The sequence below is a fragment of the Taudactylus pleione genome, unplaced genomic scaffold (assembly GCF_031769625.1).
Source record: "Taudactylus pleione unplaced genomic scaffold, aTauple2 ptg000122l, whole genome shotgun sequence".
In the NCBI taxonomy this organism is placed as follows: Eukaryota; Metazoa; Chordata; class Amphibia; order Anura; family Myobatrachidae; genus Taudactylus; species Taudactylus pleione.
Window position 1 is genome coordinate 5,203,200 of NW_028284524.1, and position 72,089 is coordinate 5,275,288.

Here is a 72,089-nt window from a genome sequence, read left to right on the forward strand (position 1 = left end):
GGGGGTACTGCATTGGGGGAACTACAACTGGAGCCACTGTTTAAAGGGCACTGCATAAGGGGTACCACTATTAGGGGCACTGCATTGGGGGACTACTATTGGGGGCACTATATAAGGGGCTTACTACTGGGGGCACAAGGGGCACTGCACAGGGGGGACCACTACCGGGGGCACTGTAAATGAGGCACTGCATAGGGGGGCGACAAAAAATATACTCGCTTACAAAAAAATTTGGGCCTAGTGAAGCGGATGGGGAGATTTAATAGGGAATTTGCGAGTCTACGAGGAGGGGGCAGGGCTAAATGGCACGATATGTGCAATTTAGCCCCGCCTCTTCCTCGCGGGCTCGCAAATCACTGACTTTTCCAGGAAAGGGCAGGGCCTAACTGCACCATCAGTCCGGCCCCACCCCCGAATCGGCCTCCTGCAGTAGCTCTCGGAGCTATCCCCGGATTTGATATCTATAAGGTTGGTAAGTATTTATTGGAGTGGCCAAATCCCTGGGAGCAGCTGACCTGGGCCCCTCCAACAAGCCAGGACTCGGGTTATTAGTAACCCTTCACTCTCAGCACCCCTGCTTAGGGGAGCCTGGGGAGGAGTTGATAGAAATGCAGCCAAAGAAAAATATTAAGCAGAGCCTGATCCCTAAGTTCCATTCAGTCACGACCAATTTTCTAGCCTGCATCTCATATACCTCCCTTATGCAGTGTGTGCATGTTTGTGTGGCAGTTGTAAATACAATGCAACCACAACTGGATGTAGCAATAAAAAAAAAAACAGATAAAGATCTGCTTCCTGCCTGCTCTCCTGAAGATAAAAGGTGAAGTGCCAGTCAGCAGAATCTCAATTAACCCTTTCTGGCTGTCCTGCATATCCCATCCCTGTTTATCTGCGTTATAAATAACAGTAGTTGAACAACGCTTCACAAAAGAGCTGCATTTATAAAATCAAAGGAAGCAGTCTCTTTCTTTTAACAATTAGATTTAAAACATTATTTATTTTTAAAACTGTTTATATTTAGCAGTGCTTGTCTTCCTGTACAGTATTACAGGAGGACTAATATCATACTAACTACAGTATTACTAATACCATACTAACATCACAGCAGAGGGGTGTATTGCTGAAAGTAAGAATTTTACCAATGTTCCTTTAAAATCGTTGAGCGATAGGGAAGTGCAAAAATTTATTGGATAAATGCCTAGTATCGTGTATGACTCCCTCTAGCCCAGCGATGGGCAGCAACTCGACATGGCATAGATTACATAAGTGGATAGAAGACCTCTGGAGAGATGTTGACCCATGCCGCCTGGATAGCTTCCCGCAGCTCCCTGATATTTGTAGATGCAGGATCTTGGGTGCAGGGCCGAAACAGGGGGGGGGTGCAACCTGTGCCATGGCACAGGGCACCGCAGGGCAGGGGGCGCTGTTCGGGCCTGTCAATTTTCTGTCTATTATCATTATCACTTGTAGCTTCCTCTTCTTTTATAACCAGCAGCTCCTGGCCTCTCCTATCCCTTCCCTGGCCCTTCCGCATGAGGCCATGGCCCTTTTTTGGGTGCGTGTCTAATGTCCCAATTTGAAAAATTATGGGGGGGGGGGGGGGCGCCAATGCTCTTTATGGCACAGGGCACCAAAAAGTCTAGTTACGGCATTGCTTGGGTACGAATGGTCCATTTCACCACATCCCCTAAATGCTCGTTTGGGCTCATGTCAAGCGAACGTGGTGGCCACACCATTCTTCAGAACTCTCCAGAATGCTACTCAAACCAATTATGGACAACTTGGGACTGATGACACTGCGCATTATCCTGCTGGAATATCCCATAATTGTGGGAGTATGAATGGCTGTAAATGATTATCAAGCAATGCAATGTAGCGATTACAGGCAGAGGCGTAAGTAGAACTTTGTGGGTCCCATAGCAACATTTTAAGGGGCCCCCCCAACTCAGGTCTCAACCAGAGTGTATACATATATATATTAATGTATATACAGTATGTGTGTCTACAAATATATATATATATAATATACAGTATGTATATATATATATATATATATATATATTCACTCCCATCACCATGTAGCTCCTTACTCCCCTCACCATGTAGCACCTCACTCCCCCTGTTGCTCCTCACTAACTCCCCTCAGTCACCCTGTAGCACTTCTCACTTCCCACCCTCACCATGTAGCACCTCACACCTCCTGTAGCACCTCACCGACACCCTCCATCACCCTGTAGCACCTCTCACTTCCTGCACCTCACTGACTCCCCTCAGTCACCCGAGGGAGGGGAGTGCATTGTTCAGGGTGGTCTAGAACGGCACTGGGGGGGACGGGCCTAGGTGTACTCAGCATGACTGTCCGAGATCTGACAGGCAGCAGTGGGACCGGGGAGAATATGTTAAGGTCGGGACTCAAGCCGGCACTGGGGGAGGCGGGGGACCGAGTTGTACTCACCGGCATCAGCAGAAGCAAGAGTGTGTCCGTCGTCTGGTCTGTCCAACGCGGGACTCTCCTGCACTGCTGCTAGACTTGAGAGGTGATGACGTCATCATCTCGCGAGTCTTTAAGATCTTGCTGTGGGTGGCTCTGGATCTCCTCAGTACGCGACTACCAGTGAGACCAGAAGTATTAAATAAAATTTTATAAAAATAATAAAAAATTATATTGACCTAATCTGTAAAAAAAGAAAGAAAAAAAAAAGTGCACATTGCTTGCTGGAACTCGTGCCCCCCCATGCGGAAGGCCTCATAGCAACTGTACCCTCTGTAGTTACACCACTGGTTACAGGTCAATGTCGTGTTCAGACAACAGGGTGGACCCAACCCACGCCAAGTGAGCACACCCCACACCATTATGGAACCACAACCAACCTGCACAGTGCCTTGTTGATAACTCCATGGTCTCATGGGGTCTGTGCCACACCCGAACCCTACCATCAGCAAACAACTGGAACCGTGACTAGTCAGACCACGTCACATGTTGCCAATCCTCCAGGGTCCAATTAGCGAAGGTCACGACCAGGACCGCGGGTTCTTGGGCGGTACGGACCTTACCTCTCAGGGCGCTCTGGCAGGGTCCTTCCTGCAGGTATCCTGGCTTCTGGAGGTGATCCTGGCCCTGGAAATTGGGTGTAGTGGCTGGCAGAACAGCAGGCTGTGCATTCCTGAGCAGTGCTAGTGACCACTGGGCATCGCCATCTTGGATCCAGGTCACATGTCTACATTGGACCAATCAGCTTGCAGCTTGGGCTGGAGGACTAGCAACCTATCCTGCACTACCTGAGGGTATTAAAGAATTGTCAAGAGGCTCTTTAGTTGCCAGTGCAACGTTTTATACTGCTTAGCTGTGTGCTAGCTCCTGAGCTCCCTTGCTTGTATTGCTGCAGTCTATTGTGGTGAGCCTGCTAATTCTCAGTCTGTTTTCCAGCTCGTTCCACCTCTGACTCCTGTCCGGATTGCGTGCTCCAGTCGCCTGTCCCATAGAGGGTCCTGCCGCCCCTGAGGGTGTGTCCACACCCCATTAAAGCCGGCATCTTTTCAATACCAGCAAACGGTTCCACGTATTACTCCTGTGTCCACTCCGGATCCAAACTCCAATCAAGATCTGACAGTTTGCACTGGCCCAATGGATACGGCTAGTGGACAGGCTGCTAATGCGGACCTTTTACAGGTTATCGCAAGCCGGCTAGAAAGCCTAGAAGCCTCCCAGCAGCAGCTAGCCCAATTTCTACAGGATATGTCACTCAGACAGGATGTTTTACAGGCTTCCCTTGTGACAGCGAGCATGCCTGCAACTGCTAATCTGCAAGCTCCTCCGATTGTTGCCGCTCTGGCTTCCCCATCGCATTTACATCTACCAACGCCTAGTATGTTCGATGGGAATACGAAGATGTGCTGCGGAATCCTGAATCAGTGTGACGTCCATTTCTCTCTCCAACCATCGAACTTCCCTACCGCGAAATCTAAGGTCGCCTACATTGTCTCCCTTCTGTCGGGTCCCGTCTTAGACTAGGTGTCCCCACTCTGGGAAAGGTCTGACCCTCTGATGGACAATTATACCAACTTTTTGGCGTCCTTTCAGAGGATTTTCGATGAGCCGGGACATCTGCCTCCACTGAAATTATGTGTCTCCGTCAAGGAAGTCGTCCGGTCAGCCAATACATTATACAATTTCAAACCTTGGCCTCAGAACTAAAGTGGAATGAGGAGGCCCTGGTCTCTGCGTTTTGGAACGGTCTCTCTGATCGATTGAAAGATGATCTTGCCACACGGGACGTTCCGTCAAAACTAGATGAGATGATTTCCCTCTGCAATAAGATAGACCTACGTTATCTTGAGAGGCAGGCAGAAAAGAACAGGGGAGACCGGTTCCGACTTCGTGCTCCTAATCCTCCGGTTACTCCCTTAACTGAAGTATCGGGTGACGAACCCATGCAGATCAATCAAGCCCAACTCTCTATGGAAGAACGGCAAAGACGCCGCCGCGAGAACTTGTGCATGTACTGTGGAGAGACGGGTCATTTGGTTGCCACCTGTTCCCGGCGTCCGGGAAACCCTCGTTCCTAACTGGCTCTGGAGACACCAGGTTAGGAGTTATGACTTTGTCTCCAAGTAAGAACAAATCTACTTTGTCTATTCTATTGGAATTAAAACAAGGATCTCAAACTATTCCTTCTCTCCTTGATTCAGGAGCAGAAGAAAACTTCATTACCGCTGACCTGGCTCAAGAACTTCAGATTCCTGTCAAATCTCTCACCCGGACCATCTCCTTATCGGCAGTAGATGGCAGTCAAATTGTCAACGGCACAGTATCCCTACAAACCCACCCTGTTCGTGTTCGTGTGGGGGCCCTTCATACCGAACTCATTTCCTTTCTAGTTATTCCCAAGGCTTCCGATGGAGTTATTCTGGGATACAAGTGGTTATGTAAGCATAACCCCCGTATGGATTGGAGCTCCATGCAAGTTCTGTCCTGGGGGAATTCCTGTTATGTTTCTTGTCTGCCATGCATTAAAAAGGTTAAAATCTCTGAAACTTCACATGTTCCCATCTATTATAAGTCTTTCTCTGATGTGTTTTGTAAAATCGGGGCTGACACATTACCTCCACACCAAGACTGATATTGTCCCATTGACCTAATTCCAGGCAAGACTCCTCCTCGTGGTCAGATATACCCGTTGTCGTTGCCAGAGGCCCAAGCAATGTCCGAATATATTAAAGAAAATCTCCAAAAGGGGTTTATTTGTCCTTCCTCTTCCCCCGCAGGCGCTGGCATCTTTTTTGTGTCTAAAAAGGATGGGGGCGTCCGACCCTGTATCAATTATCGGGACCTTAATGACATCACGGTGAAAAATCGATATCCGTTGCCCCTCATCACTGAATTATTTAACCGTGTCAAAGGTGCTACAGTGTTTACCAAATTGGATCTACGAGCGTCGTACAACCTCATAAGAATTTGTTCGGGCGATGAATGGAAAACCGCCTTCAGTACCAGAGACGGACATTTTGAATACCTGGTAATGCCGTTCGGACTCTGCAATGCACCTGCGGTTTTCCAGAACTTCCTGAACGAAATTTTCAGATATCTACTGTATGTGTCAGTGGTTGTATAATTGGACGATATCCTGATCTTTTCCTCTTCCCTCTCTCTACATCTACTAAGGTAGAATCATCTGTATTGCAAGCTGGAAAAATGCGTATTTGAAGTACCCTCCATTCCGTTTCTAGGGTATGTCATCTCCGGATCCGGATTGGAGATGGATTCCAAGAAAGTGCAAGCCATTCTGGATTGGTCCCGCCCTAACTCATTAAAAGTGTACAGAAATTCCTAGGATTCGCAAATTACTACAGAAAGTTTATAAAAGGCTTTTCTACCTTAGTGGCGCCAATTTCTGCATTGACTCGTAAAGGTGCTAACCCCTCACAGTGGCTCCCTGAAGCTGAAACGGCCTTCCAGATGCTGAAACAGGCATTCATTTCTGCACCCATCCTGAGGCAGCCCGACATCAATCGTCCTTTCTTGGTGGAAGTAGACGCATCGTCCGAAGCGGTAGGAGCGGTCTTATTGCAAAAATTCGAAGAAAACAAAATTAATCTTTGTGGATACTTCTCTAAAAAATTCTCGCATGCAGAGAGGAATTACCCAATCGGGGAACAAGAATTATTGGCAGTTAAAGCAGCCTTTACTGAGTGGCGATACCTCCTCGAATGAGCCCAATTTCCCATTACTGTCTACACCGATAATCGGAACTTACTGTTCTTAAAAAACATCCAGTGTCTCAGGCCTCGTTTAGCCAGATGGGCGATATTCTTCTCCAGATTTAATTTCGTCCTAACCTTTCGTCTAGGTTCTCTTAATCAGAAGGCAGATGCTCTCTCCCGTTCCTTTTTCTCTGGAACCCTCTCTGAAGCTTTAAAAGAGACCACCGTCCTGGAATCCAAGGTATTTGCTGCCATCCAGATCCAGCCACCTCCCGGGAGAACCTTCGTTGCTCCTACCCTTCGCAAACGACTACTCACTTGGGCACATGCATCTCGTTTTGCTGGGCATACTGGCATTCGAAGGACTCTGGAATTTCTACGACGATTCTACTGGTGGCCCGCCATGAAGTCCGAAGTTTCTGAATTAATTTCCTCCCGTACCCTATGCACCCAGCATAAAACATCCAGACAACTTCAGTATACGCTCCGAACCAGGGACAGGGTCCTTTTTTCTCTAAACTGTTTAGATGCATTGAGCGACGAGTTCAGGGCCACCTCATAATAGCTGGGGATTTTAATGTTACACTTGATCAACCCTTGATAAATCCCCTCCACCATCCATTAAATCTAATATTTCCCCTGGCAAGGACGCTCTGACTTTATCCTCCCTCCTTAAGCAACATAATTTATATGATTCCTGGCGCCTTAAAAACTCGTCAGCGCGTGACTACACTCATTATTCGGTCCCACATAGTATTTACTCGCGCATTGACATGCTGTTTGTATCCCACTCGCTGATTTCTATGACCTCTCAAGCTGGAATTACCCCCCTCTCCTGGACAGATCACGCTGGAGTTTTTATTCTCCTTGATCTTTTACAACTTTACCCTCGTCCCCGTAGGTGGCGTCTTGGCGATGCGCTTCTAATTAATCCGTCCACTCTCACTACCATTAAACAGGCCATTTCTGACTACTTCGCATTTAACTCCACCCCCGATATAGCACCAGGTATTACATGGGAAGCCCATAAGGCGACCATTCGTGGCCAACTCATTAGTTCTGCCTCGACGGCCCGCAAACGTGCTGCAGCTGAGATTTCCTCTCTTGAACAACGACTTTTTACACTTCTTGATGCTCTTAAACTCAACCCCACTTCTGACTTACTACGTCAGATTGATTCTACCCGGGGCCAGCTAAACACCCTGCTTTCTCAGAAAGCTGCCTCCATCCTACAAAAACTTCAGCAACGCTTCTACGACAAAGCTGACAAGGCTGACTCAATGCTAGCTAGAAAGTTAAGAAAGAAACATGCCCTGAATTTAATTGATAAAATTCACTCCCAGAGATCTGATTCCGATATTTATGATCCCCTGGCAATTGTTAAAGAATTTAGACAGTTCTATACCTCATTATATAATCTTCCGCCCCCTTCTCAAGACACCCCTCCCCGATATGCTGACCTGGAGGCATACCTAGCTGACACCCCTCTCCCTAAGCTGTCCCGGCCTCATCTTTCCTCTTTAAATGCTGACATTACGCAGGACGAAGTACGGGCAGCCATCAAATCCATCAAAGGCTCCTCTGCCCCTGGCCCCTGACTGTTTCTCAGCTCAATACTACAAAAAATTTGCCGAAGAATTAACTCCCCATTTAACAGACTTCTTTAATAAAGTATTATGTGGTGCATCATTCGACTCCGTTACGACTCAAGCAAATATTGTGGTAATACCAAAACTCGGGAAAGACCCCTCACTTTGCTCTAGTTATCGCCCTATCTCTCTACTCAATGTGGACATAAAACTGTATGCTAAAATTTTGGCCACTAGATTAAATCCCCTTCTGCCATCCCTAATTCACCCTGATCAGGTGGGTTTTGTCCCTGGACGCCAAGCCCCGGACAATATTAGGAGAACTATCGACTTAATACACACCATTCATGAGGGCAGAACTTCCTCATTACTGATGTCATTAGATGCCGAGAAGGCCTTCGACCGCATCTCATGGCCATTCATGTTTGGTGTCCTTGGGTCGATGGGCTTCTCTGGCAAATTTCTTCAAGGTCTCTCGGCCTTATATCGCTCTCCCTCAGCCACCGTCTCCGCTAATGGCTCTACTTCTACCCTATTCAGTATATCTAATGGCACCCGTCAGGGCTGTCCCCTCTCACCACTTATTTGTGCCCTTATAATAGAACACCTGGCTGCTAGAATTCGTGCAAACTCAGATATATCCGGAGTGTTGGTCGGGTCCACGGAACATAAATTAGCTTTACATGCGGATGACATCCTGTTGTCCATTTCGCGTCCGCTCACTTCGCTTCCTCCTAGTTTGACTGAACTTGAAATTTATAGTTATTTTTCAGGTTATAAAATTAATTTGGATAAAACAAAAGTTCTTGACTTTTATCTTCCACAAAATGATAAAACCTTTTTGGAACAACTCTTTCCATTTAAATGGCACCTCCAAAAAATTCAATATCTGGGAATTTTTATAACCAAATGTTACCATCAACTCTTCCAAGCCAACTTTCCCCGCACTCTCTCCCAAATCAAATTAGACCTTGCTTCGTGGTCCCGTCACTTCATCTCCTGGATAGGTCGTATTAACACGATTAAAATGAATATTTTGCCTAGACTTCTCTATCTTTTCCAGTCCCTCTCTATAAATGTTCCCCCTTACGTTTTCAAATTTCTCCAATCCCAGACAACTAAATTTATCTGGTCAGGAAAGCGACCATGGGTACGTCTCCGAACTCTCCAGAGATCGTCTCGGGCTGGAGGTTTGGGTATTCCTAATTTTAAATTCTACTACTTCTCTGCTCAACTCGCTCAATATATTTTATGGAACAACGCTGATAGAATATGGGTCCAGATTGAGGCGTAGGCTTTGGGACTGCTTTCCCCTGCTTCCCTCCTATGGCTCCCTAGAGCCCGTCGTCCTAAAAGAGTGCGTGACCATCTTATTATCTCTCACTCACTGTCATTATGGGATATAGCTACTCGTAAATTTGGTCTCTCGCCATTTCCCTCTCCAATCATCCCACTATTTAACTCCTCAGAACTCCCTCCTGGTACGACTCCTTTAGCATTTCTTCCTTGGCTAACGGCTGGTATCAGATACCTCAATGTTTTGACCCGTGACACTTCCTTTCTCTCATTTGCTGAACTCCAATCTAAATTTCATGTCCCCTCCAAACATTTTTACCAATACCTACAACTCCGGAACTTCCATAACAAGGTTAAACACCGTCTATCCCACCGTCCGCTTACACCTACGGAAATGTTGTGTTTACGTCACTCCTCCACTGCTGGCCTGATATCGGCTCTATACACAGAGATCTCTACACCTTTAGTCTCCACGCGCGACCCACACGAATTAGCTTGGGAGCGAGATCTGGGTGAACCCCTGAACCCCGAGGATTGGGAGGACATTAGGGAGAGAGCTGCCTCCAGCTCCATTTGCATTAGAATAAAAGAGAACGCCTATAAAATCCTTTACAGATGGTACCTGGTCCCCTCCCGACTGAAACAGATGTTCCCTGACACATCAGATAGATGTTGGCGTGGCTGCTTGTCAGAAGGTACATTTTTCCACATTTGGTGGAGCTGTCCAAAACTCACTGGTTTTTGGCTAGATATTAAGAACTTGATTACCTCAATCACTCATCTCCCGATCCCCTTGGATCCCAAATTTTTTCTTTTAGCCCTACCCTTCCTAACTCTACTTGCCACCAAAATAAGTTAATCAGACATATCCTCTCGGCTGCTACTTGTCAGCTCGCAGCTGATTGGAAACAATTATTGCCCCCCTCCCTTCAGTCAGTCATCAATAGGATCTGGTTGGTTCAGCGAATGGAATATATGACCAGTATTCTTAATCACTCTTGCAAAACTTTTGATAAGGTCTGGGCCCCCTGGTTGTCCTTTTTCAATGCTAGTTCCCCCTTCACCTGAATTTCTTTATCTGTTCTTCTCTTCTCTCTTTCTTTGACAGTTCTAGCCACGCTGTCTCTCTTAATCTTACCTTCTCCTTGCTGGTCCTTTTTCCTTTTTTTTTTTCTCTTTCTCCCTTCTCTTTTTTTCTTTAATATTTAAAATTGTATCCCACAGATTTACCCGCATTATTGAAATATATTTTTGTGTATTCCATTTTCCGCTGTATTCTGTGTGGATTTTTAATAAATATACCTTTAAAAAAATAAAATAAAAAAAAAAACATCCAGACAACCTTCCGCAGGAACTCTGATGCCACTCTCCACTCTGACTTGACCCTGGTCTCATTTATCAATGGACTTTGTTACTGATTTACCCATCTCCAATGGCTTCTCCACTATCTGGGTAGTCATTGACTGCTTCTCAAAAATGGTACACTACATTCCTTTGAAAAAATTACCCACAGCCTCTGAATTAGCTCAACTTTTCGTTCTTCATATATTTCGCCTACACGGATTTCCTGCAGAGATAGTTTCGGACCGTGGAGTCCAGTTTGTGGCCAAATTTTGGAGATCCTTATGTTCCGTGCTCCAGGTTAAATTAAAATTCTCTACAGCATACCATCCCCAAACCAATGGATCCACCGAGAGAGTGAATCAGGACTTAGAGACCTTCCTCAGGATTTGTATGGCCTCATCTCAAGATAACTGGTCCGATTCCCTTCCATGGGCGGAATTCGCACACAATAGCTCCTACCACACTTCCACTTGACAAACTCCATTCTTTGTCATCTACGGCCTTCACCCCAGAGTACCCGAGTTTAAAGACTTACCCATCTTCGATGTTCCAGCCGTGACAACAACCTTACAAGGTTTTTCTAAAATCTGGACTCCCTTCAGAAAGCATCTCACCGATACAAACTCGGGGCAGACAGAAAGAGAAGAGCCGTTCCAAGTCTTAAGGTGGGAGATCAAGTATGGTTGTCTACCCGCAATTTGCGACTCAGGGTTCCGTCCATGAAGTTCACTCCTCGCTTCATTGGTCCTTTCCCTATCACCAATGTCATCAATCCTGTTGCCTACAAGTTGAAACTTCCTCCGTACCTTAAAATTCCTAATTCGTTCCATATTTCCCTGCTGAAACCCTTAATTCTCAACCGATTCTTCAAGTCCTTACCCTCGTCTCCTAAAATTCAGACAGAGAGAGGAGTAGAATTCGAGGTTAAACAAATTTTGGACTCCAGGTTCCGTTATGGTCAACTACAATACCTTCTTGACTGTAAAGGCTACGGTCCTGAGGAACGATCTTGGGTGAAAGCAGAAGATGTCCAGGCTCCTCGTCTGATCCGTGATTTCCATTCCAAAAATCCAGGGAGACCTAGAAGCTGTCCAGTGGCCATTCCTAAAGTAGGGAGTACTGTCACGACCAGGACCGCGGGTTCTCGGGCGGCGCAGACCTTACCTCTCAGGGCGCTCTGGCAGGGTCCTTCCTGCAGGTATCCTGGCTTCTGGAGGTGATCCTGGCCCTGGAGATCGGGTGTAGTGGCTGGCAGAACAGCAGGCTGTGCATTCCTGTGCAGTGCTAGTGACCACTGGGCGTCGCCATCTTGGATCCAGGTCACATGTCTACATTGGACCAATCAGCTTGCAGCTTGGGCTGGAGGGCTAGCAACCTATCCTGCACTACCTGAGGGTATTAAAGAGTTGTCAAGAGGCTCTTTAGTTGCCAGTGCAATGTTTTACATAGCTTAGCTGTGTGCTAGTTCCTGAGCTCCCTTGCTTGTATTGCTGCAGTCTATTGTGGTGAGCCTGCTAAATCTCAGTCCGTGTTCCAGCTCGTTCCACCTCTGATTCCTGTCCGGACTGCGTGCTCCAGTCGCCTGTCCCATAGAGGGTCCTGCCGTCCCTGAGGGTGCTGTGTCCTTGGACGCCTCCAGCTCCAGCTTCAGTGTCCGACATACCTTGTCTCCCTCGCTTGCCACAGTTTGTACCTCCTGCACCTGCCTCCATTCATGAAATACACCCCATTAAAGCCGGCATCTTTTCAATACCAGCAAACGGTCCCACGTATTACTACTGTGTCCACTCCGGATCCAAACTCCAATCAAGATCTGACAGCGATGTCACAAGCCCAGGTGAGGCGCTGTGTCCGGGGTGTCATAGTGTTAACAGGGGCAATCTGGTGGGTCTTCTGTTCCCATATCCCATGGAAGCTAAAGAACACTGCACTGACCTGATGGATAAGCGTCTAGTACCTCCTGCATTGAATGTGGTTTGATTTGTCGCTTGTCTGTTATCACATAAATGCCCCATTCAAACTTGAATAATGCACTTTCCATGAGCAGCCTAGCCGGTATTCAAACTGACTCACAAGATGTCAAATTACAACTGATGCAGGTCTAGGCATTCCCAAGATGTCACAGTACGTTGACGCCACCTACCATTACCTTTACATAATGCTATCCCATGACTTTTGGCACTTTGGTGTAACTTAGCCAAGAAAGCATAATGGCAGTCATTGCACACCACACAGAGGGTATGCAGTCAGCATGCCAATGTTCACTATGTCGACATTCATAATGTCAATGTTAAAATCTGGAGAATGCAAACATAGTGAAAATGTAAATATTACCGTAAAGGTTTGTCTTGCTGTGATATTTCTGATTACTCTAATCTCCCATTCCCCAACTCTGACCATTACCTTATATCTTTTAACTTATCCCTCTCTCCTTCCCCTCCCGTATCTCCTAAGGCTACCATTACTAAGTGTAACATTGAGGCTATCAACAATTTTGTTTTTCATCCCTGCTGGACTCTCTTCTCTCCCCTATCCTCTCTCTCTCCTGTCCTGAACAAGCCACTTCCTTGTACAAATCCTTACTTACTTCTGCTCTGGACTCTGTTGCGCCAGCAATGACTACTCACCCTTGCAGATTCACACCTCAACCCTGGCATTCCAAATGTACCAGATACCTGCAAAAGTGTTCACGAATTGCCGAGCAACAGTGGAGGAAATCACGATCTAAGTCAGACTTCCTCCATTTCAAATTCATGCTCTCATCCTACAGTGCTGCCCTGTCCCTCTCCAAACAATCATATTTCAAGAACCTCATCTCCTCCCAGTCCTCAAACCCCCAGCATCTCTTTGCAACTTGTAACTCCCTCCTCTGCCCTTCCCCTCCTCGCCTCCCATCTTGCCCACCTCCTCAATCTCTCCCTCTCATCTGGCACTGTCCCTTCTGCATTCAAGCATGCACTTGTCTTCCCCATTCTTAAAAAACCTACCCTTGATCCTAACACACTCTCCAACTATCGACCCATCTCTCTCCTTCCTTTTGCTTACAAACTCCTTGAGCTTATTGTTTACAACCGTCTTACCATCTTTCTTTCCTCCCACTCCCTCCGTGACTCATTTCAATCTGGCTTCCATTCTCTCCACTCCACTGAAACTGCCCTCACAAAAGTCACCAATGATCTCCTTGCTGCCAAATCCAAAGACCACTACTCTCTGCTCATTCTCCTTGACCTCTCTGCTGCTTTTGACACTGTGGACCACCATCTTCTCCTGCAAATCCTTCACTCCCTTGGTCTACGTGACACTGCCCTCTCCTGGTTGTCTTTCTACCTATATGAGCATTCCTTCCCTGTCTCCTCTCATGGCTCCTCTTCCACTAACAGTAGGCGTTCCCCAGGGTTCTGTTTTTGGACCTCTCCTATTCTCCCTATATACATCCTCTTTAGGTGAACTTATCAATTCTTTTGACCGCCAATATCATCTCTATGCTGATGATACTCAGATCTACCTTTCCACCCCCTCGCTTCTCACCCGTATCTCCAGCTGTCTCTCTGCTATCTCTTCCTGGATGTCCAAGCACTTTCTTAAACGTAACATGTCTAAGACTGAGCTGATCATCTTCCCATCCTCCTGTAAAACCTCACTTCCCCCAATTTCATTATCAATTGATGGCACAACTATCTCCTCTAGCCCCAAAGTGCGCTGTCTTTGAGTTACCCTGGACTCCTCACTCTCCTTCAAACTACACATTCAGTACCTCTCGCAGTCCTACCATTTCCATCTCAAAATTATTTCTAGGATTAGACCCTGTCTCACCTTGGATGCTACTAAAACCCTCATCCACTCACTGGTCATCTCTAGAGACTACTGTAACCTCCTCCTATCTGGCCTCCCAGACTCCCACCTCTCTCCACTTCAATCTGTCCTCAATGCTGCTGCTCAGCTCATCTTCCTCTCTAAACATTCTACATCTGCCTCCCCTCTCCTTCAAGTCCGACACTGGCTCCCCTTCCCCTTCAGAACACAATTCAAGGTTCTGACACTCACCTACAAAGCCTTCACCCAATCGTCTCCTATTTACATCTATGACCTCATCTCCCTTCACACTCCCGCCCGTCAACTTCGCTCAACAAATGCATGCCATCTCTCCTGCCAACTGATTATTTCCTCCCACTCCCGCCTCCAAGATTTTGCTCCATGCTGCTCCCTACCCTACCTTTGGAACTCTCTCCCTCTCAGACTCTACACCTCTCTACAAATCTTCAAATGGGCTCTCACGACCCACTACTTCATCAAGACCTATCAGCTCTCATTCTAATTCACTACTACATGCTCTTTCCTCCCTGTCTACCCCTTCTGTGTCATGCCTGTTTGTCTGCCCCTCCCCTTAAAATGGTAAGCTCTCATGAGCAGGGCCCTTTTCCCTCATGTGCTTCTCCTTATACTTTCTTCTACTCCTTACTCCGCACAAAGGTATCTAACACTTGATTGCTGACTCCCTGCTGCTTAATTTGAGTGTTATAATCAATAATGCAGCATATCCTTGTCCTGTATTGTACTGTAAGTCACTGGTTTCTTGTTCAGCTATGTTTATATACTTTGTAAGGCGCTGCGGGACACTTGTGGCACCATATAAATAAAGGATAATAATAATAATCTTAGGCTTGGAGGTTCGGGTTTGGATACTTTACATATGCATTGTTAATATTATTGTGATCATATTGACATTTCATCTGTGTCTACCTGCGGAATGTCAGCATAGTGATTGTCGTCATGATGAACATGTCTGTCGACATTATGAATGTGGACATGGTCAACTGCGACATAATATTCTGAAGCCTCGAAGAGAATTAAAGTTATTTGTGCTGAATAATTTATACCCATCTATGTACTGGAAAGCTAAATAAAAGTGAAAATATATAAAATTTAAAAAATATATATTTTCCCTTAACGCATCGTTGAACAGGGCTTGATAATTACGTGCGCTGATTGTGAAACAGCGACATCAAAAACCAGTCCCAGTATCATCTTCCTTTGTCTCAGATATAAGAAGATAGACTGTAAGCCTTGTTAGACCAGCCTGACATATCTAAAAAATAATGGTAAACAATATCAATGTTCTATTAGGCATTTTTGGGAAAGGATATCAGATTGTTAAACATGCACAGCTCCCGGAGAATCTCCAATAGTCCTATTTGGCACATATTTGGGAAAATAGAACTATCAGGACTAAATTATGTAATAGATACAATTGAAGTGGATAAGGCGTTATCAGATTCAGATCCAGAGTTGTTTTAATCTCCTTCGTTATCCCAGCACACACCGATGTACAACAGTACAAGGCTTGCGAAGTTGAATCAATATTTGCCAATACCCAAGAGATGTAGGACAGGTTCATCGATTTAAAGAGCCTAGTAAATCGGAAGGTGAGACCGCTGGTTCTATGGAAGTACGGAGGAGACCTACGAAATCAACAGACGGATATGGCACCAGGGACAAGTCTCAAACAGGCATATGCAGCTCATTGTATTCATCTTGGCCGTCTTCATCAAAGTTTGGTTCAACATCTTCAGAATCCAGCTAATATGGAAAGAGGAGAGGAAACACATGTACAAAAAAGATGTTTTTATGCGATATTGTAAAAGGTCACCTACCCTGCCATGTAAGTTTCTTTTGCCACAACAGCTACTAGCAGCATTCACAAATAGGACTGTGGGTGGGATGCATGACGCATCGCACTCGTGATGCGATGCATTCCGCCAGTCATTGCATGCATGCCGGTGTTGGTAATGCCGTTATGCATGACAATCCCTGCAAAGGACCGCTCTGTCAGAAGGAGAAATCCTTTGTGCTGGAGGGGCTTCCGGGTCCATGACCCAAAAGCCCCTCCGGAGTCCTTCTGCACATGCGCAGATGGATGCGCGTGTTGCGGGGAGTGTTGGGAGAGATCCCTTTGGATCCCTCTATCAGCACTCTGAGGAAAGAAGCCCATAGACTTCTATGGGTAACGCCATCGTTACCCCCCGCAGCCCAGTCTCAGAGTGCATCGCACTCCAGAACTTGGTGCATATGAGAAATGCGGTCAAACCCTCATTTTTGGGGTGTTACCGTATTTCTCGGCTTGCTGCATCCTGCCCTGTATTAAAATTGAAGATATCTGAGATACAGGTTAATCCACAAGGGATGTTTTCCTAGAATACACAGGAATCCCTGTTAATAGCCCTACTAAAATACACTGCAGTGAGCAATATATTGCCTTATTAAAGAAAACAGTATTCCAAGATGAGATATAAATTAGGTTATATACAATATCGTCCATTCTAAACTGCAGTGATCAGCGGCTTTAGTTATGCAATGCAGGGCCCATTCTGGTATCTATTTATTTCACGGGGTGAGACGCCTAAAGACAGTTGTGCAATGACAAAAGAGGACCTCATGTGCACAGTAGTGTGTATTGCTAGATCCAACACTCACATGGTTTAATTTCCCCAATGTGATTAGATTTTATATTTCCATGGCCAATATTTACCAAACTGGAACTTTCAAATGTAATCATGTTGGGTGTACTGTATGAAGGGACATTATGAAGTGAGGGGCTCCCTGTACGAACAGCTCTGTACATCAAGTCCTCCTTTTTTGATTCGCTAGTGCAGAGGTTCCCCTACGTGCATCAGGGCACTTGCAGGGGTGCCACGGGTTAGTGTTCCAGTACCATATAAAATTAATTTTAGCCTGCGTGAAAGTTTATGCTGATACTCTAGGGCAGGGGTGGCCGGACTTTTGTGACCTGGGATCTACTTTATGTTCACTTACTTAGCGGTGTTCTACCAGCCTCAATGGACCTGATTCAAACATGGACACTATGCCGATGTTTGTGCTGTTGAGCAATTTATTTTTGTTACTGCAAAATCTCCTAACTGTACAATGCAGTTGTACAATGCAGTTGCTGATGGGATTGCTGACATTAGAGACGGTGACTGCAGATTTTTGCAGATGTAAAGCCGTAAGAAATCTCAACAGTGCGTACATGGGGGCTGATTCTGCAAGGATCGTAATTGCAAAGCTGCACGCAGGCATATACTGTAGTGTGTAGTGCAGTAGTGCACGCAGGTGGCTTTGCAATTGCGACCCTTGCAGATATGGTAATGCAGCAGGAGGCATCACACCTTTTGTGCATTACTTATCCGAGCTGCGTTGTCCAACGCGGCATCGGATAATCTGCGTAACATCGGCCAGCTGCGGAGACCCATGGGGTCCCACAGCCGGCCGCCGCAGTTTAGAGGAAGAGGCCAGGAAATCTCCATCAGCCGATGGTGATCCTGGCTTCTTCCCTCCCCCGCAACGGGGGCGACATGTCTGTTTTGGGAAACGGAGGGCATCGCCACCCCCTCCCTGTCTACAAAAGGCAGCAGACTGTCAATCACTGCTAGTCTGCGAGCATGTTAGCAGAATGGGTCCTGCCCCTGCGCAGATTCCCAAACATCGGGAATCTGCGTTCAGCAGTGCACTAGCTTGCACTGCTGAATTAGGCCCATAGAGTCCACCTCTGAACAGAGACATATTTAGACCTCATGGGGACCTAGGCAGGATACCAGTTTGGGGCCCCACTCCCTCAAACTACCCTCATCACAGCCCCTCATATCCTCTCCATCACAGCCCCTCTCAATCCCCCTCATTACAGTCACCTCCATCACAGCTCCTCATATCCCCTCTTCACAGCGGACCTTCATCCTAGCTCACTCATTCCCCCCCCCCATGGAGCCCCTCACAGCCCTGCAACCCTCATCACAGCCCCTCACAGCATGCCCCACCACAGCCCCAGTCATCACAGCCCCCTCACTCCCCTTATCACAGCCCCTCCATCACATCTCAGTCCCCCTCATCACAGCCCCCTCCATAACAGCCCCTCCTCATAGCCCCCTCCATCACAGCCCCTTCATAGCCCCCTCCATCACAGCTCCCTCACTCCCCTCATCACAGCCCCTCCTCATAGCCCCCTCCATCACAGCTCCTCTCACTCACCCTCATCACAGCCCTCCATCACAGCTCATATCCCCTCTTCACAGCCCTCCATCACAGCCCCTCCTCATAACCCCCTCAATCACAGCCGCTCCTCATAGCCCCCTCCATCACAGCCCCTCCTCATAGCCCCCTCCATCACAGCCCCCTCCTCATAGCACCCTCCATCACAGCCCCCTCCATCACAGCCTCCCCTCATAGCGCCCTCCATCACAGCCCCTCCTCATAGCCCCCTCCATCACAGCCTCTCCTCATAGCCCCCTCCATCACAGCCTCTCCTCATAGCCCCGTCCATCACAGCCTCTCCTCATAGCCCCCTCCATCACAGCCTCTCCTCATAGCCCCCTCCATCACAGCCCCTCCTCATAGCCTCCTCCATTACAGCCCCTCCTCATAGCCCCCTCCATCACAGCCTCTCCTCACAGCCCCCTCCAACACAGCCCCTCCTCATAGCCCCCTCCATCACAGCCTCTCCTCATAGCCCCCTCCAACACAGCCCCTCCTCATAGCCCCCTCTATCACAGCCCCCTCCAACACAGCCCCCCACTTAGACTTACCTGGTCCTGGTGGCTCCAACAGCGGCAGCAGAAGACTGGCGACGGGGGACAGGTCTCGCAGCGACGTCGGCGGGAACCCTCCTGAGCGCTACGGCGCGCCTGCGCAGAAAGCTGTATCACAGTGATACAGTCTGACCGGAAGCTCTCTGGGAGTGGAGACAGGACCGCATGACATCATGACGTCAAGTGATACTCGCGCAGTGCTCATCTGGGAGCACTGTGATCATGTAATTTCTTCGGGCAAGGGGCCCGGCCACGGGCCCCTTGGGTCCCGCCGGGCCCTAATGGAGCATCTAGGATGCATAGTGGAAATCTGGCCCTGCCTCTGAATCATGCTCAAAGGCACTATGCTGCACACAGGCACTATGCTGCACACAGGCACTATGCTGCACACAAGCACTATGCTGCACACAGGCGCACTGATTTTGCTTTCCCAACAGTTCTCACATACATAAAATACAGTAGTATAATAAGACAAGCACAAAAAAATTAAAAATAACAAAAATACATCCAGTCATTTTGAGGTGTACAGAGTTACCACAAAACTGCAATCTCTTACATTCACCCCACACCATAAACTTGTAAAAACTGCAATTATCTCCACTGCTTAATAATATAAGGAGTTATCTTATTTAAAAAATACATCAGTCAGTCACTCAGTGTCGGTGTGTTGGGCGGGGAGCTGGTGCTTGCGGTGGCACGGTACCACAGCAGGAGGAGGCTGTGCCCTGGCCATGTCACCCTGCAGCCCCTTTGCCACACATATAACACAATCACTCCCCACACACTACCTCCGGAAGCGGCTCCGGCACTTGCAGAAAGTTTTTTCCTATCAGTCCCGGCTGTGCTTGGCGCTGTGAGGACTGAGGAGCCTATGTGCTTGTGGGACAGCAGCTCCCCATGACTCTCAACACGTTCTGTGGGGCCAGGCAGACAGACAGCACCAGTGGCGGGCTCCTTACAGCGCATGGCTGATATCATAATGTCACTCACGCACTGCACTACTGGGAGCTGGGCTTCTGAGGCTCCAGAAGCTTACAAGTTTATTTTACTTCAGTTGGTAGTGATCTATCGGCTGGTGCCCCGTAGACTACTGGTAGATCGCAATCTACCTTTTGGCCAGGTCTGCACTAGGGTGCCATGTATCGAAAAAATTTGGGAACCACTGCCCTAATGTCTTCAAAAGTCCACCTGGTGGAAAAGAAGGAGGCTGTAGAGCAGTGTTTTTCAACCACTTTGCCGTGGCACACTAGTGTGCCGCGAGCGATTGTCAAGTGTACCGCGGCAGTGAGCTCAGCGCACTTGTAGTGTAGTGTGATTTATTCCTGAGGAGGCCAATGTAGTGTGTTTTATTCCTCTGGAGGCTAATGTAGTGTGTTTTATTCCTGTGGAGGCCAATGTTGTGTTTTATTCCTGTGGAGGCCAATGTAGTGTTTTATTCCTGTGGAGGCCAAAATGTGTGTATATTTTTTATGTGGGAGCCAATGTTTATGTTTTTTCTTTGGTCACGCACACCGCATAGCTGGATGGTGTGCCTTGGCAATTTTAATATCTTGTGTAGTGTGCTTGCTGTAGAGGCGTGACTCACTGCACATGTGTATAGGAGCACATGTAATTCTATGTGGTAGTATAATGTCACAATTTGCAGCTTAACTAAATTCTTAAATGAAATTGGTCTGATTTAGAAAGATAAGGAGAATATATTCTTTAACATAAATCACATTTTGTGGGGGGGTTAGATATAAAATTTTCAGACAATAAATTATTTATTCTTAGAATTAGATTTTTTAAAACTAAACAACCGAACATCTTATTTTAAGGACAAATTTACACCATTTTTACACTGCTACTAATTTTCAAAAATATCTTTGTTTGACTTTTCACAGTATAAAGTTTGTCACAGATAGAGGATAGAAAAAACACTTTTACCAAGGTTATACGAACACTGAGCTATATACAGTATGCTTGATGAATAAAGGGTGACTCACCGCCTTAAGTTCTCTCTCGTGGAAAAACCTTGGCAGGACAAAGCGTCTCAGTGGAACGGTGAGGATGAGGAGGAATGGGAAGGCTAGTGATGCTGGGGAAGACTTCACTACCCACAGTAGCACGATGCAGGAGAGCTGGACGCAGGTGAATAGATGCATCCGCCACGTACACACCTAGAGATATATACACGTTATGGAGTAATAAGCACTCACATTGCATTCCCGGCCCATGGAACACAAGATAACTCTTCATTTGAGTCTTTTGATGTTAGATACTATATACATGAAAAAATTTAAAAAATATTTTCAGCCTTTGACTTTCATGCTGGGACTTGTAGTTCCACGGCATCTTTAGTACCACTGGGTCTATGGTCTGGACTAAGTTCATCTACTGAACCAATACAATCATCTTAGCTTGCAGGGCATGCTGGGACTTTTAGTTCCACAACAGCAAGAGAGCCACAAGTTGCCTAACATTGGTCTAACCCAGGGGAGGGGAACCTTTTTTACTGCCAAGGGCCATTCTGATATATAACATTATTCGCAAGCCTGATGCAGGCCACGTCCCTCCGTGTGATGTCACACGGGGGTGGGGCCACAATCGCCGGTGATTACAGCAATGCCTGAAGCATAGTGAGGTTGCTCTAGGGAGCTGTAAGGGCAGCGGTGTAACCATCTGAAGCATCCTAACGATGCTCCAGGCAGCACTGCAGCATAGATTCTGGCTGCAGGGTACCATTCTAGGCACTCTGCTAGCCAGGTGAGGATAGCAGAAAAAACTCCAAGGGCCAGACCAAATGATTCCGGGGGCCTTATACGGCCCCCGGGCCTGAGGTTCCCCATCCCTGGTCTAACCAATTGGCATTGCCATTGGAAGGTTCATTACAAAGACAATAATATGCAATCTGTAGAGACATCCACTGACTGACTGGGGTATCATTAATAGTATTAATGTCATGCAGACCTTCACCACATAGGGGTGCTCCGGGTGATGCTTGGGGTGCATAAAGATGAGGAGAAGTCGCTCAAACAGTTGGATCCCAGTGAGGGACGTCACGCCCATGTACAGAAAAATCCCAAACAATACAGCCAGCGGTATCTGACGTAACATCTCCCCCATGACTATGGAGAGTCCTGCAGCCGAGATATAAACATATCAGATTATATATATAAAAAAAAAAATAAGGAATAAAAATACTATAGAAAAGTAACAATAAAATAAATATTAGAAACAAATTATTTAAAAATTAAAAGATAATCATATAACCAACATTTTAGGAATATATTACCCTTATATTATTAAAACAAGAATGAAAGTAATATCGTAAGTACTACACTCATTACTGGTACAAATAAGATCTAAATGTAATATTTAATATTACACAGAGATAATATTTATTATTACACAGACATTTGATTTCCAAAAATGCATATCAATACAAAACAGAACATTGAAGCTAATGGGTCCATTTAGCAACATTAACTGAAATGTATTGGAGAAAGAATCAATGCACATCGATTAACAGTGGCAATTTAGCCTCAAGGGACATCACAGAATATAATCCTGTCATGACTTTCAGTCTGCACCAGCCTAAAGTGATCAATAATTTTTACAATAGTTTTGTATATTAGTCTGTCATTGTTTTCCATCTGCTATAGCCTATATTTGAAGAGATATAACGATCAGCCATATAGACAGCAAATGCAACACTGACACCAGGAGGCAGGGATAAGGTACTGCAAAATAATTATTTTGAGTATTAGCCAAACAATATGACAAAAATGTGCTTTATTTTCTAGCTTAATGAATTGCCCAGTCCAATTATTTAACATTTTACACAAATACAATTCATATTTTGATGATAAAAACATTTTATTAAAACACCCAAAATTGTGTTACACTGAGCCCATAAGCATTGTGTCCTCACCGACTAAAATGGCAATCAGTACTCCCGTTACTCGCTGCTCCTTGACCTCAGAGATCCGAGGCCTCTCTCCTGGTGCCGTTTTGCTCATGAGAGTCAGTGCGTTAACGTGAGTGACAGAGCGCACTGTGGTCGCAGTGAGCCAGGGTAGCCCAAAAAGAGCACAAAGTCCTCCCAGGAAGCCGATCAGGAGGAGATCCAGGTGGAACCCACTACCCTTCTGCAGACGCCTCTCCTTCCTGCTGACAATGAGACTGGCAGAGGGAACGGGCACAGAGAACAAACATTATTAACATAAAACATTGTACTCAGATATAACAGAAAATGTGACAATTTCATTTGACAAATTAAATTTGAATCTTTGGTATCAGCTAAACTAAAGTCTCTTAATAACATATTTATGTTGTATGATCCTTTGTCATATGTACATTTGTTATGTTAAGAAATGAGACCAAAAGCACTAGATAGTGCAGGTTTCCCTAATTTCATTTCAGCAATCACAAAAGGGAGAAATATGATCTACTTACTATTACATATAGGGCCATATTCAATTTGAGGCAAAAAGTCAGAGGTCGGACTTTTTGCCATCATCGCCGTTTTTTCTGGGATAAAGTATCGGGCGTGTGCCCGCTGTATCCCCGTATTCATTCGGGACCTGGCGGAATGGTAAGTACCGAAAAGTCCTGGGAATTTTCGGGAAATCATCCTGGGGGGTATTCAATCAGGCTGCGAAAAGCTGTTATCGGCGATAATTTATCGCCGATGCCGTCATTTTCGCCTGTTTCAATTATCCCCGGGGGCGAAAAAAACAAAACAGGGGAACAAAGTTTTAAACTACCGAAATTGATTCAGGGGGGTTCCCATGTATGCGGCAGGTGTTTTCTAGAATGCGGGTAGTAACGGCAGGTGCATTTTTGAAGAATTGTCAAAAATCACTTTAGGGACTTAAAAATATGCTTGCACCCATTTTCATGTACCCCAAATTTGATAGGACTAGTTCCCCCCCCCCAAAAAAAGCTGTGCTATTCTTCACCACTTTAGCAAAGCCGCATTTATGCACCTGCCGCGGCTATTTAAAAACCCCGACTACCTTCAGCAGGCAAAATCGGGGATACCCATAGTGATCCCCCATGTCAGACCATCTTTAGGGGGGGGCCAGAATGATTTCCCGAAAATTCCCAGGACTTTTCGATACTTACCTTTCCGCCGGGTCCCGTTTTTGTTGGATCCTAATTGAATACTGGGATAAAGCGGGCACGCGCCCAATACTTTATCCCAGAAAAAACGGCAACGAGGTCGGACTTTTCGCCTCAAATTGAATATGGCCCATAGTTACAAAACAGAAATAATACAAAGTAACAAGGTTTATTATATACAAATCCCAAAAGATAACACCACATAATTAATGTAAATAAGTAAACATTGGTATGGAATTTTTGTATTTATTTATTATTTCTATTGGATTTAATATAATTTTGTATTCAAGTATTAAATTATTTCTTATGTTTACATATTTGGCACTTTTTGGCAACCTGAAACTATGCTGCCCAATGACTTTACTATCCAGAATGGGATGTAGTGAATATGCCGGCAGACGGGATGCCGATCGTCGATATACCGCCAGCGGAATCCTGGCGCTATCCTAAATGGGAACAGGACACCGCTGTCCCGAACGTAGGATCCGGGTAAGTATTCGCGTTAGCTTGGGGAAGGTGGGGTTAGGTTTAGTGACCCCCGGGAGGGAAATTAGGGTTAGGCACCCCCCCGGGCAGGGTTAGAGTTAGGCTGTGGGAAGGGGAGGTTAGGGTTCGGAACCAGTGGGGGAAGGTTAGGGTGAGGCTTCCCCCTGGGAGACTTAGCTTTAGGGTGCGAGAAGCGGGGTTAGGCACCCCCCCCCGGGAGACTTACGTTTAGAGAGCAGGGAGGGGGGTTAAGTTTAGGCACCCCCCCCCCGGGAGACTTAGGTTTAGAGAGCAGGGAGGGGGGTTAAGTTTAGGCACCCCCCAGGGAGGTTAGGGTTATGTACCACTAAGGGTGGGTTAGTGTTAGGGGAGGAAGAGGGGAGGATTAGGTTATTTACCTTGACCTGTCGGGATTCTGCACCATCAGACTCGCAGAGTCGGTATTTCATACCCAGTCCATCCAGAATGTATACAGTAAGAAAACCTCACAATATGTATCTTTCCATAGAAATAAGGTAAGATTCATATCTCAACAGGCTTATTAATAAGGCAAATGGAAATATAGATCAAATTGAGTAATTGTCAAAATGATCATAGGATATGTATATGGTTGGCACCTTAAGGGTACGTGTGGGTAAATAATGCTGGTTACACACCTTTACAATCAGCGGCTTATCTGGTAATACTCCCGCAACCAGCCATGCAGTGATACTCCCCCAACCAGCTATGCAGTGATACTCCCCCAACCAGCCATGCAGTGATACTCCCCCACCAGCCATGCAGTGATACTACCCTAACCAGCCATGCAGTGATACTCCCCTAACCAGCCATGCAGTGATACTCCCCCAACCAGCTATGCAGTGATACTACCCTAACCAGCCATGCAGTGATACTCCCCTAACCAGCCATGCAGTGATACTCCCCCAACCAGCCATGCAGTGATACTCCCCCAACCAGCCATGCAGTGATACTCTCCCAACCAGCCATGCAGTGATACCCCCCCAACCAGCTATGCAGTGATACTCCCCCAACCAGCCATGCAGTGATACTCCCCCAACCAGCCATGCAGTGATACTCCCCCAACCAGCCATGCAGTGATACTCCCCCAACCAGCTATGCAGTGATACTCCCCCAACCAGCTATGCAGAGATACTCCCCCAACCAGCCATGCAGTGATACTCTCCCAACCAGCCGTGCAGTGATACTCCCCCAACCAGCCGTGCAGTGATACTCCCCCAACCAGCCGTGCAGTGATACTCCCCTAACCAGCCATGCAGTGATACTCCCCCAACCAGCCATGCAGTGATACTCCCCTAACCAGCCATGCAGTGATACTCCCCTAACCAGCCATGCAGTGATACTCCCCCAACCAGCCATGCAGTGATACTCCTCTAACCAGCCATGCAGTGATACTCCCCCAACCAGCCATGCAGTGATACTCCCCCAACCAGCCATGCAGTGTGTCCCCAGTGTGACCCCCGGTCAGCTGCCTGTGAGCCATGTACACACTGAGCAGACATAGCACAGTGTGTACGGGCCTCTATGGGATCGGGTGGTCGGCCCGATAAATATTAAACAGCACGTGACATTCGACCACCTGATCCCGGCCGTCGCAGGAGCGTTATAAGCCATTTATCGGCTAACGATCCTGCATCGTGACAGCGTACACACCTATACAATCCAATAGCCGTTCTCTCAATATCGAAAGAATGACCCGATGATTATATAGATGTGTTCCCAGCTTAAGACTGCAGGCTTGGCGGAGAGAATGAGCTCCCACAATAACGCCTGAGAGAGTATGGAAATAACACATTATCCCCGCCGCTGTCTAAACCCTAATACATGGCAAATCTAAAAGCAACTCTGGAACATCATTTTACTCATGTAATGCCATAAGCTATAGTATAAAATAAATAAATGTTTACTATTGCAAGTATGGGTCTAAATGCTCTTTATTGAATTAATAATATTTTAATATCTATGTCCTGGAGTGTTAATACTCCAAAACAGTGGACAGACAATATCAGTGACAACTACTGTATTTAAAATTAACAAATCCTAAATATATAAACATTTGCGGAAAGAGCCGGATGAAAGTGTGTGGGGGTCCCTGGGCAACCAATTTGAGTGGCCCCCAAAAATATAAATTGCACTTTCCAGTACTCCCTCATCCTGTGAAAATTCAGCAGCCCATCCATTCACTCCAGAGACCACATAGCAGCTCAGCCCGACCTCAGGCTCTTTAGTCCGCACCTTGTATAGAGGGGCCTAGTTCACAACCCATGACACTTCCTCAGTGTGTCCTGGTGAGTCCGGAGTTGAGATTTGCCATTTATTAGGGTTTTAGTCAGTGCTGTGAAAAATTTGTTATTTTTAACTGTCAAGACTGGCAGAATAAGGTAGGGGTGGGTGGCGTTTGCTTATGTGGCATAAGTTTGTAGTTTAGCGGGCATGACATGAAAGTATATGGTCACTCCTCATTCTGACAGGCCTAATTATAATATATACTCTTCACCTAAAATAGCCTATATCACTTCATTAGGAACATGGTAATGCTGTTTGTAAAGTCATAGATGGGAACTGATGTGCGAGTATAATCTCAGCACAGTAAAGCTGGGTAGACACTATTCGTCATACGATATATCATTCCACTGCAGATCGGAACGATATATCATACGGATAGTGCAGTGTGTATGTCCAATCCATCATTCGTGATGATCTTTCATCGCATCATCCATCTACTGTTCTGCACAGCAGATTTTGAAGATGCAAAGAACGACACCATGCTGATACATTGCACCGGATTGTGCAGCGTGCACAGCACGTGTGATGTATCATTACAGTGTGTCGTTCCGTCGCAGGGTACACACATCATATAGTGTGTACAAAGCTTAAGGCTCAATTTTTTACATTTAGTTGCTAAATGTGTACTGTACTACAGTAACCAATCAGCAAATTGCCTATTAATTGAAACAGATTAAAGTTATCAAAGCAACTTTTGGTAGGCTAGAACTTTAGCCCTTGAGACTTTCTTGTCCAGGACTTTGGGAATGGACAGTGACTTGTTTTACCATCTTTACTCACGTCGTGATCTGAGTCTCCATAAAGATGAGAATAAAAACTAGAAGTGCTGGAATAACTGATGCAAATATCATCCAAAGGGGGAACGGGCTCGATGTCCCCATGGGATGTACAAACCAACCCCGTTTTCCAGGAGAGGTGACGGACAGACCTGACGGAACATTAAGTTTCTAGAGAGGAAAGAGGGAAATTGGTAAACTGAACTTCTCTGCCAAAACATTGTTCCATTTATCATACAATTTTTCTCTAACACTGAAATCAATACAAAGAACACCAGATTTGTTGCAATGGTCAATCAATAATTTAAATAGAGTATATAAAGATATACCTGTGTGTATGTGTCGGTTATCGTGTAATCGATTAGGACCATTACGAGAATTGATATAGGAATCCCAAAATCTCCGATAACTCGCCGTGCCTGGAAATAAGACAATATTAAACAAAGAATACAGAGACAGTTAACGGCTGAAATATTATAAAGAGTATACATACAGTACTGTGATGTCACTACCTCGCCACCTCACCTTTCCTCCCAGGAAGCGACTATTCTTGAACTTCCGCAGGAAGAAGGCGATAAGGAAAGTTCCCGACATTAGGATAAGTGACAGCAGAGCTGTGTTCGGTTGCATGCGTGGACCCAGTTGAGCCGTACGGCTACCTGACCCCCCAGAGGGGTATGTCCTGAGCAATGGGTGATCTGCGAAGACCTATGGAATCAATTGAGAAGGTGTAGCAATGAGGGGAAAAAGTGGCTTTATTCAGTATTCTGTTTTTCCATTATATTGAAGTGTATGCAATAAATTATTGTGCAATCATTTATCCCAAGAATTATAAAATACCTATCTCAGTAAAATAAAAACTATAGTTTAGATTCAAGCTTACATGGTATATACATTTTTTTTGTGTATTAATGGGGATTCAGCATGATTTACCGCCGGCCGGATGGCATCCCGGCAACAGTGAAAATCCCGATTGTCCCCAGGTAAGTATAAACTAACCTATTCTATCCCTTAACCCTAATCCTCCCTTAGGGGTGCCTAACTGTAACCTCCCCCCCAAGTACCTAACCCTAATCCCCCCTCTAGGTGCCTAAACCTAATCCCCCCTTCCCCGCCACCTAAACCTAAATCCCTCGGGGGGTGTCTAACCCTAACCTCCCCCCAGGGGTGCCTAACCCTAACCATCCCTTCCCCATGCCTAACCCTAACCAGGGGGAGGGGGGGTGGGTGCCTAATCCTAACTCCGCCCCGGGAACCCTAAACCTAACCCCCCCCAGCGGCTGTCCGCGCCCGCCGCCCGGCTTGCCTTCGATCAGTAAGGGATTTCGACTCTTGTCATTTAACCTATGCCGGGATTATACCGTCGGGAAGCCGGCGGTCAGGATTCCGTCCATCGGCTTCCCGACTGCTTCCCATTAATCGTTGATGTTATTTTGTCATGTTCTCCCTTATTGTACACTGTGACATAATACAATACACTTTAATTATTTATTTTGGATTGTAGGATGAAACCAGTGCACCCAGAAGAAACCCATGGAAACACTCCGCACAGATAGGCCTTGTTGGGAATCGAAACCGAGACCTCAATGCTGTGAGACAGTAATGATAACCACTACGCCAATCATGCTGTCCACTTTACAAATACTTAATAATAATACTACTGCCCCCAACTGTAATCTCTTGCTGGATTACACAAAATCTATTTTGACAATGGAGCTATACATTGTGGATGCATAGTCTTATAACCCTGTGGAGACCTCACTATCAGTAGCGCCCCCTCAGTTGTTTCTACTCGCATAGAAACAGAGGTCTATTGCCCATAAAGCAGCTGATAGTAACCTAAATTATTTAATCATTAAAAATGTTCACGTTTTTGGTTCCCTCTCTTTATAACTGATAAAACGTGACAACATGCTGTAGACAGTAAGTGATATTAATAGATATAAACATACCTTATATAACTTGTAAAAAGTCTCATTGATAAAGATGAGAGAGATGAGGAAAGCAAAGATCTCCTGAGTGAATGGAGAAATGTAACGGACCAGAAAACTCCCCTCTGCTGCAACCATCCCCAGGACAAACAGGAGCAGCCAGAAGCCAATCCACACCCGGCCAGTTAGGTACTCTATGTCCTGTGCCTGGCAGAACTGACACACAGAAGATGCATTACTATGAGACCTGGAATCCCGAGAGCACTTTGAGAATTGGTTAATACGTCTCCATAGATGTAACAGGTGAGCAGATAGTGTAGTATATGAGGAACAAGTGCTGCATGTAAAAACAAGTTTTGTCAAATAGAAGCCAAACTGTTACAATTAATGGACAGCTGAACTAAAAATTATATATCTTTACATATAGAGCATGTAAATACAGCTTTCTAAAACACTAAATTGTGATGGAGAAATCCCTCCTCTCTACATATATATTTGCCAAAGCGTAAACTCAATGAGACAGTTCAGTAGTGGACAGAATTGCAAAGCTGCATGCAAGCAGCTTTGCAATTCCGTCCTTGCAAATAAGCAAATGCAGCAAGAGGTGTCTGACACCACCTGCTGCATTTGCGATCACAGCACAGCGACCGAGGTCGCAGGCTGGGATAACCATCCTGACCATCTGTCACGATGGTGAACAGCGCCGGCCAGCTGTGTAAACCTCAGCTTATTCAGGCTGGCGGGCTTGCAAGGTCAGAAGCAGAGCCTGGCCTTGCCACTCCCGGAAAACGGGGGCGACACACCCCCATTTCCGGGAACGCCGGCCACCCCCACCTGAAAATGTCTCTGCTTGTCAATCAGGCAGAGGCATAGCTGGGGCTGCATGCGATAACACAGGACCCGTTCAGGAAAATCGGGAATCTGCTTTCAGCATTGCACGTCGAATCAGCCCCAATGACTAATACAGCTATTGATAATAGCTAATGCTTATCGCTGCAGTGACAGAATGAGCCAAGCTTTTGTTTATCAAGTCACAAAGCTGAATAGAATATGTTTGTTAACAACCAGGCTGCAAAAATCCAAACACTAAAGGTGCGTACACACTGGGTGATAAAGTGGACGACTGAACGATAACGATATCGTTATCGTTCAGTCGTCCACTTTATTGTCCATTTTTAAGCCCAAAAAGATGAACGATAACGACGACGCGCGTTCCCGCGGGTCGTTCGTCATCATCGTTCATCGGGCTGACATGCAGGCCAACCTGACGATCTCGTCAGGTTGCTGCATGTCAGGGAATGGGGGAGAGAGCCCGACGCTGAACGATATCGTTAATGATATCGTTCAGCGGCTGTGCTCAATGTCATAAACGACATTGAGCACAGCCTGCCGGGGACACACTAGACGATATCGCTCAGGGAGCATATCGTCTAGTGTGTATGCACCTTTAGAACTGATGTTTCAACTCTTGTAGAATGATCTCCCACACTTCTGCATTCCAGAATGATATAAGATAGAGAAGCTCCTCCATCAATAAAAGAGCTGGATCACTCTTGGCATTTAAAAAAGAAAATCTGATTATTATATTTAAAGGCACACTAACACAATTTTGTAAGAGCTTCCCTTCATGATTAATATAATGGTTATAGATATATTTAAACATAAAGGCTCTCTTTTCTCTGACAAACAGCAGTAAACCTAAAACACTATTAGATACAAAGCACTCTTCTCACGTGTGTTACAAAAATCCCCCCCCACCTATGTACCCCCACCCCCCTCATACTGCAGCTAGAAGTACTTACTTATCAGATATTTATTTAGAGGGAAGGAGGATGGGTGGATGACGAGATGGGATAGAAGCAGAAGTGACCAAAGAGGACTAATCATCTCTGTCTGCTGTGTTTAATCTAACTTACTCCTACAAAAATGTCTTTATCCAATGGCAGAACATAAAACAGACAATAGTTTCATACTTACATTCCTGCATAAAACACAAATAAATAAATAAATGTTGGAGCTAGTGCCCCTTTAATTATGTCATAAGGGCCCATTTATCAATAATCACATACTCACTGTGATCTGGGTGCGATATTAGCGCTTATGATTGCATTGCAGTATGCAATAATATTGCCCTAATGTATTAAATAGCACAAGCAGGGACAGTGGGTCAGAAGCATTGTGCTCGGTGTGAAGTTACCGCATCAGCGGTAGTATCGGGACTACTGTGCATGAGTGGTCTACAGACCATGCATGTGTTGTGGTTCGGGTGGAATCTTCTCCCAGTAAATTTTGCGAAGAGTAGCCCATAGGCTACAACAGAATATCGCCATCTTCGCATTCCGGAGCTTTGTAAATCTGACAAATCTGAGCTGTGGGGCTGCAGATGTGCCAGAAATGGAAGGACTGTAGCAGATATTGCAGATATCTGCTGCAATCCCTCCATAGTACATCTGAGGGATAATTAATATTTGTGGGTATCCCCCGAAAATGGATGTTTTGGGGGGATATGCTGCTGCAAATATTTAATGATAAATAGGCCCCATAGACACCTCAGATTTAAAATAATATTGTGTTTTGGGACAAAGAGGGCAGCAAAGGATGTGAGCTTATCACATGATACAATCAGCCATGCTCTACTCTCTTTGGGCTGTTCAAACACACAGGGGGAGATGTATCAATGTATCAAACCTTCTAAAGAGGACAGGCAGAGAAGCTGCCTATAGCAACCAATCAACTTCTACCTATCATTTTATGGTAGAACTTAATTCCCCTTCCTCCTAAGGACCTGGAAGAGATGTGAGTGATGGAAGAAGTGCGGTTCCATGCCCGTAAAGGCCACCAAAAGAAGAAAATTCTCCCCTGGCGTGCTAGCTTCACTCGCCGCGCTTCGGGCACGGTGGCTTGCTTTGCTTGCCAAAGGTTTATATTCAGGAGGAATGTGTCAATGTGGATAGTAAGGAATGATGTTGGACAGTAACTGTTGACGTCAGGGTCCACTCGGTGAAGAGCATCTAGATACTACCATCATTTTATAGAATGTACTAGATAAATGATAGCTAGAAGCTGATTGGTTGCTATACCCAACTTCTCTACTTGTTCACTTTCGAAGGTATGATACATCTCTCCCCCAGTCACAGATCAGTGAGTGTTGGTTCAACAGCTAATGATAAGACATGTCATGTATACATGTCTGGTAGCTCTCTGATCTACAGACTTTGTTACACATCATTATTCCTTTCACACCTTAAAAAATGCTTCTTCAAAGACAAGAAGAGGACCAGAAAATCCGATAATAAGCAATGGTTGAGCAGCAAGAAGGGAGAAGATGACCCCCAGCACTGAGGTGGACACTATCAGCTCTGACACTCCCATGAAGCCTTGTGTCTTCTCTCCTGAAAATGTAACCAGAAGTTCTTTCTCACTTTATAGCTTTATTTAAGGATGGGGGTACAATGGGGTTCCCAAAATGGATAAAAAAATCAGAGCTCAACCATGGCAATCGCAATTAGTAAAATGTCCTGGAGCCAATGAAAACATAAAGCTAAATATGATATGCAAGTTATACATTAAGCATAGCACTAAGGACCTGACTCAGAGACGGAGGCAATGGCGGTTTTTATGTAGATCGAGTGATTTGCCATTGTGCTTGCGCACAAGCCAAATGAGTGACAGGTAGTCAGCATTTGGGGGAGGTAAGGGGGGGTTTCAGAAAAGCGCAGGTGTGTCATTATCATTTAAATGGTGTTGCATACATTAGCCATTGCGATTACATACGCAGCATGAGAGTTCTCTGCGTGTCAGGAAAGATACAGTGTTTGCAGCTAGTTAGACCTACCGTAAGGTCAAAATGGCAGCTCAATGTGCCGATGTTACCGATATTTAGACAGGTAAGCATTGTTTTACGCATATGAGAAGGCAGCAGTGGTCGTCCTTATGCTCGGGTAAGCTTTGGAACTAGTAACATATTTTCGCAGCTTCGCCCCGTACGAAATCACTGCTGCGCTCACATTAGCGTCCATCTCTAAATCAGGCCCTATATACAATAAAGCTGTACACACTTCTGTATATCTCAGTGTGCTTTAATGTTATGCAGTACAAGTAATAATGGGAATCAGGAGTTTTACAACCTCAGCTAGTTAATGAAATGTTCTGCTCTGATTGTCTATCTTGTCAAGTGTGATGTGCAAACAGCCAAAAGCAGTAAAAACAAGTCTGCCACAAAGGCAGTTTAATGATTGACACCAGTCGATAGTCTGGGATGGGGGTGGATTACCACAGAAGTATACCAGAGGCCAGTTGTTGTTCTGGAATTTTTAAACTAAAAAGGTAAGAGTGTTCACCCACCTTTACAAGAAAAGTAATTATTTGTTTCTGGTGCAGGTTACTTGTATGTACAGAGCCAGACCAATGCTGCAAGTAACATAACTGATATGTATTTGTGAGTGCTCTTTTGTCTACTTGACCTGTCTGGGGCACCAGAGCAGAGTGACATCCCCAACCAAGAGATCACCAATAGAATAGAAAATACAATGATACCTAAGAGACCCCCAAAGGTGATGGCTGGAGACAGAGCCGCAAAGTAGATGAAGAGAGCTGCTGCGAGACATTGGCTGTTGAGACCATCTTTGATATCACTCCAGTATCTCACATATCGCCGGCGTATATCCCGTACCAGACCCCCAAACAGAAACCCTGAGCGTTCCAATGGATCCAACTCGCTGTCTTCATCATCTTCATCATTATCCAGTTTTATTAGATTGGCTTCTGGGAAAAGAAAGTGTGATGTGTAGGAAATTGTACAATATGGGGATATCTAATATTCTGTCATGCTAGTATATAAAGTATAAATTGGAACATCCCCATATAAGGATCTAAATGTATCATACTGTACATAGAAAACTCCCTGAGAGCTCTAGGAACTAGATGCAATTCAAGTACAGCTAAAAAGACTCAATTGTACTTTAAAAAACCCACCTAATAAAGATTGGGATTTTACCTGTTTGTTGTCCTTTAATTTTGGGAGTTACATTCTCCCGAGCTGAACGTCGCTGTTCCCGTTCCTTTCTTTTCCTCAGAAGTTCCTTCTGGAAGGTAGCAATAGAACGTAGAAGATCCTTCCCCTGCACCTCACATGGAGGAAGGACCATACTGCAATCAAGAAACTCATTGATGGCATTAAGTAGGTCCTGGCGTTCTGCTGCCATGTATGCGGCTTCATGAAATACCTTCAAGGGTGGATATAAGAAGTCATCAACATTTTGGAACTCGCATCCATACTTGTTATATGGATGTTCTGACAATGCAGATAATACATTAGGTATTGCCTACTAAAATCTGTGGAATCTTTCTCAGATTAAACATGTACAAATTGCATGATGTGCTGCCATGCAAATCATGCAGATCACTGATGAGCACATTTTCATATTGAAGTCGGTTGAAGATGAACACTATCGGCACGTGTATACGGTCACCGTTCAACCATTGTTCAACCACACTATGAGAACAAAGAAACTCAGCTGCTTGGCCTGTGCACCAAATGGCTGGATCTCCTCCAAACTCAGGTCATGGGCTGAGCTTTAGTATTGGCCATTATCTGGCTAGAAATAGGCAGAGGTATCCATCGCCCTAACAACCAAATGAAACCAGCAAGAAGCACCTAAACGTGTACTGCATAAGACATAGTTTTTTTAACAAGACTTTTTAAAAGAATAATATATCTATACAGGAAGAGATAACAAATAAAAATGTGAAATATAGTTGGAATTTCCTGTACCATTACATTGCAGATAGGCCTTTGTCCTCACTGCAAAATTACAAATTGACTTTGCCCAATACATTGACTTTGATATATTTAACATCAGTGCACTAAGGGCCTGATTCAGCAAGGAACGCACGGATGCAGATGCCCGCACCCATCCACTGCGAGAATATGCTAATCAATGCACATGCACGGAGACCGCAGCACAAGATGCAGACGCCCAGCCCCATATTAAGCCATCCATCTTCCTTTACTCACAGCCTGAACAGCGTGCAAGATAGCGTAAACATCGGTAACATCGAGAACCATCGGACCCATTAGCATTATAGTGTTTGACCTGACCTGCTGCAGGATGCTGGCCGCTTCCTGTGTACAGTTTACGGTATGACTGTGTATGCCACCGCACTGCCTTAATTATACACGTCCCTGTAATGGCGTTATAACGGCTGTGTTCGCCTGACCACGCCCCGTAACCACCGACAAACAGCACTTCATGTCAATCAATTTTGGAAGGGTCTGCGTACACACTGCGTGTAGTGTGCGTGCCATAACCTGATCGCACTGGCTAGTTCGCCCACGTGCAGTGCGATGCATACGTATGTGCAGAGAAACAACAGCGGCCAAGTGTATGCGTTTTCTCCTTTGTGTTCCTTGCTGAATCAGGCCCTAACATAATATGTCCACAAGGTTCAGACAATGCCCATTAGCTTGCTGCCTGAAAAAGATTAATACCAAACCGTCATAATAACAGGTATAAGACCTTTGAATTGGTGAAGGAACTAGTTTATTTCAGTTATGCTACAAGGTGTTAGACAGCTAGATGCTAGAGTAACTATATAACATATACTGGCACACATTATCTAGTCTAATCTAGATAATTACATTGTATGTCATGATCTAGTGATAGAGTCACTGTGCAAGCAGTTATGTTAGATGATTACCCATTAATTAACTAAAATATCAGTCTTGTGTTACTGTTGAATTACACTGGACTTGTTATGAAGAATAAATCAGAATTGTGTGTTAGGAATTTGATTATATGATATATGCAATAGTGGCCAATTGGGTGAAAGTGAAACTTTACAGTTACATTTTCTATGAGCAGAGTCCCTAGTTCCATCCTATATCACCGTCAAAATACTGCAAACGTTGTAAGTCTTGGTTCCTGCATAGCTATATCCATCAGCGCAGCCTAATAATCACCCGATAATTACTGGTGGCTTTCTTGTTCCCTTACAAGCTGATGTATTTCCTGTGCTTGTAAAATAACTGTAATTAAGCCTATTAATTGGAAAAAATAAACCCAGCAGGGAGCAATAATCACATACTGTCACATTTCCCTTTTATGGGTCTGAAATTTACAGTTCTCCCATAAGACTGATGATGTCTCAGGGTGTGAACTCCCTGTGCAATTCTATTCACCTTTTCCAATCATGTCAGAGGGTTAATAATATTATATTAACTATCTTAGCCAACCTACATGATCAAATACGATATTTCTTTGTTCAGCACACATACGACTGTAATTTCAAGTGTTCTGACTAGTAATTTGTAGCATACAAGAGCTCTAGTCACAATTGCTGATATGGATTATTATACATCTGGATTCTATGGCTAGGAAAGTATAGTTTTTAAAATATTTAATCACTATTATAATTGTAAATTTGTTTCTTATTTCAGCAGCTACTTAACGTTTGAGAATGCTGTTTCAGTCAAACTAAAAAAAAAGGCATACGTGCCAGCACCTTCGTACAATATGCCTCATTATATAAAAAGCAGCCAAATGCTCAAAATGGGTCATCGTGGGCATAAGATGGCATTGTGCTCTCCATCTCACAGCCTTTAACCTCCCTTCCTAATATCTTTAGCAACTCCCACTACAATTTAAAGATCAACTCTGATAACCTAGAAACATTATACTATTCCCCCCCCCCCCCCCCCCCCCCCCCCCCCCCCCCCCACACACACACACACACACACACACACACACACACACACACACGTTATCAAAAAATGACTGGAAATGAACGTACAATTGAAGTGGCAGTGTACTAAGTGTACTCAAGTGCCTTTATCACCAAAAATTTGGACTTGCTGTTGGAGGTCAACTACCAACTAGACCCCTCTGATAACTACAATTAAAACGGATCTAGCAAGTTATTCATTTTGAGCATTGCTGCATTACATCCTTCAAAATCAATGTCCTTCTAGACTGCTGTATCTGTTCCAGACATTACTAATAAACGGCCCATCCAAAATATTTGTCGTTCTGACATACTTCAGCAAGTGGGACTTGCTGGCGGATTGGGCATTTCATATTTTTAAAATATTTTTCTCTGTGAGACCCATGACTACCTTTGAAGACAACAGTCTGACCAACCAGTCACGCATCCAAGGGCCTCTTACAGTATCCTCTTTATATGTATCTATTTTGCCTTCTTGTACAATGGGAAATGGACTTGGCGGAGGTTCTTCATATAGTGGACTGCCCTGACAGCCTTTGGGTGTTACCAAATCCTCCATTAGTGTTCACATGAAAGAAAATGCATACAAATTGTTATACCGTGGGCACTTAGGGCCTGATTCTGAAGCACACGCAGAAGAACACGCAACAGCATCTTTTACCAGTAGAATCATCTGCAACTTTATGCAAATGTCGCAACAAACTTCCCTAGTGTACATCCTTGCGGCTGAATGTACGAGGACTGATACAGCTCTGTCAGCGTCTGTACACGCAGAAATACTGGGCCTGATTCAGCAAGGAACGCAGTTGCATATATGCACACAATCGGTCGATTGTTGCGTAATGCGCATGCGTATGCATCGCAATGCGCGAACTAGCCATTGCGTTCGGGACAGTGATCGCAGAGCATACGCAGACCCATGGCAGACTGACAGAAAGTGCCATTTGTGTGTGGTGACGGGGGGGGGGGGGGGGGGTGTTTGACAATCGAACACAGGCGTGCCTGTGCGTTTCAATGTCATTGTAGGGGCGTGCATAAATTAGCCGCTGTAATACCAGATGCCACCTGAGGCCTCATAGCGTGCTTCATTAACTGCCTGATGTTGCTCGATGTTACCGATTGTTTCTCTATGTTGGGCAAGTATACGGATGTGAGTAAACATACATATCACCGCTGATATTAGCAACTGCGTTGCGTGCGTATAAGCAGAATAGCGATCCATAGTGAATCAGGCCCACTGATTGGTGTGTCCTTAGACACCATCATCGGTCGCACCATAGAAACTTGCACCAGCCCTAATGCAAGTGCAGTGTGTCCACCTGAGTATGGCCTCCTATGCCTGCGTCTGTGCGTACGGCCAGTTTTGCGCGCATTACTGGCCATCTCTCAGTCACAACATTTGTAAAATATTGTGCATCTCGATCGAAACAGCGAATTTGTGCGTACGCACTGTGTAAGCCAGCGCCGCAGGAGTTTTTAGGATTTTTGGTGAATGCACAGTTGCAAAAATTTGCTCAACTACGTACACATCGGCACTGCATGCGGGTCAGGCCCATAGTGCCGACCAGACTACATAAGACTTATATACCAGACTTCCTCCCTGTTGGAGAGGCTATCAATAGCCTAATAATTTCTCACATATATGGAGGTCTTATCCAGTCATCCAGAGATCTTGTTCTGGTCTAACGTCTATTTTTTATAGTATCTTTACTAACTATTAACCCACCTTTACAACCCAAATATGTGCTTTTCCCCCATTATTTTGCTGACTTGTCTAAGCACTTCATTAAACTCAGGCCAGGAAAGTGTTAACACCAGCTTCCTGTCTTCTTATATTTAGCCTCTTTAAATCTCACCCACAATAGTTGCCCTTCTTAAAATAATCTGGTACATACCATATATATGAAATGCATGAATACTATTTTGTCTATCTCCTTACATGACTTTAACATTGCTACCCAGTGCCGGATTAACAACAAGGCGGCTGGGATGGTCACCCAGGGGCCCCCACACACAGGGGACCCCATACTTAGCTACACCACCAATGTTGGGTTTCTATGAACTTTGGACACCACAGTCAGTGGCAAAAGCAGGATTTCCAGAGGGGGGTTTCCAAATGCTTAATTTTAGAGCGAGTGTGGCCTGTCAATGAAGAGGGCAGAATTGGTACTTAACCAGCTTTAATAAGCGTCATACAAAGTGTATTGTGTGTATTAATTCCAGCATATACAGGACCAGCGATCACAGTAAGCCATTAGATGCATCAGTAGGCCATCCTGCCTGAGCAGAATGTATTTATTTTAGATGTGGGCACCATTCCAGACTATTGGAGCAAGTCCGGGAGCCTGGAGGAGCAGCAGAAGAACCTAGCACTGCCCTGGACATATATGTACATATTGGGTTCTATAGCAGTACATCTCTAACAGTGCATGTTTTCCAGATCTCCTAGTTGGTGCACAGGTTATTTATTACTGGCTAATACATGTTAAAAGGTGGTGCTAATTATTTAATTTGTGATACTGAGAAGAACATGCAGTGATAGTAACATTCTATTATATTACTACAGTATTTCTATTGCGGTCATGGTGTGGTCTGGGGAGGGGGGTTTCCAGGCAGACGGAAACACCCCCTGCATTTGCCTATGACAGTCCGTTTAACACATTTCTGGTGCTGGGAGTATTTATATATTATACTTTTAATAACAATGGCAGCATATCATATTGACAACTTTATTGGAAGGGGCCACCACAAGTAGTTGCCCTGGGACCTCCACAACTTTAATGCCCTATTCAGAGGTGTCTTAAGACCCTAGTCTGTGCCAAGAGTCTACTGCGCATGCGCAGGTCACTGGGAGAATGGCATGGTCGCCATTTTCCTGACGATTTCCCCAGTGCGCATATGGGTGCAGGGTGTGTGGTGTGGGCCCCCCCTGGACCCAGGGGCCTGTGTGCCGGACACCCTGCACCCACTATAGATACGCCCCTGGCCCTATTGTTATGTCTCCTTCCATAACTTTATGATTGTTAATTCAGGGCCTGATTCATTATGGATCGCAACTGTGAATGCATTTGCGATTACGCACGCAGTTCGCTGCTCTACATAGGGAAGCCCACTTTACCTTACACACATCTGCAATGCTTAGTAAGACTGCAAAAACATTGGTACAGCACACACTATCAGGCTACGTAGGGCATCGCAGTGGCTAATATATGCACGTCCCTGCAACGGCGTTCAAATGCACTGGCATGCCTACGTTTCACGGTCCTCCCCCCCCATCACCACCCACAAATGGCACTTCCTGTCAATAACTCTGCGATGGGTCTGCGTAGCTGCTGCGATTGCAGTCCCGATCTTAGTGCCCAGTTTGTGCACGCACACTGTGATGTATACGCATGCGCAGTGAGCAACAATCTGCCAATTGAATGTGTATTAGCAACTGTGTTCCTTGCTGAATCAGGCCCTCAGTGCAATCCGAAACAAAGTATCCCTTCCGGGTCTAGAACCCAGGAATCTTATGTGACCATATTGTTGTAGTAATTGCAGAGAGATCCCTCCCATCTCCACCCACCTTGTGTCCCTTCCCCTTGTTTCCCTCCTACCTACACTGTTTATCTTTTTTCCTAACAAAAATTGGACATCAGCCGTTTGACATGTTTGGTATAGTGGCGTTTTCTGCTGTGTTTCCTATTGACCTCTGCATAGGCCGCTGTGTTTGTTTACTGTTTATTGCTGTTATCTTATATCTTATCTAATATAAATCTTACCCTTTATAAATCTAAAAATATCCAAGGACTTAGGGGGAGAAATACTATAGTAGCTCTCAGGGCCGTAACTAGGAGTGGTGGGCAGAGTGCCTGGAACGGCACCCTGCGGCCAAGATCATTGCTGCGGTGCCGTCGAAGCGTCCGATAGATGCTCCAGAGAGGCACACAGCAGTGTGTGCAGCTGATGTGGCGCATCCTGAGGACGCTGCCGGGTCCACTCCCTCCGTGAGACATAATGATGTCATGCACTAAGGTGGCGGTGCCTGTACAGGGCGCAATTAAGCCCAGTTGTGGTCATGGCAGAACTTATCGTGATGCTATAGCTCTAACACAGAAATGTATTAACATCTCGGCTGCCGGAGTGGTGGAGAGAAACCTCCCCCCTCCGACGATCTGAGCAGTACCTGGAGAACATCAGCCTAGTGCTGATGGGCTGTGTCTTATCACCTGGCTGACCCCAATGGATATGTGCAAGATCTTACAGACATTGAGAGATCTCGAACAAAACCTCTGCAGGTGAGTACACATACCGGCAGGTAATCCTGCAAATATATGAAAAATATGAGATATGGTAAGAACTTACCCTTGTTATCTCTATTTCTACGAAGTCCATAGGGTTCCACAGGATACCTTGGGGTTATAGGTGTGACGTCAGTCATCGGGCACCAAAGAGTTAAGCTTTCAGCCTCCCAGGATGCACTAGGTCCCCCTCCTATACCCCGCCCCCGAGCCAAGGCACCTCAGTTAGTTACCAAGCCATAGGCCGGAGGAGGAGAAGGAAGAGAGAGAAAAAAGATCTGGACACACACAAGAATCACATTCTCACCAGAGGGAGACGGAAAAAAACGGTGACCAGAGCAAAGCCCATCTGCAGCACAGGTGCGACAGGGCGGGAGTCCTGTGGAACCCTATGGACTTCGTAGAAATAGAGATAACAAGGGTAAGTTCTTACCATATCTCATATTTTCTACTTCAGGGTCCATAGGGTATCCACAGGATACCTTGGGGATGTCCCAAAGCAGTATCCTTTAAGGGTGGGGACGCTCCTGTGCAGAAAGGAGAATCCGCCGCCCGAAGGAAGCATCCTGAGAGGCGAAGGTGTCAAACCTGTAATACCTCACGAAGGTATGGACAGAGGACCACGTAGCAGCCTTGCAGATCTGGACTGCAGAGGCACCACGTCGAGCTGCCCACGAAGGACCCACAGACCTAGTGGAATGAGCCTTCAGAGAAGGAGGAACCGGTAGGCCTTCATGAAGATAAGCTTCAGAAATAGCCATACGGATCCAGGCTGCCAAAGTTTGCTTTGAGGCAGGCCAACCCTTTTTACGGAAGCCATAAAGGACAAACAAAGCGTCCGACTTCCTAAACGAAGAAGTGCGGTCAACATAAGTCCTTAAGGCCCGCACAACATCCAAAGAGGCCTCACCCACGGAAAGACCCGGTGAGTTAAAGGCCGGAACAACGATTTCCTCGTTAACATGAAACTGGGAAACAACTTTGGGAAGAAACTCGGGCCGAGTGCGGAGCACTGCCCTGTTCCCATGAATAACCAAGAAAGGGGGTCTACAAGACAGAGCCCCTAAATCAGAAACACGTCTGGCCGAAGCAATAGCCAGAAGGAAAACAGTCTTAGCTGTCAGCCATTTAAGATCCACTGAGCCCAGTGGTTCAAACGGCGGTCCTTGGAGAGCCCTCAGGACCACAGCCAAATCCCAAGGCGCCACAGGTGGAACAAAGGGCGGCTGAATGCGGAGAGAACACCTTGCATAAAGGTGCGCACATCCGGGATTGTAGCAATCCTACGGTGAAACCAGACAGACAGGGCCGAAACCTGTACCTTCAAGGAAGCAAGGCGAAGCCCATGATCTAGTCCCGCTTGTAGGAAGGCGAGAATCCGAGACAGACGAAACTCCCGCGGTGCATAACCTCTCGGTCGACACCACTGGAAGAACGTATGCCACACGCGATGGTATATCCTCGCGGAAGACGGTTTCCGAGCTCGCAACATGGTACGCACTACCGAGCTGGAAAACCCCCGGGACCTCAGCATGGCCGTCTCAACAGCCACGCCGTCAAAGACAGCCGAGTGAGGTCCGGGTGAAGGCAAGGACCCTGAGACAGAAGGTCCGGTCGTAGCGGCAACCGCAGAGGACTGTCCACGGACAGACCCTGAAGGTCTGAGAACCAGGGCCGTCTGGGCCACGCGGGAGCTATCAACAGGAGCATCCCTCCTTCCTGTTTGAATTTCCGGATTACCCGTGGAAGAAGGGAGACCGGAGGGAACAGGTATGCGAACCGGAACGTCCACCGGACGGACAGAGCATCCACCAGAGACGCCCCTTTGTCTCTTGTGCGAGACCCGTACACCGGCAACTTGTTGTTGTACCGGGACGCCATGAGGTCGATCTCTGGAAGACCCCATCTGTCCACCAGCAGTTGAAAAACGTCCGGGTGCAGGGACCACTCCCCCGGATGAACGTCCTGGCGACTTAGAAAGTCCGCCTCCCAATTTAGCACTCCCGGGATGAAGACCGCTGATATGGCCGGAAGATTGCGCTCCGCCCATACCAGGATCCGAGAGACCTCCACGAGAGCCGCCCGACTTCGGGTTCCTCCTTGCCTGTTTATGTAGGCCACGGTGGTAGCGTTGTCCGACTGGACCTGTACCGGGCGACCCTGGAGAACCCGATGTGCCTGCTGGAGAGCATTGAAGACCGCACGGAGTTCCAAGATATTGATTGGAAGCTCTGCTTCTGTCGGCGTCCACCTGCCCTGGAACAAGTGTGGACCCGAAACTGCTCCCCAGCCCCGAAGACTGGCGTCCGTTGTCAACAGGACCCAATTTGGAACCCAGAACGGACGTCCCCCGCTGAGATGGGTCGTCTGTAACCACCAGGCAGGGACAGGCGAACCTCCGGGGTGAGCACAATTGTCTGGGACTTCAGAGACTGCGGCATCCCGTTCCACTTGGACAGAATCAGGTGCTGCAGAGGTCTGGAGTGAAACTGGGCATATTCCACCATGTCGAACACCGACACCATGGAGCCCAGTAAACTCATCGCCGAGTGTAGAGACACCCGGCGACTGAGCAGACAACTGCGCACCCTCGACTGTAAAGCAGAGATCTTTTCCTCCGTCACGAAGATCCTCTGCTGTTCCGAGTCCAATAAGGCTCCGAGGTGCAGAATCCTCCGAGACGGGATTAGAGTGGACTTCGGCCAGTTGATTATCCAGCCGTGCCGTTGCAGTAGCGCAATGGTCAGGCCCAAGTGGCGTAGAAGGAGCTCTGGAGATCCTGCCACCAATAAAAGGTCGTCCAAGTACGGCAACATGCGGACTCCCTGCAGCCGCAGAGAAGCCGCCATGACCGCCATCACCTTGGTGAACACACGTGGTGCTGTCGCCAGGCCAAAAGGTAACGCCCGAAACTGGAAGTGGTCGCTGCGGATTGCAAACCTGAGGAACTGTTGATGGCGCAAAAGAATAGGGACATGCAGGTAAGCGTCCTGTATGTCCAATGACACCATGTAGTCCCCAGGTTCCAGCGCCAGAAGTCCCCAGGTTCCAGCGCCAGAATGATGGACCGTAGGGTCTCCATCCGAAACTTCGGTACCCGCAAAGACCTGTTGAGAGCTTTGAGGTTGAGAATCGGACGATACGACCCATTGGGTTTCTGTACCAAAAAAAGATTTGAATAGAAACCCTGGCCCCTCTGGGAGAATGGAACAGGCACTATAACTCTAGCCTGGAGCATAGTGTGCAATACCTTCCGCAGCTCCGTAGCCTTGTTCCGGTCTGATGGTAGACCCGTGGTGAAGAATCGAGCCGGGGGTCTGTGCCGGAAGGAGAGGGCGTAGCCGTGGGAAACCACCTCGAGAACCCAAGTGTCTGTCGTAGTGACCGACCAACACTGGGCGAACTGCAGCAGGCGGCCTCCCACTTTGGGATCCCCCAAAGGGAGGCCCGGACCGTCAGGCCGCAGGCTTGTCATCTGGCTTGGGGGCCGGACGTCTGGTACTCCATGCCTGCTTCCGGGGCTTGGCCGATTTCTTAGGGCCAGCCTGTCGAGGAAAAGACTGTGGTTTGGGCCTGCCCTGGGCCCTAGATGACCAAAAGGACGATGGTCCAGAACCAGAAATAGCAGCGGCCGACGGGAGACAAGCCGATTTGGCTGCCGCCAGCGTGGCCACAATCTTATCCAGATCCGGACCGAAGAGAACTTCTCCGGTAAATGGCAACGCCTCCAGACCCCTTTTGGAATCTGCGTCCGCCTTCCAGGATTGCAGCCACAAGGTGCGACGAGCAGCCACCGCTGCTGAAGAAATTCTAGACACCAGAGTACTAATGTCTAAGGCCGCCTCGTTGATATAAGTGGCCGAATCACGGAGATTACCAATCAACTCCGCCTGTTCGGCCGGACAGTCGGAATCAAAAGATGCCTCTAATGAATCCGCCCAGCGCTCCATCGCTCTGGCAACCCAGCAAATGGCCATAGCCGGTCATGCTGCCCCCCCCCCCCCCCCCGCAAGGGAATAAGCGGACTTCAGGCAGATCTCCACCTTGCGGTCCGTAGCATCCTTAAGGGAGGACATGGATGGCATCGGCAATGTGGCCCTACGGACAAGACGGGTCACGTGAGAATCCACCTGTGGAGGGGATTCCCACTTTGCTAAATAATTATCCGCGAACGGATAAGCCACCGCCAGGCGCCTCTGCGGCTGGTATCTTTTGCCAGGCTGTTTCCACGCCTCCTCTAAATGGTCCACTAACTGACCTGAAAGAGGAAAGACTGTGGCATCGTCCTTCACATCTTTAAAAAAGGTGTACTTAGATTTAGCCGCTGGGGGAACTTCGTCCTCAATCACCAAGGCTGTGCGGACTGCCTGAATAAGTCCAGGAATATATACCTTGGACTTAGCGTCAGCGTCCTTAGTATGGAGAGGTTCCTGATCGTAAGGATCCAGAATCTCACCATCATCAGACGTCCCCTCGTCATCCTCATAAGGAGTCGACAGAGACGCCACCGGCCGTTTATGTGGCCGGATCACAGACTCCCCTTGCAACACATCCGACAAGTGCTGTACAGAACTCGTCAGGGAGTTAATCCACGCCGGCTCCTGAGAAACCGGGAGCGGGGAAATAGGGAGACTGTGGGGTACCACCAATTGTCGTGGGAAACCCTGCATGGGTGACGACACCACTGACTGCTGGGACAAACCCATCGGTGTAAACGCGGGTTGCGGAGCTAACTGGCCCACCAAGGTTGTAAGCGCCTGAGCGAAACAAGCCCAGGGCGGCTCCTATACCGGTGCTGTAACTGTAAGAGGCCGCGCCATGGACAAACACTGCCGGCAGAGGCCCTCCGCGCTACCCTCCCCCTCCGCTAACGGTACTTTACACGTAGTACACTGTAGCCGGAGAGGAAAATCACTTTCAGACATGATGGCACCAAGTATGTGACCCCTCTCACCAATTATATATCAAATAGGCGGGAGACCACCCTGCAGCACCGCACCGCAAGGGCTTAGCAGAAAGAACAGGGATAGTAATAAAGCTGACAGTTTAGAAGAAAAGTTACAGGCAGCAGCGCTAGCACAGTCACATACAATGCAAAGAAATATCAATTCCTGCACTAACAGCACTGATCAATCAACTACGCAGACACAGGGCCTGGTAGGACACAGCGCAGCATACACAGACCTGACCCAAATCGGAGGAGAGGTATGCGGGGGGACCCAGACCACGATGCTTCCGTCCAGGCTTCCAGCAGCGTTCACCATACGTTCAGAGGAAGATGGCCGCCGAGGAGCAGAGAGGAGGCCGGCCTGGGAGAGGAGCGTTGCCACAGGACCAGTCGGCAGCGTGCAGAGAGGGCTGTGTGCAGCGGGGGAGGCGCCGGCTGTGAGACAGGGAAGGCGCGCTCCCCTGGCATGCATTTAACCCCTGGGACGCCGCAGCGCTACCGCTCTGCTGTGGTCCGCTGTCCCAGGGGGTAGTGGAAGCGCAGGTTGGTCGCCTGGCTCCATGCTGCAGCCAGTCCCCAGGGAGCCCCCTGTCTGGGGACTCAGGACCATGTGATCAGCGGGGACCCACCGCGGGACCCCACTGCTTACCTTTGTCCCCCTTGAATCCGGCCATGGTCCGGAACATCTGGGGTCACCGCTAGCTGTGACCCCAGATGCTCACCAGCATCCCCGGATCGGTACCGGCGTTCTGGTACCGGCGGGGGTGTAGGGAAGACAGCATGGACGTCAGGACTGACTGTCCATGCTGTACATCCAGATGTGCAGCCACAGCTGCATAGAAGAAAGCTTCAGGGGCTCTTCTAGCCCCCACTCCGACAGGTGCACCCGACTCCAGCCGGGCACCAAACTAAACTGAGGTGCCTTGGCTCGGGGGCGGGGTATAGGAGGGGGACCTAGTGCATCCTGGGAGGCTGAAAGCTTAACTCTTTGGTGCCCGATGACTGACGTCACACCTATACCCCCAAGGTATCCTGTGGATACCCTATGGACCCTGAAGTAGAAATACGATAAACCACAAAAGTACGCTTATGTTTTTTTCCTAACATCTAAATGATTCTCCATCGCCACACAACAGTATGGCGATGGTGAAATCGTTAGTTGTTTGCAGATATGGTAGAGAAAGGAGATTTTCTCTACACTAGCTACTTTCATACATACCGATCTTCAATGTAGGTGTTAAATAGCGCTGGTTATAACACATTTCACACTTACCACCTCTCCATACATCTCCCCCTTAATGGGCAAAGTACATAAACATAACTAATACACTGCACAACCCAACACAGTTACAACATTTTCAGTATATTCTGCTACAATTCAGCTCTCAGCTCAACAGAAAGTGGACAGACATGGGCCACTCCTAAAGCTCTGAGGGTCGAGGTTATTGCTCAAATTCACTACACACGAGAGTCTGAGTTAAAGCATTTGGAAAGTCACAAAGAACTGAAACAGACAATTTTGAAACAAAAAGAAATTTTTTTTTTTTTTTTGCTCAAATGAGGAATTCCCTGTACTTACATTGTTCTTTTTTATACCAGAAATCTTTAAATTAGAGTGCCTATTTTCCAACATTCATTAGGTGATTGAGATTCCAATTGAGAAGTGGCAAGGCGGGCGCTTGCCTATAGTTCTGTATGAAATGTGGTTTAAAAGCATACAATATAACTTTGCCCTTTACTGTAATTAAACCTATTACTAAATATTACTAAATTAACAGTTGTCATTTAAAAGTATATATTGTGTCATTCACAAATGGAGATTTAAAAGTTTGCATACCCGGGCAGAATTTAGGGTGTTTCAAATTCTATGTTCTTTTGTGAATTGGTTGATGCAAACAATCTGCATATGAGCTACAACCTTAATCAGCTGTCAATGTGTAACTTCCATCAAACTCATTCCATTACAACTAGTTGTGCAAAACAAGATATCAGAAATGCAAATGTATGTTCCTCAGAAAAGCTTAACTATTTTAAACAAAAGTTCTGATAAAAATGTGTATGTTGTGCATTGTTGTAAATGCTACAAAAAATTGCTACAGTACATATAGAAAATGCTGTTTTTTTTATCAAAACAGAAAAGACACAATGCATGTGATATTGTACAGGCAGAATGAGCCAGGTGAACTTACTGTGTCTGACATGAGGGTAGAGATGGAACGCCCGATCTCATGGTAATCCATGTTAGACTGCATGGGACCAAGTAAAACAAACAGGAAACGAACTGGAACTGGCACTTCTAGCACAGACTCCAGCAGTACAGCCTCGCTAAGCCGCACAAACGCCATGGCTGGATTAGCCAGAAACTCCACGCAACCTGCGGTTTACACAGATGTAGTTATATTGTACGGCATCATCACCCACCTAGAGATACATTCACTGTCTACTGTGCTCTAAAATTCCTATCTCTGTCTGTTTATATTCACTAATAAGTTTATAGGAATTAACTATTGCAGAATATTTTAGGGTTATAATTTCCGAGGTCGACATAGTTAAATATTTACTCAATTTTATCATGGAATCTCCCCGCTGCGGTAATACTATTGTAGAAATATTAAAGCACAGTAGCATCAACACAGTCAAATGCATTCTGAAATCTGACAGGATAGACTGAATGCAAAAAATTAACTTTTTTAATTATTACAAACAAAAAAAACAAAACAAAACAACATTGTTTTAAATATATTTAGTGACTTAACACTAGACTAATCTACTTTCATAGACAGTAGGTGGCACTGTTGCTACCGATGTAAATGAACAGATTTATGGTGGATACACACTGAGAAGCGGAATGGTCAGCTATACATACTTACCAATCGGTTGCTCAATATGTCTAGGCTGACATCACAACTGTACGGCAAGTGTACGGATGGTCGGCGGGTTGCCTGTACACACATACAGATGTACCGAGATATCTTTCAGATATATCGTCATCGGCTGTGCTGCAGGGCTGACCTGATATGTTTGTGAATGGCATCCTTCACAGAAATATTGAGTGTACACACCTGCCGATGCACCAGCGATATATAGTTCGGTGATCGACAAGTGTGTATATCGACAAGTGCGTACCGAGTATTAGCCTGTTTACATGGGCGTATCTACCCATTGGCCAGGATGGCACTTGCCAGGGGCGCCGGCCAAAGCGGGGTCTCCGTCCAACAGTGCCACCATCAGCCAATGGGTGGACTACCCCAGGGGCTTGAACTAGCCCTGCTAGTTCCCCGCGCCCCACAAGTGTAGGGCAGACCACAGTGAGAGCGTTCTGCCCTACATAGTAACAAATAGACAGCCGCCAGCGGCGGCTGTGTGCTTGTTAAAGCAGCCAGCCAATGAGAGTCAGACAGACTGCCATTGGCTGCTGCGTCCACGGAGGGAGCCGGCTGGAGCTCACTCATGAGCTCCGTCTTTCAGCTCCCCCCGCAGCGAGTGATGGGAGACGTCATGACGTCTCTCCCATCCCATAGTGCAGAGTAAGAGCGGGCCCGGAGAAGTGGACAGTGGCGATCGTCGGCAGAAGCGGTGATCAGGTAAGTTGCTTTTTTATTTCTGTGTGTATGTGTGGGTTTTTTTCTGGCACAGTACAGGGGGGGGGCTATGAGTGTGGCCACTAGGGGGCACTGAATAGGGAGTGGCCGCTACTGGGGGCACTTTATGGGGGGGTGGCCGCTACTGGGGGCACTGTATAGGGGGGCCGTTACTGGGGGCACGTTATGCAGGGATGGGCGCTGCTGGAGACACTGTATAGAGGGGGCCATTACTGGGGGCACGTTATGGGGGGGATGGCCGCTACTGGGGGCACTGTATAGGGTGGGCCGCTACTGGGGGCATGCTATGGGGGGGATGGCAGCTACTGGGAGCACTGCATAGGTGGAACTACTACTGGGGGCAATGCATAAGGGGGAGTACTACTGGGGGTAATGCATAAGGGGGAGTACTACTGGGGGCACTGCATAGGGGGGACTACTATTGGGGACAATGCATAAGGAGAACTACTACTGGGAGCACTGCATAGGGGGGACTACTACTAGGAGCACTGCATAGAGGGGATTACTGTGGGGACTAGTACTGGGGGCACTCCCTTAAAATATCGGGGGGGGGGGTGCGTCAGTCCATTACCTTGCCAGGAGTGCTCGGATCCCTAGATACACCCCTGCCTGTTTATAGAGATTAACACAAATAGGAGACACATAGGGCCTGATTCCGAGTCAGTGGCAGCTTCATAAAGGGCCGCAAATACTTTTAGAAAACAATACTGTACATGCACAGAAGCAAATGTACACATTTTTGTGCATCTCTGGCCTAGTCGGATGGATCTTAGCTGGATCTCTCTTTTCGTGAAATGACCATTTCAGGGCAACAATTTTGTGCAAACATTTGGAAAAATCCTTATATTTGCAGGGAGAATAAAACAATTTGCTACCCTAAAAATGACACAGTCTTTACCATAAAGGGGGCATAATTGTTTTGTGGCTTTACTCATAGGAGAGGAAAATGAAAAGTCATTGGAGAACCACATGTAAAATGTGCATAAGAGCTTCTCTTTGGCTTCCATCTCAAATTCCAATTTAAGATATCCATAACCTATTTCATAATTATAATCTAATTAATATAAATGTAGCTCTAATAGTCTTGTGGGGAATTATATGGTTACTAACCCACAAGGACAACAGTGGCCTCTGCATTCTCTGGGATCTTCTCCATAAGTTTCCAGTGTTTTAAACGATGACCATCTGGACCATTCTGTGTTTTCTGGATCAGAGATTCAGAGCATTAGTGTTGACAACAACATAAGTATCTGTATGACAGTTTCCATGGTGAGTTATTCCTTCTCTGGCTTCTATGAAACACTTTAAGTATATTAGATTGAGTATAATGACACAAGTATTTTATGTTAGAGTACCTATTAACAAACAGCCAAGTTATGTAGGGAATAATGCACTTCTACTTTAAAGGATGTTAAAAGTTGTGATGAGTCCTGATGAGTCCTGTGACCATATAAGATATACTGGGTGCTTTTATACAGGTCACATAATCTCAAGATAACTTCTATACATTTCTCATTCTCATAAGGCCCCCATACACCTACACGATTTTGGGCCGATTGTACGATTTTCGACGAGTGATAAGACGGATCTTGTGAAAACCGTGTCTTTTTTTAGTAAGATCAGATCCGATGCGCGCTCCCGCAGCTCCTAGAATCGAATCTTATGATCAGATGTGCAGCACATATGGTCCATCTTATCATATGCAGATCGTGCCGTTTTATTTTGTTCAGCCGATCCATCATGTGGCATTTCAATGACTGTTTTTTTATGAGCCTGTGAGACACAGGATCGATCTTAGGACAGATCCTATGCTAAAGAAAAACAACAAACATGCTGCCGGGACTGCCAGGGAGCTCCGGGGAGCCGTAGGGAAATCGTATATGAATTGGATATTATGCTGGTCGTCTAGGTGTATGGGCCCTATTATTGTACACACGTCCCTTTGCAAGACATAATATTAGTCCCCAAGCTTTCACATCTCACCTGCTTACTGTCTGGGTCATTATGAGCGTTATTGGTGTTGCCGGTTTCTTTGGATGGGCTATTGGGGGTGACATGGTTGCCGACACCAGCAGTGGTACTGTTACGAGGATGGTGGGAATCTCTTCCGTCGTTGGGGTGGCTAACAAAGAGAAATGCACTGATGATAATATACCATAGTCTGACATGTTCAAAATGATTCGGCCAACTTATTTCTTTCAGAAGCAGATAGGCAACTGGATTACTCAGGAAAGCGTATCTCATGTCTTATCTCAGGTATCCCACACATACAGTAGAAGCCATCTTCACAGTTCTCTGACAGGTTACCTGTGCTTCAACATAAGTGACCGCAGAACATTGGCACGATCGATGGCTCTGATCTGCTCAGAAACGGCCATTATCTCTACAATCATATGGGCGATTTCTGGCATGGTGGTTTGATCCAAGTCCAGTAGGACAGCTCCTATAAGGAGAAAACAATTGTAAAAGAGACAAAGCAGTATGGTCTCTGTTCCCTACATTTCATATCACCTCAGTTCAACATTTGGGGAAGCTGACTAAACAACTTATCATGTGGTCTTAATAAACTTAATATGACATTATTAAAAAATAGATGTGTGAGGTATTAACTCCATACTTTGGAGGCTTAAGGGGAGATGTATGAAGCTCTGGAAAGTGATAATTTGGAGAGTGATAAACTACCAACCAATCAGCTCCTAACTGTCATGTTACAGGCTGTATTTGAAAAATGAGTTTGGAGCTGATTGGTTGGTAGTTTATCACTCTCCAAATTATCACTTTCCAGAGCTTTGTACATCTGCTCCATATTCTTCAAAAAAAGTAATTAAAAAATTAGATTTAATGCAAGAATGTAAATGTAAGGGCTTCCTTAGAAAATACTTTGCAGCCATACAGTACTGAGACCATCCTACAAAAACAATGCCATCAAGTATAATTCATACTTTTCTTGGACACTGAAGACATTTGCCTTGATATGCAGTGAAATGCACAGCACTAGTTTAATAAAACATTGCAGTCTCTGGGCCTGATTCAGACCCACTCGCGAGCGGCTGTACGCTCGCAAGTGGGTCGATGGTCTGCACTGAGCATGCGCACGACGGAGGGAGCTCCGTCGTGCGCATGCGCCAGACACGACGAGCGAAGGACTTTCCTTCGCTCGTTGTGTCCGATCAAAGGGGGCGTGCTGTCAATGTTGATTGACAGCACGCCCCCTTTGGTGGGCGTGCCGGGGGCGTGCCTCCCTGACGGGGGCGTTCCCACGGGAACGCCTCCCGTCAGAAGCCGGCCCACTGACATCACTAGTGATGTCAGTGGGAGTGATTTTGGCTCTGATAGAGCCAAAATCACTCCGGAGCTTGCGGTTGAAAACCTCAACCGCAGGCTCCGGCTCGCAATTTCGATGGTCGCGATGGTCACGACCATCGCGGCCATCAAAATGCACGCTCGTATAGCCTGTGGGTGGTGACCCACAGCTATACGAGCGTCCAGGAGGACGCTCCATGAAAAAGGAGCCCGGCCCTCATGCAGAGCGTGCGCTCTGCTCAGAGCGTACGGCTCTGAATGAGGGCCTCTATCCATAGCAGCCAATGGCAGTGAAGAATCTTTTACAACTTTACTGAAACTGAAGGAATTTTTTAATTAAATTTGTATTTTAACAATCCAATCCTTTCAAGATAATAGTATAGATATTGTGTGAGAAGAGAAATTCTATGTCAAGCTTATTTAATTATTAGTCTTTAGTAGAAGGTACTAGGTATACATTTTTATGTATCAATTCCACATCAGATTAAACAGTAAATGGTTAACTTCCAGCACTGTGTGCTCCTGTAACACCCACCATGGGCAATGGTTTTCCTGAGTTCCAGCAGGCTCCGGAATGACAGTGAAGCCACATGTGGTTTGCCCCACCGAGCGGTGTCCTGCTCTACATCTTCCTCAAACTTTATCCACCGAGCTGTCTCCTTCCAGTGCATTTCATGCACCCCCTCAGACACCAGCTCATTCAGCTCCACAAACACCTGGAAATACAAAACTCAAGTTACATGAAATAAAAAAAATGCCCCCCTCTAGACAACTCATCTTTGATATAATTGGCTCTGCAACCTGAATGAGACATATTATCCTGAATATGTCACCGGCTTGTTGATATTTACTTTCCAATAGGTATCAATGAGTTATGTCACTATTTACATTTATTAAGCATACAAGTTGCTTCCTCAACTGTTGTCTTTAGGGGACAGGACAACCATAATCAATCATTGGACCTCACAATTGAAGAAAACTTGGTACCCAATGGAGAAATCACAATCAACCAGCTACAGAAGTACATTTATCCAAATTTTTAAGGAAAGGAAGCCAAACGAGAAAAACCTTGCTTGGAAAACTCACTCCATGTCAAGTAAAATTTCTAAACCCATATTAGAGATGGGACGAAGAATCCATCCATGATATCAGCACAGTCTCAATAACTGGGTCAGCAAGACTTTTATGCTTAAGAATTATGGTAACCAAGAACCACCTATGGCGTCAGTTGCATCAAGGAATCAATGGAGACAGGTGCAGCAGCTAGATAAACCAGATTAACAGCCTAATATCTGCCAGGGCATGAATGGGAAACAACACTCTTGACTGTAAATGAGGTATGCACAGTCACGGTCCCATAATTATAATGGTGGAAGCACACTATACAGATGTTGAAGGCTCAGTAATCCTTCTCCTAGTTGTCTCCACTCTTGAACTGGCTTAGTGGCTACATGAGCCCCACTTATAGTTAAAGTAAGCTATCATTGTGGCATTGTCTGTCTGGCTCCTGATTACTCAGCACATCTAGATGCTGAGGACCTGTTAGGTGGCCCTAAGCTCCTAAACTACATTAATTGATAGGGTGATGCCCGAGGAGACCATGAACCATGGGTGTGGTGATGAAAACGAAATGCTCCCCATCTCAGGAAACAGGCATCTGTCGAGCTTACCTGTCATAGTGGAATTGAGTATGCTCCCCCTACTGTCGTGGCACTATTCAACAACTAAATCGGCTTCATCATTTCTCCTATAAAATTAATTTGTTAAGGGCCTTCAAATCTAACATAAGTTAGAAGAAACCATATTACTTGGACACCAGGAAAAGATTAAAGAAAAACTTCTAACCCCTCTGATAATCTAGGACAGGGCTGAGGCAGGGGGAATAGCTAGGTGAAAGGTAACCATTAATGGGAATTAACCCAGGATCCTGTGACTTGAAATCATAGATGGGCATCTTGGGATTTAGTTTTAACACCAATGGATTTGTTTCCATAGACTTCCAGGTCTGCACATGATCCATGGAGGGACCACTTGTTTGTCCCCTTCCTACTAGCAACACCCTAAAATGTATGTGCTGACATGGTCAAAGCAAAACATTCTGCTCGCTGCAGGATGACAGAGACTTTTTCTCATGGCCTGGGGATATGTGTACCCCCCTGATGCAGCTAAGCCATCGCTGTGGCATTGTCATCTGGACCCTGACTACTTAGTCTTTATGGAGTGATGTCCAAGTGCTCAGGGTTAGACAAATCTCTCTCAGAGACCTCAGCTCTAGAACATTTAAGAGACCATTTGTCCTGTGTGCTAACGAAGAATACATGTTCCCAATCCCTAGAGACCGATGTATGAAAACTACCTGCCACTGTGAAGTTGAGAAAGCTTACAAATGACGCAGCACAAACAAGAGGAAATGTGGTTCCCCTAGATAGACACAACACTGGAAAGTCCACAGAAGGAGAGGACTCACACAATCCATCTAACTAGTGTAGGTTAGATGGACAAACCATTTCTGTGAGTAGCTACAGTCCTAATTGGCCAGATATTCCTAAGTCCCCTGTGAGGGGTGTATTTCCGGGTGTTGTCCCAACAGGGACCTCTTATTATTGTTCTCTGCTTATAGATGTGTAATTGTAACATTAGCTACATGTCCTATATGCTTTATTTTAGTAATAAATGTTAGTGATACTACAGTATTTCTCTGTAACCCGCTATAGTGAACTAAATAATTTATAATGATATTGATTTCTACTTAAAAAAATAGCACATTACTTGTCATATCAGGCAGCAAAGTGGTATGTTCCTTCCTAAAGGTGAAGAAGACAGGTGATGGAATCTAATAGACTCACCTCATGGGGTCCCTTCCGATCAGTTTTTTTCTTAGTACAGTTCATTTGTGGGGGCACAACAGTGGCTTCTTTTCTGTTTCCACGGTTCTTTGTTACCAGCTGCCTATGCAAAGCTGGAGGGTCTTCCAAATTCAAAACTATAGCAAACAGACAACCAAGTGTTAGCTAAAGCCAGCTAGCCGTCACTGCAGAATATTCATATTTTGTACTCTAAAGCTGGCCACACATCTAAAGATTATCTGTCCAACTAGCCAATTAGTTGATTGGTTGGAATGAAAATCTGGTAACATATGGGAGTAAATGATGATCAGCAATTTGCTCCTAAATGCCAGAAAACAGATGAAAGTGGTTGTCCAGACAAGTTTGTTAAATGTTTGATCTAAACAATTTGTTCAAACAACAGTTTTTGTCCATTTTCCAGCGTTTGGGATCAAATTGCTGATTGTCATTTGCTCCCATACCTTACCAGATTTTCATTCCAACCAATCAACTAGTTGGCTGTTTGGACAGATAATCTTTAGATGTGTGGCCAGCTTAAGCTTGATGCAAGAGTAGAATACCCCATCCAGAAATACATTACAGTGCTATAGTAGGAAAGCATACGTCATAATCATTTCCATTACACAATAACAAAACAAAACAAAAAATCATCAAGTTGAATAAAATGTATCTTAAACAAAACATGTACACACACAGTAAGGCTTTCTCTAGTCATTAGTGGTATACAGTTATCATCTTCTAAGATACTGTAATTCACCGTACTTCTTTAAAATGACTCAGATTTACCAATCTGTTACATTTTTGCATAGCAAAAGAACAGAGGATCACATTTGAGTGGTGTTTTATTCAAATGTTTTACTTGCTAAAGCGCAATTGTCAATTATACACAATAGAGGCAGCCATTTTGTAGACTGAACAGTTACGTTTAACTCTGCAGCAGCTGATTTATGAGCAGTTTTGTGATGCACATCATTAAGGCACAGCGGATGCATCTATTTTGTTGGCTAAACCAATATTCAGCCTATAAATTGTCTACATCCACCAGTCCTCAATAGTTTCACTGATAATAGTGATTACATTGAAACATTTCCACACATAGACTGTTTCTACTTTATATAGTGAACAACTTTTAGTAAAAATTGTATCAAGTATTTTAACTTGTGCAACAAACCTTCTCTCAACCTAAAAATCAAAATGGCTGAAGTGTATGGGAATAGTTCCAACCTGCCAGCAACTGCAGTCTACTGTTACTTTGGGACCTATAACCTGGAATTTACAAACAACTCCAGACTGTAAACCTTACAGCATCAAAAGGAATGCAGCATTATCAGAATCTGGATTATCCCTAACGGAAGGGGTAATGATAATGGGTTTAAGTGGCTTTGCTACTAGGAGGTTTGGGTGGGTATCAACACAAAATAAAGTATTTTTTAATGCTAAATAAGTATTTAATAAATTATGACTACTGAGAGTAGAGTTCCATTAAATCTATAGATATTTCATTTGACCTACAGTAGGCAAAACAAGGATTTCAATGAAATTTTTGAAATAATTAAGATTGTGAGGTCTGTTTACTTAATAGGGAAGTTTAAGGAAAGCTTTTTGGAGCTTGGACACAGTAGCCAACCCCATTTGAAGATGGCATTAACTGCTCTGATTCTATTGAAATAGCTTTGCTATAGGTTAGCTGTATTCCTCCTCGGCAGCCTCCATGCTTGTCCCCTATCTTGTATCATGATTATATTCTGTGACTGCGCAGACTCAGATCCAGTAAAAGGTTGCGAACGCTATCACTTTACTGCACTTTACACTGGAACAGTCTCTTATAGGAGCTTTTGTTACATACAGATGAAAACTGATTTCTTCATATTGCTGCAATATGCGACAATAAGAGATTACAGTTTTCGGGGCCCATGTGCCACAAATGATAAATAGGGTCCCATGTGTTGAACTGAATACAATATGAAACAATTATAATAAGTTTAAATTGGGCATAATCGCCCCAATAACATGTTATTTATATTAGCATGAAGAAAATATCACATAACCTACAAGTGAAATTAAGCAGATATGTATTACTTACAAACGTTTCCTCCTTCTGGATGGGTGAGGTGGGTTTTTATGGACTCCCACAAATCATAATCCTCAAAATTCAGGACAAACTCTTCAAAGTCCTCATGTCCCACCGAGTCTCTCATGTTGCGAGAAGAACTCTCTTTTCTAACCAGTTTGTTGGTTGCTTCTTCCTTTCCTTCACTCTCGTCCCCTTCTTGTATGGTTCTCATCCTACTGCTCCTAGGTCTGTGTCCTGAGCTTGAACAAGACTAAACTTTTGTGTATTACTCTTGGTGTTGGACAAACTCTGTCTCTTTGCACTATATTAAATAGGTTCAAGTCTGGAAAAGGGTCAGCTGCTCGATTTAAATGTATGAATACCGGGGCAGAAGTCTGACTGCTCCCAGAACGTCCACATATCACAGGTGGCCCTTTTTTACCTAACTTGTAGCCAGATGATTGTGCAAAACATATTGCTCACAATCAGAAGACCATCAAACCCACACCTTACTTTAACTGTAGTTACCCAATTCCCTCTCTATTTCTCCCTAGTGGACCTGGAATGATTGCTTGGAGATAAACTAACAAAGGCTAATAGTTTTCAAACTTAGTCTACCCTTGGTCTACCTGTTACCAATGACTTCTACCATTTAGGGTTTTCCATGATTACAGCCTGTGCCATTGTTCTGATGCTGTCTCCAGCCTCTCTATCTGGTATCTGTATCTTCTCTGTGTGTCCCTACCCGTCTGTCCTATTGAGTTATCCATGTCCCCAGGACATGTCCATGGATTTCCATGACGTTTCTCAACCATCTCATTGTCCAATGGTGACAGCCAGTGGCACAGGTTCTGTTTTTAGAATGTAAAGTAACACGTGAGATGGTTCCCTCTCTGCATTGCATCAACAAGACATAGGACATAAGCTTGAGGTCACTACAACTCAGGGATTCCAACCAAGATAACATTTCTTACCATTTCTAAACTAACTACTGATTTATTTATCAAGGGAAAAAGACAGATAACCCATTTATCTTATGCAGCATACACAATATATGTTTACCATTGAACAGGCAAAACAGTGACAGAACTGCAGTAAATCAATATCTTTGCTTGGTGTAATTATTGATCCAGCAGTGATTGATCGCTCTACTGAGCCCCAAGCAGTTGGTGCACTTCATTCAATGTCAGAGCACAATAATGATGAATGAATGGGGGGGATTAGTCTGCACTCCTAACTAGTTAATTTACGTGTAGAGAGTGGTGACCCTTCCTAAAGTTTGTTTCCAGATTTGTATGGATGTTTCTAAAGAAAAACAAAAAACTACTGAACAGAGTCACATACACACTATAAATAATGTACGGATGTGTGCAAAGCCTTACTTACAAATAATGAGAATATACAACCGGACAGTGTCATTTACAATTAACTCTGTAAAAACAAGCTTTTGTAGGAAATATTTGGAGAACATATGGAAATTTCACATACATGATAAATAGTGTCCCATGTGTTGAACTGAATACAATATGAAACAATTAAAATAAGTTTAAATTGGGCATAATCACCCCCCAAAATTTTTTATTTATATTAGCATGAAGAAAATATCACATAACCTACAAGTCAAATTAAGCGGACATGTATTACTACTGAACAGATTCACATACACACTATAAATAATGTACAGATGTGTGCAAAGCCTTACTTACAAAAAATGAGAATATACGACCGGACAGTGTCATTTACAACTAACTCTGTAAAAACAAGCTTTTGTAGGAAATATTTGGAGAACATATGGAAATTTCACATACATGAAGGCTTTTCTGATTTTGCAAGGTGTAGAAAGGCTTAGACCAGAAATTTACAAATGGCGGAATACAGTCATTTTCATGAAATGTTAATTGTCTTATCCCATAATGATGTATGTATGGCACTATCAGAAAATAAATGCGCATGTAAACTAATAGAATTTTATTAAAATATGTGACCCTTTAAAAGTTTAAATGAATGATCTGGGACATTCTGCCAGTGGCTTTGTGTGTAAATGAGAAGGAGGAGACATATTTAACTGGTATTCTAGTACTGTAGTCATTTTAGTTTAGGGAATGATAAGGTAATTGCAAAAGTTCACATTTCTTGTTTTGCTGACGAACTGTAAATTATATTTACTATGGTGTTAAACAAGTTGGAAGCAAATCATCTGTAGATGTTCCCTCTATGCATGCACAGAACTAAGGGCCTGATTCAGAGCCGGACGCTCTGAACGAGCGCCAGCTCTGAATCAGGGCGTTTTTTTTTTTTTCGGTGCGTTCTCCAGGACGCTCGCATAGCTGTGGGTTACCACCCACAGCTTATGCGAGCGTCCATGATGATGGTCGCGATGGTCTTGACCATCGGGCTTGCGACGAGACTGCGGTAGGGTCTCGGTGACCGCAAGCCCCGGAGTGATTTTGGCTCTATCAGAGCCAAAATCACTCCCACTGACATCACTAGTGATGTCAGTGGGGCTGGACCCAGACGGTAAGCGTTCCCATGGGAACGCCTCCGTCTGGCAGCCACGCACACCAAAGGGGGCGTGCTGTCACTGACCATCGACAGCACGCCCCCTTTGGTGCGAGACCCGTAGTGACAGCTTGGCTGTCACTATCTGGGTCTCGCGCATGCGCACGACGGAGCTCCCTCCGTCGTGCAAATGCGCACTAGGGCACCATCGACCCGCTTGCGAGCGCTCAGCGCTCGCGAGTGGGTCTGAATCAGGCCTTAAGTGTAGATTTGCAGTGCATCCGCTTGGTTTGATAGTTGGTCTTCATAAGTTCACACTTGCACCAGTCCATATGTACCTGGTCCAAAAAATCCATATGGAAACAAGTGTATTTATACTTCTGGCCAACTCTGCATAGCTCGAACTTGCATGAACACCGCCATATTTGCTTTTATTATCTCTGCTGTTCTAGATTTCTAGGTTAAAACAAGCTGAGAAGTGACGGCTTGCTTGGTAAATTTATATTCAAGTCTGACAATCCATCTTCACCTGTGATCAGTCCTGCTCCATATAAAACCTGGGTGTGCTCATAAATAAAGCTAGGCACACACATCAAAAAAAGGGGCAATTTTTTGGCAAATGGAAAGCCCCAATATCTGTGCTACAGATTATGCAATGTTTTTTTTCATTAGAAGTTACTGATTTTCGCCACATTACACACTGATTTTGCATATGTCCACCTACAAGGATAATGACCAGGGGCGGATTAGGATAGAAAACCAGCCCTGGAAATTTCTGAAGAAGTCTCAAATGAGGGGCGGTGTCTGTGGAAAGGATGGGTCTGATGCCATTTATTGGGCATCCAGATTGTCTGTTTGTATATAAGGGGCATATGGAAGAGTGTGATAGCATATAAGGGCACATGAAGAGGTCTTATTGCACATAAGAGGCATCTGGCTGGATCTGACAAAAGAACAGTGATTCGAAATGCTGCAGCAAAAATGGTGTGTTAGGAGGTTAATAAATTATTATTCATCTACATAATAAGTGAGAAACTGTTTATGTGTGTCTGTTTGTCCTTTATACACGGACAGAGTTTTGTACCTAGCTCCACCAAATTTAGGTATGGTGGTGTAGTTTGACTAGGATTAGGTTTTTGTATATGTTTGAAGTTCGTCAGAGCCATGGAGGTCTACATGGTACCTAACAAGTAGGCCGTAGAGTCTCTGTTTTGATTATTTTTGTTTAAGCAAGTTCGCTCAGGATGTCTTTCAGTGTCTAAAACTGCACTGATCTGAAGACACAGGCTGGTATGTACCAGTGGGGGGGGGGGCAGGCAGAGCTCCATAGGAAGAGCAGCAGGTCGGAGGATCAACTGTCACACTGCACCTGCACTGACAGTTACTAATCTCCTCCAAGCACATTTTCATGTGCCATGATCTGTGCATTAAATTTCTAAATTACCAGGAACCACCAGGGATGCCTCTGCACAAATAGTTTTGGAAGGTCAGTGCTCCAATCATGCTGCTTGAGACTGGGATGCTCCAAAGGTTTGCAATGGTACAAGACTTTGCATAAAAACTCTCAAAGCCCACGTCATTGAAGCCACTATCATAACAGGATGTGGTACAGGAGAGGATGTGTTCATAAAAACAGACATGCCATTTGCAATTTCCAATCCGACTCTCTTTTGCAATGACCATCAATAAGGCCCAAGGTCAATCTTTGAAGGTAGCAGGTATTGGCCTGCAAACTCCTTGCTGTTCCCATGGGCAGTTGTATGCGGCATGCTCAAGAGTGGGGGCTTCCAACAGTCTTTTTATTCTGGATCCTAATGGAAAACAAACAACATTGTTTATACCACAGTGTTGAGGTATCTAACTACTCTATATAAATGGATACATAGGTTCTTTTCAGGGCTAAAACCATGTTAGCAAACAATGGGGTCCTATTCAGGATCAATGAAAAGGAGTTAGAGGCAAGGAAAATGTAAAAAATGAAGGCTGTAGATGTACTTCAAGGTCCATTCTTCAACCTAGGCAATGCCGGGTATTCCAGCTAGTCACTAATAAAGCCAGAGATAGAGTATGGACTATGCCTACTCCAATGTGTGTAAAATGCACTGTTTTGTAGTCAACATTGTAATTATCCCACCCCTATTGTAACTACTCAAAATTACTCTGTCACTCAATGTTACTCTGCCCCCCTCGCCTCCCATATAATTTTAATTCCTAACAAAGTTCACTTCACTATTATATTGCCTCCTGCTACAAGTAACTTTCATAATGCTGATGTGAGAGGTTTAGGGGTAAATTTACTAAGAATCGTGTCTGGGAGAGTTTGCTTTTTTTTCAACTCGATTAGCTTCACCCAAACTCGGGTGATTTGAGGCCTCTGAGACTCTGATATTTACCAAGAAGTGAGTTTAGCTGAGAGTGAGATGGCCGATGGTGAAACAGAACGAGATTTCTCTCCAGAGTAGCAGATTTTGCAGGAGATTTCTCCCCCGAGTAGCAGGTTTTGCAGGAGATGGCTCACCCGAGATTGCAGTGTCTCTTCTCTGCAAAAGTCTCCCGAGCAAGCAGCCTGGACATATCAGTGAGATATGTGTAAGCTGCTTGTGTTCTAGCCTGTAAAAAAACAGGTTAAAAGTAAAAAAAAATTACATAGGCCCCCCAAAAGACTAATCAGCCCCAGACTTGCCAGCCAGTCCTGGTTCTTAAAATTACGGGGAACAAAATGAGTAGGGTTCCACCGTAATTTAAGAACCAGCACCAGGGCTGGTTTTAAATATAGGGTTTAAAAATTTGGCGTGAGGTACCCCCTATATTTAAAACCAGCTCTGGGCCCTTTCTAGCGGGGGGCTGATGCCACAGCCAGGGGAGCCCTTTCACCGGGCTCCCCAGCCACAGCATCATTCCTGACCGCTAGTCAGACCAGACCAGGGATCCCTGGGGAGTTGGGCCCCCCCAATAAAGGGGTCCCCCTCTCCAAGGCACCCCTGGCCTAGGCTGATAGCCTGGGGCTGTCCCCGCCACCCCTGGGCGGTGGGTTGATAGTGTAGGTGTAGTGTGTAAAATATAGAATAGTTCACATTGTCTTTACAGTGGAACTACAGGTCCCAGCAAGCCTCCCCAGCATGCTGTTACTTGGAGAACCACAAGTACCAGCATGCGGGGCACTGGTACATGTAATTCACCTGCAAAGAAATGTGTAAAAAACACAACACACACCGCGAAAATAAAAATGTATTACATCCATACACACTCACACATACTTACCTGCTGCCAGATGTTCACATCCCCTTCTCAACGTAAAGTATCCATTGGAAGTACCTGAAAAAAAAATCCAATACTCACCTTTTCTCCCACGATGTTCTCCGCAGTAATCCAAATAGGGCCCCGGACACACTGTAACTACACACTCCAGCATGTTGTTAAAGTAACACTAATGACAACTCTGGGCTTCAGCTATTATCAGTGCCGGGCGGCCAGCCAATCAGCAGCGGCTTCCATTAGCGGCCGCTCATTGGCTGGGACCCACGTGGGCTTAGCCAATGAGCGGCTACTCCACGTGGGTCCCAGCCAAATGGCTCCTCACGAATGGCCAAATAGTCTCTGCAAAGCGCTGCGGAATATTTGTGCGCTATATAAATAAAATGGTAATAATAACACCCCGGCCACATCCTCTCCTCCATCATTTCCATCCCTCACAACCCCAGCAACATCCTCTCTTCCATCATCCTCCTTCCCTCACACCAGGGCCACATCCTCTTTTCCATCACCCTGCTGATTCACTCACACCAGTGGCACACCCCCCTTGATGGACCAATATTTTTTTTTTACTGACCACACGATGCAGAGCAAGGGGGTGACTCGTGACCCCATCTTTATTGTCAAACAGTGGAGTGTTCTGTGGAACTCTTTATTGTGGATAACCTCGCATTAGAGGGAGCAAGTGAGTTAGGTTTACCACAGACATACGGGGGCCATGTGATGCTTGTGCAGGTAACTCACTCTGACTATACAAAGCAGTGGTGGAACAAGAAGGACAGAATGGGCTGGAATGGTCCTGGGAGTGCACTCTCGGCACAGCCTGAGAGAGACATGTTGCTGGACCCCAGGATGGAAAAGGGGGAGGCAGTCAGGGCTGTGGGATCTGTCAATGCTGCCACTGCTTACCTGGCACAATCACTATCAAAGCCCAGGCACAGGCCACCTAGTAATCTGGATGATGTGAGTAGGGCTTGCGTGTAAAGAGATAAAGAGTAGTCCATTTGAAAACATATCTATCTATCTATCTCAGTAGGATGTCTAGGTTCCGTGGTGCACAACTTAATTATTGACAAGAAAGGTAAATAAAGTGGCACTCATTGGGCTTTAAATAATTCAAACATGCATAATCCTGACATTTCAGATCTTTAACCTCAAATTCAAAAGAACGGTTTACCTTATAGCAAACACTCAGGTGACACATTTTGCAGACCCCCCCCTCCCCCCCGGGTTTCGCACTGGAGTCTACGTCACGCCCGGTACCTGAACTGCAAGTGAGTTGAGATGTCCGCTGTGCATTGCCATGGTGACGTCTGTGTGATGTAGTAACAGGAGAACATAGGAAATATGGGCAGATTATCAATGCCCGTGACCGCAAGAACAACAATACATAAACATATGAATGTGGCGAAATAAAGATGAGCACATACATCATGCTAATGGAACTAAAATAAACTGACCATCAATACTAGATATGTACTGTATAGTGTGAATATCTCAATGTACAGCCAGGGCAAATGTATGCAGTTGGGAGAAAAATAAATACTGATGCCAAAAAATACTATCATGGGTGGTGTGTAATTAACCCGAGCCAATGGGAGGATAACAAATGTCAGAATGCAAAAATGTATTGGCAGGAAGACAAAAATAAAATGCAAGTCCCATCCTCTCCTCAATCATCCTCCTTGTCTCGCAGTGGCGGCATTGTCAGTATCAGAGAGCAGGTGTTATGCTGCCTCCATGAACGCCACTCTCAACTATCCCTGCAGCCTGTGCGGTCAGTGTGTTTAGTACATTGAGCCCACGCAGACTGCTTGTCACTGATTGGCTGCAGGCACAGTTTAGAGAGTAGTACAATGAGTGCGGCCATGGCGCTGTCACTATGTGACATTGAGACTACTAAATTGGCAGCCACTGTCAGTGACTGGCAATCATATTGGTTGCAGGTGGCCCTGTGAGAACGGGGAGACCAACACATCTCTCATTTAATCTGTTGAAAGAGGGGGTCCGGCATAGCAGGAAGTGATCTCCCAGTGGCCCAATCTGTCCCCTGATAATGACGTAGTAACAGGAAAACAAAGGAAATATGGGCAGATTATCAAGAATGCACACACAATGCTCGATATGGGCAGATTGAAGTCAAGATTTTCTGTCTTGGCTGACCGATTGGCTAATCGAAGGACTGCGTTCATAGACGTTTTTAACTGTTTAATAATGGGGAAACACTCATGCATACACATGATTATTGGCAAATCATCCCAAAAATTGTATAGAGTGTACCTAGCTTAAGTATCTTTGTACAGACCTGAACTCTGTCTAACTTCTTTGACTATGCTCTTCCTTTGTGATTTTGTACTTGTACTATCTGTAACATTACCAGCAGGGCTCACCAAGACATTAATAGCAATATACTGCAATTTACATTATTCATGATGCCCAATGGCATTTTCGTGTCGATTTTTTTTGGCTGTGCAAAGTGAATCGGTATGATATACCGGCGGCTGAAGCCCGATCGTTCAGGATTCTGACAGGTTCCCTAACTCCCCCCCCCTCCACCCCCAACCCTCCCAAGGTGGTGCCTAACCCTAACCTCCCCTGGTGGTGCCTAACCCTAATATTTCCCCGGTGGTGCCTAACTCTAACCCCCCCCCCTCCTCGTAGCCTAACCCTAACACTTCCCGGGGGAATGCCTGACCCTAATCTCCCGCCAGGGGTCCGTAAACCTAACCCCCCCCTTCCCCGGAAAAAATTGAATACTTACTGGATCCTGGATAGCGGCGTCGGCATTGAATACTTACCTTACCTGGATAGCGGCGTCAGCATTTTGCCAGGCAGCGGGATTCTGGTGTCGGTATATCGACGTCCGAGATCCCGTCCGTCGGCAATTTATCGTATACCACGCAAAAATTAGCTACACTGGAAATTAATCCATAAGCTTTATAGTTAGTACTTATTGGGAACAATTAATTTATCCACAGTTTACCTACAGTAAGTCACAAAGTGATGTTATCTTTGCTAATTTTTTCTCACACCTCGTAATAAGTGACTAACGTTTACCCTAAAAGAGGTCATGGAGGATAGCCAAGGTCAACCGGAATAAAAGCACCACGGAGGAGACGGAATCAGGTCACAACGAAGACGGGTTCAAAAACAAGCAGTAGTAGTCACTGGAATGCTGGAGTAGGGTTTGGGAGCCTATACTCTGGCAAAAGGAAAGTGTCCAAGATCCTCCTTATATACTGGAACTTCAATCCCATCGCCCACAATGACATCATCTTAGGGCGCGCCTGCCATTCAAATTTATTACTGAGCCCTATGGGATCCGCGGGCGGTTAGATGCACTGCCGCCGGAGGCAGAGAGGATGCCGGAGACTTCAGCAGCGGGCGCCAGGGACTCCCTAGATACCGACCAACGCCGCTGGACCCAGTAAGTGAACGCCGGGGTCTGGCGTGCTGTGACAGAAATGGATTGGCCCCAGTTAGTTGTGGTATTTCACTGGGACATCCAGGAAGAGATAGCAGAGAGACAGTTGGAGATAATGAGTCAGTAGAGAGGGGGAGAGGTCAGGTTAGGAAAGATAAATCTGAGTATCATCAGCATAGAGATAATAATGGAGGTCAAAAGAGCGGATGAGTTTACCTAGAGAGGACGTAGTATAGAGAGAGAATAGGAGAGGTCCAAGAACAGAACCTTGGGGAACACCTACTGTAAGAGGCTGAGGAGGGGAGGAGTCATTAGAGGAAACAAAAGGAACAGTCAGAGAGGTAGGAGGACAGCCTGGAGAGAGCAGTGTCACGCAGACCAAGGGAGTGAAGGATATGCAGCAGTAGAGGGTGGTCCACGGTGTCAAAAGATGCAGAGAGGTCAAGGAAAATGAGCAGGGAGTAGTGGCTCTTGAATTTGGCAGCAAGGAGGTCATTGCTGACTTTCGTGAGGGCAGTTTCAGTGGAGTGGAGAGGACAGAAGCCAGACTGAAAAGGGTCAAGGAGGGAGTGGGAGGAAAGAAATGTGGTGAGGTGGTTGTAAACAATACGCTCAAGGAGTTTGGAGGCAAAAAGGAGGAGAGAGATGGTTCGGTAGTTGGAGAGAATGTTAGGATCAAGGGTAGGTTTCTTAAGAATGGGGGAGACAAGGGCATGCTTGAATGCAGAAGGGACAGTGCCAGAAGAGAGGGAGAGCAGTGGGCAAGATGGGAGCAGGCAGAAGGAGAGAGGTAGCGGAGGAGGCAGGAGGGGATGGGGTCGAGGGGAGAGGTGGAAGGGGGGTGGACTGGATGAGGGCCTGTACTTCCTCTCCAGTTACAGGGGAGGAGGATGTCAGAGTCGTTAAAATGGATCGGGAGGGGTGATCCGGGAAAGGAGGAGATGGAGAGCTGGGGGACTGTTTGGATATGACGTCCTGATATATGAAATCAATTTTAGATGTAAAATAGGTAGCAAAGTCAATGGCAGAGAGCAAGGAGGGGAGAGAGGAGAGAGCTGCAGGAGAAGTGGTGTCAGATGGTAAAATCCAGGTTTCTGTAATGGCAAGGAGATTCAGGGAGATGAAAAGGTCATGGGTGGGGACCAGTTTGTTACAGACTGATCTGGCATTCCAGAGGGCACAGGATAGAGAAACAGAGTTCATAGGAGAAATGTGAATGAGATTATCAGGGTTACTATAGCGTGGAGATGAGATTACTTTGGGAGACCAAGATAAATAGAGTGTAGGGATCATGCGGGCTCCTGTGCTAGGAAGGGACCCTGTAGGAGGTGGGCAGGCAGGGAAATTAAGAAGACGTGGATGGAGGTGGGGTGAAGTGACAGGGAGAGAAGTGAGGGTGGAGAGATTGGCAGAGGGGTAGTAGGATCCTGGGGGGTATAAGAGGAAGAAAAAGGAGTAGTGGGAGAAGAGGGGTAGAAGGCAGACATTTCATACAAATGCATCCCATCTCTCTTGCCTATTGATCACTTCCTTCCACTCCTGCCTCCATGATCTCACCTCTGCTGCTCCCTACCACTGGAACTCTCTCCTTCTCCCCATCAGACTCTCCACTGCTCTACAAATCTTCAAACGGGCTCTCAAGACTCACTACTTCAAAGCTTTCCAGCTCTCATCCCAACCTGCTGCTTACATGCTTCTTCCTCACTGTCTACCCTATCAGTGTCACCCCTGTCTGTCTCCCCCCCTATAGAATGTAAGCTCTCACGAGCAAGGCCCTCTTCCCTTATGTGCTTTTCCTTCCCTCACTAATACGATCATCTACCCAAAACTCTCCACAAGGGCACTTAACACTTGGTAGCTGACGCTCTACTGCTTTTTTGAGTGTTATGATCGCTGCAGCAATGTTTATAAACCATGTTCTTATTCTGTATTGTCTTGTACTGTAAGTCCCTGTTTTACGAGTTTGCTCATTTGTTAATGTACTTTGTGAGGCGCTGTGGAACCCTTGTGGTGCCATATAAATAAAGGATAATAATAATAATAGGAGGAGATGGAGGAGACCAGGGAAAAAGGATAGAGGAGGAATCAAAAGATTAGGTAGAAACTGAGTGAAGGGAGGAGTTGAAGACAACATGGTCATGGTAAGGATGAGGTAAATAGGGGAAGGAAACTTTGAAAGTATGAATGAAGAAAAAAATGTAAGAGAACGTGCAGATTACCAGAAATGTTTAAAAAAAAAAAATGAAGTGTCAGCACAACAAAAATATATTATTGAGTATAGTTAAAGTGGAGATTAGATGGGAGCAGATATTGAATATTAGAGTAGACAGTGGTAGTACCTAGATGATGTTAGACTAGTCAAAAGAGCTAAGGTAAAAAGACATTATTAGAGAGGTAACCTGACATTAACAGTATTCATTAAGATTATCTGTTAAGCACAGAGGCAGCACAAATAATAGCAAGGAGACCATATATGTATGCTCTCCTTATACACTGCATAGTGTATTATTATACAGTATCAATAATTAACCCTATTGATGGTCTATAGTAGTGCACCCCTAACAGTGCATGTTTTCCAGATCTCATAGTTTATTGCTCAGGGATATTTATTACTGGCTGATATGTTAAAAGATCCACAGGTGGTGCTGATTATATCATTTGTGATTCTAAGAACATGCAGCACTAGTAAAATATTATTATATTACTATTTCTATTGTGGACATGGTGTGGGCTGGGAAAAGGGGTTTCCAGGCAACAGGAAGCCCCTCCCCCCTGCGTTTGCTGCTTTGTTACGGCCTGGACATTACATTTGATGGGTGCACTGTACAAGTGCAACAAAGTATTATTATTATTATAATCCTTTATTTATACGGGTCCGCAGCGTACAACAAACAGGGTACTTCATCTTTGTGGCCCCTGCTGGAGGCGCTGGTTTACGCTACTTACGTATCTTCACTAGTCAGTGAAGATACGTCAGTAGTGTAAAGATCAGCCAGTGTCCAATAACATTCCCTACCATCCAAGTGGGCATGGAGGGGGAATATATCCATGTGGCAAGCGAAGCGAGCCCGCAAGGGGGCGAATGGTATTTCCTCATGGTTACGCTACTTATGTATCTTCACTGACTAGTGAAGATAAGTAAGAAGCGTAACAAGCGCCTCTAGCAGGGGGCCGCAAAGATGAGGGAGTACCAAACACAGAAACAGTATAAACAAAACAAGGAGAAAGGAACTTACATTACAGATTACTGGGAAACTATGTTCAAAAGAGTAATGATATTAGGAAGATTACGGTTAAACAAATATTATGAATGTAAATGAAACCTCCAGCCCACACTTATCTAATAGACTATTACAATGAATACATACATATCTCCATATACAAAGTACCAATCAAGCTGTATCTGAGAGAATTAGGCCACTCTGTCTCCTCTCTGCTCTGCTCTCTATTGTGTCTGGGAGGAGGGTGTACTAGTGTTTGGCTTCACTCCCCTTCACTGCATCACAAACCCGGAAGCAGAGAGACTGTGTGACTGTGTGACTAGGTGCAAAGTCTGATGAATTTGGAACTGCGGTGTGCAGAGGAGCCGGGACTCGGAAAGGGGAAGGAACAGTAATTTGGAGAGAAGAAGCTACGGCAGGTGACCTGTGAGGGTACAAAACGTGTCTCCGGGCAAGGTAAGATGGGGGAGGGATATAATGTTTGTTTTCACTATGAGGTCAATGTGGCAGTCGAAAATGAAACTGTATGATGTGATGCATCACATAATTGTACATCTTTTGTTTGTAGCTGAATGGTTAACTGGATCCTGTTGATTTACAATATTAGTATTATACTAATATTATATTCCTGTTTATTGGAGTGGAAATAATGATCATGTTAATTTACATTACTGGGTTTAAAGGTACCATAGCAATAAATACTAATTGTTCTGCAGTTCCTGAGATATTGGTGTGGCTGGAGAAAAACACATCTTATTTGTTGCATAACCTGATGATAAATGGGAGTAATACATTACTGCTATCTCTAATTACTAGTAGTACTATTATTATGGGTAGCACTGGTAATATTAATATATATAGACCAGTGGTGTGTCACTATTATAGTACCGTTATGGTAGAAGTACAGTAGTCTGTTACTAGCACAGTATCACTGTTATTGGGTGCCTTGGTATGTTACTAGTAATATATCACTGTTTTGGAGAGCAGTAGTAGAGTAATTGCTCTATTGCTATTATGAGGAGCAGTATATCTCACTAGTACTGTATCATTGTAATGGAGAGCAGTATATCTCACTAGTACTGTATTATTTTAATAGGGAGCAGTAGAATGTCACTAATACTACATGGCTGTTATGGGGTGCAATAGTATGTCACTAGTACCGTATCACGGTTATAGGGAGCAGTGGAATGTCACTAGTACTGTATAACTGTTATGGAGAGCATAACTTATGGAATCGGTATGAAATAGCGGCTGACGGCAGTTCGATTCCCGGCAGCGTCAGTCCGACAGATGCAGAGATCCCGACAGCGTTGGAAATCCCGATTGT

The 72,089-nt window shown here is 45.6% G+C and overlaps 2 protein-coding genes across 4 annotated transcripts in view; one reads left to right on the plus strand and one right to left on the minus strand.

Moving 5' to 3' along the window:
• Positions 1 to 15,778: 15,778 nt before the first annotated feature.
• On the minus strand, positions 15,779 to 59,008 carry SLC4A3 (solute carrier family 4 member 3). The gene is made up of 18 exons (XM_088472283.1): positions 58,397 to 59,008; positions 56,314 to 56,450; positions 54,003 to 54,183; positions 52,472 to 52,607; positions 52,148 to 52,286; positions 51,275 to 51,368; positions 48,752 to 48,936; positions 34,606 to 34,834; positions 34,146 to 34,373; positions 32,853 to 33,001; positions 29,631 to 29,825; positions 28,204 to 28,386; positions 28,008 to 28,097; positions 27,683 to 27,849; positions 22,920 to 23,170; positions 21,956 to 22,125; positions 20,992 to 21,165; positions 15,779 to 16,007 (listed from the first exon to the last, which is right to left on the minus strand). Exons 1-18 carry the CDS (start codon positions 58,596 to 58,598, stop codon positions 15,930 to 15,932), a joined length of 2,988 nt encoding a protein of 995 aa, XP_088328409.1. The 5' UTR covers positions 58,599 to 59,008; the 3' UTR covers positions 15,779 to 15,929.
• An 11,980-nt stretch (positions 59,009 to 70,988) lies between these two features.
• The window catches only part of STK11IP (serine/threonine kinase 11 interacting protein), a 138,149-nt gene continuing 137,048 nt past the window's right edge, over positions 70,989 to 72,089 (plus strand). For 2 of the 3 annotated variants that reach the window (XM_088472280.1, XM_088472282.1), the window contains exon 1: positions 70,990 to 71,218. The gene's annotated coding sequence lies outside the window, so the exon portion shown is untranslated. Of the gene's footprint in view, positions 71,219 to 72,089 lie in introns of all 3 variants that reach the window. The other variant, XM_088472281.1, reaches the window with a different exon arrangement.

What these genes read in the sequence shown, in the direction of transcription:
- SLC4A3 (XM_088472283.1), bottom strand. Translation starts at nt 58,598, where the DNA reads ATGAGAACCATACAAGAAGGGGACGAGAGTGAAGGAAAGGAAGAAGCA. An exon ending in CTACCCTCATGTCAGACACA is followed by an intron (nt 34,835 to 48,751) that starts GTAAGTTCACCT and finishes CCACCCTTGAAG; the next exon opens with GTATTTCATGAAGCCGCATA. An exon ending in TTGAAGAAGCATTTTTTAAG is followed by an intron (nt 29,826 to 32,852) that starts GTGTGAAAGGAA and finishes TCTGTGTGTCAG; the next exon opens with TTCTGCCAGGCACAGGACAT.